The sequence below is a fragment of the Eumetopias jubatus genome, unplaced genomic scaffold (genome assembly GCF_037043125.1).
Source record: "Eumetopias jubatus isolate StellerSeaLion01/CBP00866 unplaced genomic scaffold, mEumJub1_p1.0 scaffold_6, whole genome shotgun sequence".
Classification (NCBI taxonomy): domain Eukaryota; kingdom Metazoa; phylum Chordata; class Mammalia; order Carnivora; family Otariidae; genus Eumetopias; species Eumetopias jubatus.
The window spans coordinates 89,023,526-89,095,614 of record NW_028274812.1 but is presented as its reverse complement, the minus strand read 5'-3'; the positions used below and the strand labels follow the sequence as shown (position 1 = coordinate 89,095,614).

At 34.6% G+C, this 72,089-nt stretch overlaps 1 pseudogene; it reads right to left on the bottom strand.

Moving 5' to 3' along the window:
* Positions 1-24,631: 24,631 nt before the first annotated feature.
* On the bottom strand, positions 24,632-48,852 carry LOC114204602 (golgin subfamily A member 7 pseudogene; annotated as a pseudogene).
* Positions 48,853-72,089: the final 23,237 nt, after the last annotated feature.

Below are 72,089 nucleotides of genomic sequence, written 5' to 3'. Positions count from 1 at the left end.
AGCAGCCTAATACTGCTTTCCGCTCACGTTGTGATCTCAGGGTCGTGAGAGATCAAGCCCCATGTAGGGCTATATGCTCAGCACCCAGTCTGCTTGACATTCTCTCTCCCTCTCCCTTTCCCCCTGCCCCTCCCACTTGTGCTGTCTCTCTCTCTCTCTCTCTCTAAAATAAATAAATTAAAAAAAAGTCCATGAAGTTTCAGAGTCCATGTCTGTCACATAACAGCACTCTAGGAAAAAAAAAATACCAAAACTGACCTAAATGGTTAATTCATCCCTAGAAATCATTGCTTATACCATTAAAAAAAAAAAATAATAAAACCAGTCCTATTACTCTACCTGTAACTGATTGCAAATGAAGAATTAATTTGCTAGGGTCAATGGCCACCATGTAAAAGAACAGAGATTATGGATTTAACTCTATGCAATAAGGTCACCGCAGATTGAATGGAGGCAAAACTGCCCAATTAAATCCTCTTATCTGAAAAGTGTAAATGGTGTGTGAACAAAGAAAATCTGAATCTCTTCTCACTTTGCTTCCCCAACTGACACTAACTCATCAGAAAGCCTAGGGTGCTTGTCGGTTTCAGTATACAGTCCACAGTGTCTGTGATACAAAAGTACTACCTCATATTCTTTTGTATATTTCTATAGAATATATTCACCAAAGGTAATCTCTGCATTTTTTTTTCTTGCAGATTTTAAAAGCCTAACTAAAGACTATGGGTTGCCAGATATAAGGATCCCTTTCCTTTGTCATTTTTATAAATATATACCCGCTATTTAATGTTTTATAGAATAGACATCTCTTTTCTCTATATTGAGTTGGAAATATTTTGATCAGTTAAGGCAGGAGAAAAATATCATGGTAAGGTTGTCCTTTGCAAACCTATTCTGTTTTCATGACACACCTTGAATTATTATTAAGGCAGTATTGTGGCTAAGACTTAAGCTTTGAAGTCAAACAGATTTTAGTTTGAAACCCAGTTCTGCCCTGTACTTTTAGTGAGATCCAGAGCAGTTTATGCAATGCCTCCGAAAATTGGTTTTTAAGAAATAAAAATAAAAATAAATAATACCCGATCACAGAAATAATATACTTAAAGCACTTAGCATGTTCTGAAATATAGTAATTCTCCAAAAAATGATGGTAGTTATTACTATTAAAAGAAAGACTGAAGGTAAGTAGAAGATGGAAAATATCACCATGGAAAACTGAAACTGGGAATCATAAGAAAAGAAGAAAGACAAGTAGCATTTGCATTCAGAGAAAACATTTAATTGATAGGATCTAAAAATGTTAAATGCCTATGCTGACTGTGATTATTTGCTTTTGCAAATAATTATTCCCTGCAATTATCAAGGCATCTCTGCTAATGAATACCACCCCTACTTGGGGCAGCAAATCAGTTACATGCACATACAACACCAAGACTTTGTGGTGCTTTTTAATTATTCATAAAGACTAAAATTAAGTGATTATTTTCTTACAGTAAAAGGCCACAATAAGAATGAGAATATGTCATACATTGTCTTTTTGTAGTAATAGTGTTGGATCCACACCGAATCATCCGTGCCCTCCTGCCCTGTTACCTTAGGGTCTAACTTATTTAGGCAAGGCAAACTTACTGTACTTCCCTAAGTAGTATCTAGCTTCCTTCCAATATGCACTTGAATAGTCACACATTTCCATTAGTTTTCTGGTCCTATTCAATCACTGGAAGATAGTTACTGAAAAAAGTCATTAAACATCACACCCTAGGGGGCCCTGGGTGGCGCAGGTCTCAGCCCAGGTCATGATCTCAAGGTCCTGGGATTTCAGGGACTCCCAGTGCAGAGTCTGCTTGAGATTGTCTCTCTCCCTCTGCCTCTCCTGCTCATACTGTCTCTCTTTCTCTAAAATAACAACAATGAAAAAAAATCACACCCCAGCACTGTATGATGTTAATATTGCAACAAATATTGATTTAATGAATGATTAGCAAGACAAGTTCTAGCTTTGTGAATCAGCCAGCTATGAATGGCCGACTGCTAAAACATAAAGTATGAAGCATAAAACATAACGCCATCACAAGGTGTTTAACCTTACAGTTTAACCTTACAATGGAGATTCGTTTCAGGGAAAAAATATTTTATAGCTGCTATTATTCTGAGTACTCTATGGAGCAGCAACACTCAGTGTGATCTATGCACCAGTATCCAACCACAAGCTGTTGGCATTCTACATAATTTTACTACATAAATTTAGAGCAAGTGATTAGAAACTTTAATAGCAATTTGACAAAGTACGCTATGTCTGTTGAATGTAATAAAATGGACTCATATTTTTATATTTTTGTTTTTATTTTACTTTTATAGTGATATATTTTATATATCTGTGTACAAGAGTTTGGAAATGGTTAAAAAAACTTCACACAGTTTGTGAAGAACAAAATACAGTTCTGCTATTCAAAGTACAATATTCAGACTAGGAGTTTTAGCATCCCCTGGGAACTTGTCAGAAATACAGAATCTTGGGCCCCAACCCCGACCTACTGAGTCCAAATCTGTACTTTAACAAATCTCTAGGTAATTAATATGTACATTGATTTTTTTTAAATTTTATTTATTTATTTGACAGAGAGACACAGCGAGAGCAGGAACACAAGCAGGGGGAGTGGGAGAGGGAGAAGCAGGCTTCCCGCTGAGCAGGGAGCCCGATGTGGGACTCGATCCCAGGACCCTGGGATCATGACCTGAGCCGAAGGCAGATGCTTAATGACTGAGCCACCCAGGTGCCCTGTACATTGAATTTTAACAACTACTTGATAATTAATGTGTAATAAATACTGAGTTGTGCAATTTGATAAATTTTGACACATGTATATAATAGTAAAACCACCACAGTGAAGATACTGAATATACCCATCGACCCCAAAAGTGTCCTTTGTCCCTTTATAATTACTCTATCTTGCTATTCACCTTTCCTGCCTCATCTGTAAGCAACCACTTCTGTGCTTTTTGTCAGTGTAGATTAATTTGCATTTTCTAGAACTTTATGAAGTGAAATCATGCACTGTTCAGTCTCTTTTGTCTGGTTTTATTCAACAATTATTTTGTGATTCATGAACATTGTTACATGTATCAACAGTGTGTTCTTATTGCTATTCTATTCAATTACATGTAGTCTATTACATGGACATATGACAGTTTATCAATTTCCCTGTTGATAGACATTGGTTTGTTTCCAATTTTGGAGTTATTATAAATAAAGTTGCTGTTAACATTTATATACAATGTTGTATATAAATGGAATGGAACTGTGGCTTTATAAGTCTTGATATTAGATGGTGTTATTCTTTCTTTTTTTTTAAGATTTTATTTTATTTATTAGACAGAGAGAGAGAGAGCATGAGCAGGGGGAAGGGTAGAGGGAGAAGCAGGCTCCCTACTGAGCAGAGAGCCCAATGCAGGACTTGATTCCAGGACCCTGGGGTCATGACCTGAGCCAAAGGCAGATGCTTAACCAACTGAGCCACCCAGGTGCCCCAGATGGTGTTATTCTTTCAACTTTGCTCTCCTTCAAAGTTATTTTGTCCATTCCAGATTCTTTGTATATTCATATGAGTTTAATCAGGTTGTCAACTTCTACCAAAAACACCCGTGTGGGTTTTGATTTAGGATGCACTGAATCTTTAGATTATTTTAGGAAAATTGACATTTTAACTATATTGAATCTTCCAAACTTTGAACATGGTTTGTCTCAGTTTATTTAATTCTCCTGTAACTTCTCTCAGTAATATTTTGCCCTATTCAATGTAAAGGTCTTATATATCTTAGTTTTGATTTGTCCCTAGGCTGGGAATGGCCAGCAATCCCTGTACCGACAGATGAAAGATGACTCCAAACTTTGCTGTCAATGAGAGGAGAAGGCAAGGGGGTCAACGCTCAGAGACGAAGACCCTTTGCCCTTCTTTGCTCCCACTTTTATCTGTCCTTCAGGATAATCACAAATCCTTATCACTGTTTTTCAAGCATGTGATATGTGACAAGAGGTCTTACTGGAACTAGGAGGATCTGTTTACAGGAAAGATACGATATGCTAATCTGGGTGTTCTACTAAACATAGCCTAAGGGACAATGCAGACATCTCTTAGATCACAGGGTGGCTGTTTGGGCTAAGAAAGTTTTGGGGGAAGGTAACTCCCCACAGCTTTCCAAGGGCAGAGTGGTCATGCGGGCCTCAGCATTCCAAAGGCCCATGCCCTCTCCAAAACCCTCCCTTCCCTCAGCGGCCTCCGTGATTCATTTTAGCAAGCCAGGTATTATGGCTGAGTTCATGTTCTACGTTAACCACAACATCCCTAAGTATTTTACATTTTGGATATGATCTTAAAATGGAAATACTTTATTAATTCAATTTTATTGCAAGTTGAAAAACATTCAAGTGATTTATTTTCTGGTATATCAATCTTATATCCAGCAACTTTGATAAACAAACTGATGAATTCTAATAACATTTTAGTATATTCTATCATCTTTTCTGTTATAGATGATCATGTTGTCTATGAAAAAAGTAGTCCAGTTTACTATTCATTTCATCTAGTGAATTTTTAATTTCATTTATTGTGTTATCTCTGATTCATTCTTTTTTTATCTCTGTGTTAAAGGTCTCACTGATGTCCTCCACTCTTCTCAAGTCCAGTGGTATCCTAAAATCACTACTTTAAATTATCTATCAGGCATATTACTTATCTCTGTTTCACTTAGGTCTCTTGCTGTGATTTTGTCCTGTTATTTCATTTGGGACATATTTTTCTGTCTCCCCATTTTGTGTGTCTGTTTCTGTTGTAAACCACCCTTTCATTCTTAATATAAAGCCCACTTGGTCATGATGAATTATCCTTTTTACACAATTTTAGATTTGATAGCTTAATTTTTGTTCAGAATATTTACATCTTTTTCATGAAAGACATTGGTCTCTGGTTTTCTTTCCTTATAATGACTTTGTCTAGCTTTGGCATCAGAATAATGGTAGCTTCATACAGTGTATTAAGAAGTAAACCCTCTTTTTTCAATTTGTTTGGAAGAAATTACACTGAATTTATACTATTTCTTCACGAAGTATTTAGTAGAATTCACCAGCAAGGTTATATAATTCTGCATTTCTCTCTCTCTTTCTCTCTCTCTCTCTCTCTCTCACACACACACACACACACACACACACACACACACACACACACACACACGAACATGTTGGTAGAGGAGCTTAAAAGATTCCAAATAATCTTGAAAGAAGAGAGTTCTTTGACTTCAACTTACATTAAAAAAAAAAAAAAAGAAAAGAAAGAAAACCAATGGCAAGGAGAAGAAATGAAATAATAAATGTCAGAGAGGACAATAAACTAAAAAACACAAAATAATAGAGAAAAATCTATAAAATTAAATCTGGTTCTTTAAGAATACCACACACAAAAATCATTCTTTTGCATATGGGTATATTGCTTCAAGGTTTTATGGTTACCTGGGTTCACTTAAGATCCTATATCAATCTTAGAATGTTTTTTTTTTATTTTTGCAATATTACCATGAGTTACTCAAAAGTACATGATAAACTAAATGTATTTAATGAGTCTTCTTGGACATTGAAACCACATCTAACTTCAAAAGAATCATAATGAGGTAAAGAAAAAAGATATCTAAATATGTTAGATTTATAGTGTATCAGATAGATTGAGGAACAAAAATCATTTTAGCTGATAAAGCTAATAAAATATTTTTTCCTCTTTTCTGGAGCATGCCCGGTGAATATGCCAATTTGAAGCTCATTACAATGGTAGAAAAATAAGTGAGGGCTGAATGTATAAAATGTGTCATGTTGACTTAAAGCACTTTAAAATGTAGACCCTTCCTTTTGGTAACTAGATCATATTTTACTCGGTGCATCTGAGCAAATAAATATACAGAAATCAGTATACCCTAGAAATTACCAACCTTCCTAGTATTATACATTTTCCACTGCTCCTCAATTTCTCTGTCATTGAGTAATATAATTACTATACCGGGTGTTCTTTATTTTCTGCAAAGTTATTCTTCATCGCCAGCCTTATGATGCAGTTGAAAATATGTTGATAAATTGAAAAATGCTTCAATGTAAAATGAATACATCCCAACTTGCTTACTTTTTAAGAGCAAATAAAAATGTTTCTTCAATAACATGATTTCAATCTGTGTGAGTTTGCCTATACTGATTATAAAAGGGGGGTAGGTTTTAATTAGAAAAATAAAGAGAATGATTAAGGAAACTAAAACTTAGAAACAAACAAAATTCAATATGAAGTTGAAGTTTAATTCTATTCCTTCATTAATAGTTCTATATATGTTTGTAATTGTAATAGTAATCATTTTAATAATTTTCATGAGGAAGTTAAGTTTCTATAACTTGAGAACTTGACATATTTGCATATGTTCCTATTCTGGAAACTCATAATGTTGAAGATATATTGAAGAGTAATTTTGTTAAACTTAAAATTCAACCAGATGTGCTCTTAAACCATTTGAGACAGATGGATTATCAATAAATATTTAATAGTTCTTCTCTCATTTTTTTTGAAATTTAGTATCTACCAGAAAAAAAAAAAAAAAGGATGTGGTTGGACTGTTATATCTAATGCCCCTTTCCAATTTTCTCTCTACTTTTCTGTAATACTGACTTTTTTATCTTTTTGGAGTTAACATACTCTAACAACCATAATCCGTTGCCTTATTGTAGGGGAGGCAAAATGGATTAAATTGAGACATTGTGCCACCATTAAGATTAATATATTTTACTTTAACACAAAATGGGCTAAGTAGTTGCCCAGAACATGTGCCTAAATAACTTAAAATGATATCTACATTGCAAGATCACTTTCTGTGATGCAGCCATTTCAAAATGTCCAATTTTGAGGTTAATATTTCCACACAGACTAGCAGAAGATCCAATCATTAAAGGGGTAATATAATTCGGGGAGAATTAGTTCTTAAGAGGATGTGGGATTTAACTCTGCCCTAGTTGGAAAGAACATAATCAAAAGAAAGAAAAATATCATCTTAGCAGTACTAGAAGGTGAAAGAGGTTTTTGAATTGGAGACTAAATAAAATCTAAAACAATTACCTTCCATTACAAACACAGCTAGACAGGATTGCCCCTAACTGGCTTAAAGATACAAGAGGTTAAGATTAATCATTAGATTTGTGCTTCTCTAACTGTTTCTCCCACACATTCATCATCAAACCTAGTGCATCATCAATGAAAATAGATAGATAGTCTAAATATATATATATATATATATATATATGTATATGTAATTAGTAGATATGTGGTGTAGATATATAGTATATATATGCACACGTTTTTACATATATATAAAATTTGAGTTATTTCATTAGAAGAACATCACAGACACTGGTGAAGAGGATTTAAAGTCACAAATAGTATATTTACTTTATTTTTCTTAATGACTTGAGACTGATGATAAGTATGGGTCACCTAGAGGTAAAGGAGGTGAATATTCATAAGTGTGTGTATATGTGGGGGGGGTGTGTGTGTGTGTGAGTGTGTGTGTGTGGTGTCTCTAGATTTATTTTGAGGTAAACTGGAAGGCCCATTTTGACCTATTCTGATTGCTTTAATGAAAAAATGCTCACCTTAAGCTGCCAGTCCTAGCAATAGTAAGATACCAGGTTCTGACTCACTCTACCCTGGGAAAATTCTACATTTTGAAATATACCAAAGTTTAACTTAGGCAAGGACATGGACATCCTTCATGCTAGGCCTCTGTAGCACCATAGCAGAGTGGAAACCAGAGAATAAGGTGTACCACAACATGAGAAAAAATGCTATCAAATGATTATTGGTTGAAATTCACAGAAATTCTCAAATACCTAAAAGTAAAAGTCTTCCCATGATTGATTTCTCACTTACAAACTTGTAACAAACTTTGGGACACTAATAAGCAATATAAATATTTTGGAATCATGTCTTTTAAACAAGGGGAACTGACAAGAAGACTCCCTGCTCTGCAACCAGTTCATGGTTTGATTTAGTTACATGGACTTGATTTTGTCATATGGACTCTAACAGGGTCATGGTAAAAGCCAGGCTTTGTGTGTGTGTGTGTGTGTGTGTGTGTGTGTGCGTGTGTGTGTGTATTTTTTCTTTATATATAAATTATAACATAATAATATATTAAATATATAAATATATGTAATATATTAAATATATATATATTTGTTTGTTTGTTTTTCTCATTTGCTGGGACTCTGGAATTTCCACTTTGGAGAAATGTTGCAGGAGTGATTTTTATAGTTCCAAATTGAGGACAGTTTATATGGGGAAATCAGAGGGAGGCACACATTTTTCTCATTGCAAACCTAACTTTACAATGCATTATGTTCATCTTTAACCTTACTTGTTTGTATGACTGCTGCTAGACATATGTACAATATTATTATTCCTTCAAATGTGATCAACTTTCTCCACGTGATATGCTTAAGAATATAAAGTCAATATATGTTATTTTAACCTTACACCGAAATTAGTGTTAAAAACGTCTTACAAAACATTTTATAAAGAAAACAAAACTAACATTTTGAAGAAGTTATGCATGCATATGAGTGTGTATGAATACGTGTGTGTGACTGGGTGTGTAGTAGGAAAACATTGCATCTACTACTTTTTTAATTAAAAAAACTCTTCTAAGAAAAAATAAAGAGAAAATAAAATCAATGATATACCTCCAACACTTGCATTCTGATATTTTTAAAAACAACAGCAAGCCTGAATTCACATGTAACTTCAATCTTTAAAAACTTGTCCCCCAAAAATGCTATAATTTTGTAGTCTATCTTCAAATTTCTTCAACATTTGTAAATGTAACCTCCATTTTCAGGGTATAATTCATTTGAAGACAACAATATGGATAATACTATATATATAGTCTTTCTTATATCTATGTTGCAGGATTTCTTTTCCTTTAGTGCCCACAGTTCTTGGTCACGCGGCTTCAAAGAGTGGAGAGGTAGACGAGACAAAGAGTGGTAGGCAGCAAAGCAAAATTTATTGAGCAATAGTACAAAGCTCTCCAAAGTGGTAAGGGACCCAAGAGGGTTTCCACTGGAATTTCTAAGTCTAGGGGGTTTTATAAGCTTCTTGGTGGGCTGCTTTATCTGATTAACCTTCCATGAACCTGTCACCCAATCAGGTTTTTGTCCACGCGCTCATCTGTCTATCAGATACTTGTTTATGTGAGAAAGGGTGGTGGGCTCCTTTCAGGGTGGTGTAAAATCCTTTTATGGGTGGTTTCCTCTTATGGAATCCCTTGTCCCTGCCTGCCTTTCTTCCGACTATCCTTCCTTATCTACACTTTAAGGAGAGAGTCCAATTCATGACTGTGGGATTGCGAATAAGATGCTTTTAGCATCTGAGCATTTTACTATTATTACCCAGAACTTAGATTGAGAGTTTCATTTATGTGTATTTTGGTAGATTGCCATTAATTTTATTTATTACCTTTCCAGTATTAAATAATATGTTGTAATTATAGAATTGAAATGCTTAAATCCTTATTTCTTCTGTTTTTAATATGCTATGATTCTAAGCTAGAGTTAGACATATCTGAATATTCTCCTCAATTGATTCTTCAAATATTCCACAAGCAATGAATAAGCCATGTTGAATTAAGATTGAAAGAACATCTATTCAGATCAATCAATTTGCTACAAAAATGTGTTCTGTGATAAGAGTAAATCATTCTTAAGATAATAACCATAATTATGAGGCATATTTGAGAAAATAAAGAACGATTCCATTTTTTTCTTCCAAAGTTTGAGTGAAAGCTAAATGTCTTCTGAAATACTAGGCATTCTGCCAGAACTCTGCAGGGAATGTCTTCTGCAGTTAGTATCAGACTCAAATGACCACTTTCTGATATAGCACTTTAAACTTTTATCCTAAAAATAATGATATTAGCTCAGTCAATGAATTTCTACTTTTCTTTTAATCATTCTGACCTCTCTCTAAAAAAAAAAAATGCACAAGTTATTCAAGTATTTAATGAGTGTCTCTGCAGTACAGTTTTACATTAATTGCTTTCGACCATTACTATGACTTGTATGTAGAAACAGGAATATGAAGAAGAAATTAGATTTCTATGTAAGCAGTCCACAGTAAGACTATCTTCTAGATGTGAATTTAAGTCTTAAGGGCATTAATAACAAGATGTTGTTTGAGGATTATTTGTGTTCATATCCTCACTAGTCAGAATTATTTAGCAAGGTTCTGGCACAATTCCTGTACTATGAGCAAGCAGATTGTGGCTTTATTTGTTTGCTTTTGGAGGCTGTTAACAGCTGAGTGGGTGTATGTATTCATGGTTTAGCCCTGAGGAGTAATTCCAATCAAAGAATTTCAGAAGAGATAATCAAGGTCAGTGGTGCATATCTACTATGGAAGGAAGCAGGTGGGGACTTCCTAAATGCTTCAACATGAGGATTAGGCCACTTTTTAAAAAGGTAGTTATGCACAAACAATGAATCATGGAACACTACATCAAAAACTAATGATGTAATGTATGGTGATTAACATAACAATAAAGATAAAAAAAATAAAAAGGTAGTTGCTTTGACTATAGTTTACATTCTTTTCTTCAGATCCAAAAAAGAGACTATTATATCCTGGAAGATTTGGTGGCACTCTACGTGTACCCAGTAATCTAAAAGGAGCTAGGAATCTTGAGATAGATCTATCTCCAAAATTCTTTTTCAGTAACCTATTATTGGTATCTTCAATTTAACATTTAGATGTCTCTCCTTCCCACCACCTAAAATATCTTGTGAAACCCTACTACTGGGCAGGTTTTATTTTATTTTTATTTATTTTTGGGGGGCAGCTTTTAAAGTAGAAATGATCTTGAGAATAGGAGAATAAATGGCAACTCAAGGTGGAATGAATTGGGTGGCTGACAGGAATTATTAGGAGCAGCATGTGACTATATGGTGAGCTGAGTACAAAAAGGGGGCAAAGGAGTAAATTACAAAATGAGTAGATATGGAAACTGAATTAAAACTTCACCTATTTTAAAACTTTGCTCCAATTGAACATAGGAAAGAAAAACACTTTGTTCCACTCTTCACCAATGTATAATGACACCCAATAGTGAGCAAGTATTTTAAAAACAGATTGTAAAATGGATTTTAATACTAACCAATAAGCTTTTAAATCAAATAGCATTTACCTTTTATGTAATTGAAAACATTCAAATTTTTTTTTTTTTTAGAGAGGGGGAGAGAGAGAGCGCGTGCACATGCATATGTGTGTGTACACACACACACACACACACACACACACACACACACACAGCCCAGACCCCCACACTGGGTGGAATCTCACAACCCTGAGGTCCTGACCTGAGCTGAAATCAAGAATCCAATGCTTAACCTTACTGAGCCACCTAGGTACAGTGAAAACATTCAATGTTTATTGATGTTTAATGGCCGACTGAAAGCACTAAAAGTGCTGTAATACTCCTACTTTGATGAATTCAAATAACACATATTTTTGACTAATATTTAATTTCATACTTGCAAAAATTTATTAAGAACATATGAAACAAAGATATATATTAATATTTAATAGAGTAATACGTTTATATGAATTTCAAGTATTTTAAATAATTACATTTTTATACAACGTATTTTTGCAAAATATACTGACTACAAATTAAATGTCAATTTAAATTGCAAATTGTTCTTAGATATTTGTACATATATATTTGATTTTGATAATTATTTCTTGGGTAATATTGAGAAGCAAATAATCTGTCATAAAAAATCATGTTAAATGTTACTTATTTTTAATCAGTGAAACTTTAAAAAAATAAAAGGTAAAAATGACTTAATTAAATATGTTGATGTTCTCCAATTTTCTACTCTCTATTTATTTTTTCTAAAAACGTGTATTGACCTACTTTCCATTTCATTTGTTTTGGAAGCAACCGTGAATATAATAGAAACCTTAGAGATGTTTACAATTGGAGATTTTTATTATAGAAGCCAGTCTCATAATTATGCCCTGTCTGTTCTTTGGACTGACTGATCCACACTCCCAGTTTGTAATGGGATTTATGATTCCAATTTGTTATCATACTGATTGCCTCCCTATTTGTGTTATATAAGGCATGCAAAGAATTAAAGTACTCAGAATAAGAAGTCTTTTATCAGTTCTAACTGTGTGTATGTATGTGTGTGTATAGTCTTTAGAGCCTTTATATATAATATCATATCACCTGCCAACAGAGATCATCAGATTTTTATCATTGAGTATGATGTTAGCTGTGGGCTTTTCATATATGGACTTTATTATGTTGAGATAAATTCATTCTAAACCTAGCAAATTCATTAAAGTTGCAGGATATAAAATCAACATACAAAAATCAATGACAATTTATATACTTTACAAACTTTTTGAAAAAAGAATTAACAAAAAAAAAACCTCATTTACAGTAGCCATCAAAAAGAATAACATACTTAGGATTACACTTAACCAAAGAGGCAAAAGACCTGTACACTGAAAACTACAATACATGAATGACAGAATTTAAGTGGACACAGATAAATGGAAAGACAGCCCATGTTCATAGATTGAAAGATTTAATAATGTTAAAATATCTTAGCTTCCCGAAGAAATAAAGAAGTTAAATGTAATCCCTACTAAAATCCCAATGACACTTTTTACAGAGAATGAAAAAAATAAACAATCCTAAAATTTATATGAAACCACAAGACTCCAGAAAGTTGAGAAAGAAGAGGCATGATGCTTTCTGATTTCAAAACATAGTAAATAGCTACAGTAACCAAAACAACATGATACGGGCAAAAAAAATAAAAAAAATTAAAGAAGACATAAAGACCAGTGGAACAGAATAGTGAGCCCAGAAATAAACCTGTGTATAAACAGTCTATTGATCTTCAACAAATGGGCAAAAACCCACAATGGGGAAATGATGGTCTCTTTAACAGATGCTATTCCACATGCAGAACTTGATCTTACACCATAAACAAAAATCAATTCAAAATGAATTATACACTTAAAGACTCTAAGAAGAAAATATAGGCAAGTTTCTTGACATAGGTCTTGGTGATGGTCTCTTGTACATGACACTAAAAGTACAAATAACCAAATCAAAAATAGAAAGACTATGTTAAACTAAAAATCTTTTATGCAGCAAAGAAAATAATCAACTGAGTGAAACTGTAATGTATAGAATGGGAAAAAATTGCAAACCATATATCTTATAAAGTTTTAATCTAAAATGTATAAAAAGTTCATTAAATATAGCAAAATATAAACCACACTATTTTTTGGTTCTAAAAAGTACTTTATTATTTTTATTACAGTTGATACACAATATTATCTTCATTTCAGGTGTACAACATAGTGATTCAACAACTCTATACATTATGCTGTGCTCACCACATTATAGCTACCATTTGTCACCATACAACGCTCTTACAGTACCATTAACCCTATCCCCTATGCTGTATCTTTTCTCTTCACTTTTATTCATTCCATACCTGGAAGCCTGTATCTCCTACTCTCCTTCACCCAATTTGCCCATCTCCTACTACCTCTTCCATGTGGCAGCTACCTTTTGTTCTCTATATTTACTGATCTGATTCTACTTGTTTCTTTATTCATTTGTTTTATTTTTTAGATTTCACATTGAAGTGAAATAATATGGTATTTGTCCTTCTCTGACGTTTTCACTTATTTCACTTAGCATAATACCCTCTAGATCCTCCATGTTGTCACAAATGGCAAGATCTCATCCTTCTGGATGGTTGAGTAATATTCCTTTATATATGTATATGTATACCACATATTCTTTATTTTATTCATCTATTGATGGACACTTGAGTTGCTTCTATATCTTGCCTATTCTAAATAATGCTACAATAAACATAGAAGTACATATATCTTTTTGAATTGGTGTTTGTTTGTTTTTCCTTTGGGCAAATACCCACTAGTGAAATAATTGGATCATATGATATTTCTATTTTTAATTTTTTGAGGAACCTCCATAATGTTTTATACAGTACCAATTTACATTCTCACCAACAGTGTATAAGGGTTTCTTTTCTCCCACATTCTCACCAACACTTATTATATCTTGTATTTTTGATTTTGGCCATTCTGACAAGCGTAAGATCCTATCTCATTATGGTTTTGATTTGCATTTCCCTGATTAGTGATGTTGATCATCTTTCTATGAGCCTGTTGGCCATCTCTGTGTCTCAAACAATCCTATTTATAAATGAGCAAAGGAAATCGAATAGATACTTTTCCAAAGAAGACATACAAATGGTTAACAGGTAGATATATGAAAAGATGCTCAACATCACTAATCAACAGGGAAATGCAAGTCAAAACCATGAAGAAACATATTACCTTGCACTTATTAGGATGGTTACTATAAAAAAAAGAAACAATGTTGGCAAGGATGTGGAGAAATTGAAATACTAGTATATGCTTTTAGGAGTGAAAACTGGCATAGCTGCTATCAAAAACAATATGGGTACTCCTCAAAAAAAAAAAAAGCTTAAAATAGAACTAACATGCATTCAGCAATCCCACTTTGGGGTACATATCCAAAATACTGAAATTAGACTCTCAAAGAGGTATCTACATTCTCATGTTCATTGCAGTGTTATGTGCAATGGCTAAATATAGAAATACTCACGGATAGATGAATAAAAAATGTAGTATATACATATAATGGAAAAATTTTCTGCTTTAAAAAATGAAGAAATCCTGCCACATGTGAAAACATGAATGAAACTGGAAGACATAACGCTAAGCCAGGGTAAGATAAGAGTCGCAGGACAAATACTTCATGATTTTATTTAAATGAGGTTTTTAAGGTAGTCAGACCCATACAAACAGAAAGTAGAGTAATGGTTGTGGGACGGGGGGAATTATAGGTCACTGTTCAATGGGTATAAAGTTTCAGATTTATAAGATAATTAAGATCTAAAGATATGTTATACAATATTGTGCCTCTATTGTTCAGTATAATGAATGTACTATATTTTTCACTTAAAAAATTGCTAAGGGTGCAGTACTCCAATTAAGTGTTCTTACTACAATTAAAAATGACATCTCTTAATAAATGTTTTACTTCCTTGTAGATTAAATGCATGAGTCCATAGTCCAGTTTTGCTCAATTATTATATTCAATTAGACTATAATTGAAAAAATAATACCCTGCTAACATAGACTTGTTAATAACATGTATTATATATGACTATTATTTAAAATTATAGAATTTCTCTTTTCGAGTGTCTGGTGGTGACGTTTTCACTAGCAGTGCTGATAAATTTGAAATTCCCCTTTATTACTTTTTCTTTTACATTCATCAATTTACAATTTACTCTGATTACTTTTTTCCCCTTTGAATTTGCGTCTTCCTCTTCTTTTTTCCCTCACTGGTTATTTTGATTTTCTTGCAGATAAGTTTCTTTGTTATACAATATAGTATGATATAATATGATATGATATAATAAATATAATATAATATCCACTGTATATATAGGCTCCTACTTTTTTTTAGAGAGAGAGAAAGAAAGAGAGCAGGTGTGCATGAGTGGGGGCGAGGGATGGGGGAAGGGCAGAGGGGGAGAGAGAGAGAATCCTAAGCAGGCTCCATGCTCAGCACGGAGTCCACATGGAGTTCCCTATCACATCTATTTACTATCATCATACCTTTTCAATATTCAAACTCTCCAAAGTTTCCCTGTAGTCACCTGTCTTCCTTCATTTAATATAGCAAGATCAACTTTTCACAAAAAGTATTCCAAAGGAAGTTATGTGTAGAGGTACATTAGTGATATGTTCAAAAAATGTCAGTAGGTACATATAATCATAAATATAAAAATGAACAAGTATTTTTTATTGCAAAAGCATAATATGCTAAAACAGATCATAAAAATTAAAAGAGAAGGAAGCAAACAAGTGGTTTTCCCCCAAATAATTTGACTATGGGAATATTTTATTTCCTCATCTCTGGGCACACTATTTGGGAACAGCAGACTTAAATCAATGTACACTGAATCTGTGTTACTTTAACAAATACACATGCAGTTTCATAATATTTAGATTAAAATTTGCTCCGAATCTCTCTTTATGTCCTCCTATGAATGTACGTGTGCATACGTGTGTGAGTGTGTATGCTACATAAATAAAACAGTACTGCTAACAGAAGACCCTTCTAGCCCAATATGAAAGGCCGAAAAAACATAATTTATTACTGGGTTAGTATTAACAGATTTGCATGCCTATAAATTAGCGTAAAAATGACAACAAAGTTAGGGCAAAACGTCACACATTTTATACAGAGAAGCCAGAGAAAGAACAGTAATTTCCTTATTTTTGACAAACAAAAGGGGCTCCCCCTTGTGACAATAATCTGTAAATCTGTGAGACCCCTGAGTTAATTACAAAAGTACGTTTTTACAAACCTAAGTTTATTTGAGATAACCTCTAGATTATCTAGATATCCCTTGGATATGTCTCTTCATTGTAAAAATTGGAGACAAACCCCTAGAAAGATTTATTTCTATTCCAAAAATTGGAATAAAAACTCAGATTCATACTATCTCCAAAGAAACGCTCTTTTAAAAACAGGGAAGATGAAGATAATTTAGCAGCTTTTTATAAATGGAGAAAATAATTTTCATTTATCCTTAAAGTATTTCCCATTGTTCCACAGGTTGTAAACTCAACAAATAAAGTAAACTATTCCTTGATTTTTTTTTTTTTTTTCTATTCTTACCTGATTCTACTGACTCATTTCTGGAACTTCTATGTTATTGAGCATTGTTTTTTCACTCAGTACAGTGCTCTATAGAATGGGCCCTTGATAAATATTGTTCACTAACTCACTTACTAAAGTAAATCCCATGAAAGCTCTAGAGTAAAAATTGTTCCAAAATCTCAAAGCATAATACAGATGAAAAATAAATCACTATCACATTAATAGTGATATACAATATATCTCATAATATTGGATTATTAAATATATAAAGTGTCATTAGATTGATATTAGAGATTAATTCAACAAAATTAAATTAAAATTCCACATTGCACTATCACTAGTAGGTCTCTTGGAGTGAATGAAATTATCCAATAAAATAAATATTAAGCTGAATCCATAAGACATTATATTGGGCTAAAGAAACACTAAATAATGTTCATGCTTCCTATGCTAAATGATCTGCTTTCTATAATTTAATTAATATTAGAATGTACCAATTGTAAATACATTTACTTTGCTGATGATACAAACTTGAGGAAGCTCTGGACCAAGAAACAAGCAGCTAGTAAAATTAACAAGAACTGTGATTTTATCTGCTGTATTACTGCTGACAGAAGATATTACACATGTAGAATTGTGATTATAAAGCTGTTGGCCCATCCATAAAATTTAAGGCAGTTTCAAATTTTGAGGGGAAAAAAAGGGATTTGAGGCCATTCACTTTTCAGGGGGTAAATGGGGGGGGAATTGAGGGAACATTTGTATACATCAATTACAGAAATCTAATTTCTCTTTTGATTAGAGTCACAGAGGTGACTGACTTGACTGAGAAGTTATCGTGTATTAGAAGTAACACAAATGTTATTTATACAGCAGTATAGCAACACCAAATAAAAGAAAGAAACAAATTTTAAAAAACCCAAATTTAAAGCTGATCCCAAATTGTACAGCTGTTATCAGATTCTTCTATTCTCCATCCATCTTAAGAATTAATATGGGGGGTGGTGGTAAATGGCAGGCTGCTCCAAGACTCTGGCATGATTCTTTTGAGTTAACAAATAATCAAAACCTAGCAAATTTGGGAAAAGCTCTTTACCTCCCTGTCGACTGCCTAAAAATAATTTAGATAGAGGATTGCTCCAGGAAGAGAACTATCACCACAGATAACTACACTGTGATATAAACTATGTATGTTAGACAGGGAGGAATCTAACAAGGCCTGTTAGATCGAACTCCTGTCTTTGTCCCGTTGTTTCTGAGTGACCCAACAAACATTTGTTTGCAAATGTTTTCATTCTTCCTGAGGATTGAATTCCTTCCTTTGAAGTCCCAGACCATTACCCCCTTTCCTTAGTTCAGGATGGCATATGTACCTCATTTTGCTTTGACTGTCTTTGGAATGTCTGTGTGGGTTCCCCGTGCATATGCAATTAAACTTGATTTTCTCCTGTTAATCTGTCTCATGTCAATCTGATTCTTAGTCTGGCTAGAAGGTTGTGAAGGTGACAGGAATTCTTGCTCCCTGACAATATCCAGGTGGGAATTCTTTTTTTTTTTTTAATTTTATTTATTTATGAGAGAGAGAGAGTGTGTGAGCACGAGTTGGGGGAGCGGCAGGCAGAAGGAGAAGCAGACTCCCCACTGAGCAAGGAGCCTGATGTGGGGCTCAATCCCAGGACCCTGAGATCATGACCTGAGCTGAAGGCAGATGCTTAACCGACTGAGCCATACATGTGCCCCTCAAGGTGGGAATTATTTAGGAATGTGATGAATGATATATTGCTCTATGAGATTACAGAAGATAATGGAGCATTGACAGTGATCAAGTCTGATGCTTCATGTTAGTATATTTGGATGAAAGGTCATACAAGTGGCTGAGTGTAAAGGACCTTGAGAAGAAAAGTAGTATATACTCACAAACATGAGGCATTCTTTAAATGTTCATTACCATTTAATTAACACTACATAGCATTTATTCCTCCAAAGTATTCATATTTATGAATTAATCTGGTTACATCCATTGTCTACTATTTTGTTAAAAATTATGATATATAAATATTTGGCATATTTATACTTCCTTTTCTCCTTTGAGTTGTATATTAGTTAACATGCTCATTAAGAATTCTTCTTGGCCCCATTTACTCTCAGAAAGTGAAGAGTTTGATTTCTGATGCTGTTGGGAACAAGACCCAATTTTCATTGCAGTTGACCTTTTCTGCAGGTCTTCAATAAAACAAAACAAAACAAAAAAATGTGGGGAATATCACCAAACTGGTTGGAAAACATTCCCTTTGAAGGATTCCACTTAAAATAAAACTAGTATAAACTTAGCATCACAGAATCTATGAATACTTGCTTTCTTCTGCAGCAAATATAGTTTGAGTACAAATTGTGCATTGGGCCCTATACTAAATGGCATGCATATGAAAGTAAAGTGCAAAACATAATCCATATTTCCAGTGCAAGCACACTTTGGGAACATGAGTGGAAAATAGGCCCATAAAACATCATTACTATTCAGTGTGCTAAGTGATACAGTCGTTCCAACAACATGCAAAGGAAACTATGGCAGGAAACTAAATATCCATGAAGAAGGTGAGGAAGGAGCTCCAGAAGGAAGTAACGTTAGAAATGAGCTGTGAAAGATAAGTACAAGTTTCTCAAACAGAGAAAGAGTACTGGGGGAAAAAAGAGTAGTTACAAGAAGAGAGAATAGAGACTCCCCTCTCCCTTCCACCCTCTCTCTTTTTCTCTCTTTCATACACACACAGTATAGAAATATGAATTGACTTTTTTTTTTTTTTAAGTTTTACTTACTTAGGGAATCTCTACACCCAGTGTGGGGCTCAAACTCACAACCCAGAAATCAGGAGTCATGTGTACTTCCAGGCACTCCCGAACTGTTTTTTTTAAAGGAGGCTCAGGAGTGCTGAACATGTAGGCTTCTTTGAGGGTTCAGATCTTAATTTCTAAGAGATTTCCAAATGTGCGAAGAATTTGAACCAGACTGTTCATGATGACAGCCTCAAAGACAGATTTTTTAAGGCACAAGATTTTCAATGAATTAAATTTTGTATTTCTATACATTGCTTCACATCCACAAAGATCTCACCTGAACTACAGTATTCTGGGTACGCGTGTTTTATTTATCCATTGCTTATTGAGGAACTGGCCATTGCTTAAGGGCAAATGGCGATATTGACCTTTTATTTGTTTTTGCTTCTGAGTCAGAGATTCATTATAGATTATACTGAAGAATTTAAAAATACAGATTTAAAAAGCAATAGGCAATGAAAACTTTTAACACTTTCAGCCTATTAAAATTAGTAAACATCTTCAGTTCTCAAACATATCTAATTACTAAAGGAAACCATGGATCTGATATTGAAAGTAAGTTTTGAATCACATTATATTATGATTGAATAAAAGAGACGTGACATTATAACTGAATTATGTAAGTTGTTTCTCCCTGGGATATTTTGTGGCTTCAAAGAAACGTGGTTATAAAAACATGCTTGTTTCTGACAAGGAAAATGTTCCTGCTTCACTAAATAGAGATCTAAAAGACCTAGATGATCTTTTGAATTTTGGACATACACATAAAAGCCTAATATGCATGATATCGGTCTCCCTCCACTAAATGACACAGGTGTGAATGGCTATAGTAGAAAGCATTTGGAGTACAATTTGAAAAAAGCAATTATTAAAATACCAACATTTTAGGAAAAAATTGCATTAAAATTATAGTTGCCTCAAGTTACCTAAAAAAAAGGAAGAACACAAGTAAAAAATCGATGATGCAATCTGTCAACATATTAAAATATACTCTTCTCTTCTTTATAGAAAATTTCAAATACTGAAAAATGCTGACTTTTTAAAAAATGGGCTTTCAGAATAATCCTTTGTATTGGAAAAAACAAAAACAAAAACAATTACTAGATTCCTTTATGATCAGCTTGCCAGCTAACTGAAATAGAAAGGTATTACACAATTCAAAATTAAAGTGTTAGCTAACTAAATTCACTTTAAATAAATATGCCATCAGCATAACCATGGTATTGTTAGTATGGAAAATTCACATAATTTTCTCTTTTGAAAAATATCAATTATTGATACTGTATATACTTATTTAAACATTTACAGTTAGGGACATCTGGGTGGCTCAGTTGGTTAAGCATCTGTCTTCGGCTCAGGTCATGATCCTAGGGTCCTGGGATCAAGTCCTGCATCTGGCTCCTTGCTCAGCGGGGAGCCTGCTGCTCCCCTTGCTTGTGCTCTCTCTCTGACAAATAAATGAAATCTTAAAAAACAAAAACAAACTATTTACGGTTAATTTTTATTTATTTTTTCCCAAAGACTATTTATTTATTTGAGAGAGAGAGAAAGAGAGAGAGAGAGAGAGAGGGAAAGCATGAGCAGGGGTGGCGGGGTGGCGGGGTAGGGGGGTGGGCTCGATTGCAGGACCCTCGGATCATAACCTTAGCTGAAGGCAGATGCTTAACCAACCATAACCTGAGCTACCCAGGTACCCCTACAGTTAATTTTTATTAAATTTTTTTTGTTTCACTTAGTGACATTGCTTATATTATTTTTTAAATTAAAAAAATTATAATAAACATGAATAAGCAGTATAGGTATTGAATATATTCAACCAAAAATGGAAAATATGAGAATGATTGTTTTTTAAATTAAACTTTCTAGCTTCAACTTAATCAAGTACTCTCTTTGACATGAATGCTAAATTCTCTTCACTCTATAACAGTTAAATCTATACATGAAAAAAAATTAGCTCAGTAAAAATACTTGAATATAGTCTTCTAAAAATTTCACAGTTAAAATAAATAAAACTTTCTTTTTGGTTTACAACTTCCTAATTTCAAACAAAATCTGATATCTGGCCAAAAACCAAAAAATCTAAGTTTAATCTTCACTAACATAAACAGTTATTCAATTCCTTTAAAAAAAAAAACTGATCTCTCTTCATAAACACAATTTTTAAGTCAAAGTATAAACAATTAAAATTAATTTGAAACTGAAATGTATATGCCCAATCTTTTCCCGGAGAACATTTTTTAAGGAACATAATAGGAGGATATTTTATAGGCATTTTCCTAGATTATCTCATTTAAACCTCCTAAACACCCTCTGGGATACATGCTATTAGTCCTCCTGGATTTAAAAAGCAGAAACTAAAATTTTTAGAGATTAGGGGTGCCTGGGTGGCTCAGTTGGTTGGGCGACTGCCTTCGGCTCAGGTCATGATCCCGGAGTCCTGGGATCGAGTCCCACATCGGGCTCCCAGCTCAGTGGGGAGCCTGTTTCTCCCTCTGACTCTCTCCCCTCTCATGCTGTTTCTCTCTCGCTCGATCTCTAATAAATAAATAAAATCTTTAAAATTTTTAGAGATTAGTAAAACGTCAAGGACACATGGAGAATATGTGATCAAAACCAGTTAGCTTTTACTTTTTTTCCCTTCTTTTTTCAAGCACCAACATGGCATGGAAAAAAAAAAAAAAAACTCACCCTAGGGAAGAATTTTTGGACTAAGTACAAGGCTCTATATTAACATTTTAAAAATTGCACATTTTTCTTGAGGATGACTTATATTTTATTGTTTTGTGGAAGAGTCCCATAAATCATTTATATTTGAAATGCTGACTTAACATCATAATCACTTTCCTGCCCCCAAGAAACTTCTTCACAACTAAGTTATCTTTGTTTAGTTATGTTTTGATAGGTTAAATGGCTGCTTTTACTTGACAAATTAAACACTTCAGAATTTATTATTGGGTCTTGGTTTTAATGGTGTGATTTCATTGCAGTTCTCTCAGTGCTCCTATAAAAAATAGTTTTTGAGGTTTGAAATAAGGCTGAAAAGTTAAAAGTGCTGTTCATATGATCAAGTAAGGCATTTAGTAAATAAATATGGTTCTTAAAATGAACAATCACATCCTTTTAATGTTTTTCCTTATAAAAAATTTCAATATATAATTCTAATTGGGAATAAGAATTTGTCTATGTACTAATATATTGTCTCTATTTCAACTGTCTTAAAATAATACTTACATTTTAAAAATGATGAAAATAATCTGTGAACTAAATTTATCAAGAGAGAAATAATGTCAATTTTTATATAAATAGACCAAATGTCTAAAAATGGTATTTATAAAATTAACTTAATGTGGCTTAAACCCATATGATGAATTAAATAGGTAGTCGATTAGGAATTATGAGTTGAAGTCACATTTCATTAAACCTGTACTTGGAAATATATGTACACTAGGACTGAAGTTAAGGACAGTGACTATGAAGCAGCATCTTTTGAAATATGAAACCATGGAATGCAAGTCCCCCCATATACCCTCCTTCTCCTCCACCAATGCTAAGTAGTCAGATAAACTTCGGAAAAACTGCAAGTAAAAATCCCTCCATGATGATTTTTTGTTGTCCTTGCTGTTTAAGAAAAGTTTTACTAATATGTTATTATTTCAGCAAAGTTATTGCAACAGACTTAAAAGGCAGACAGATACACTATTACAAGCTCTAAAGTAACAGAGGAATTTATCCAATTAAAATATTACACAGACCTATGGGATTTACTGAATAACTAACAGATCCATAAAAGAAACTAAATCTGAAAGATTAAATACAGTATTAGCACCTACAGTATCTCTGAAAGTAAAACTTTTAACTGTTTTATTCTTTCCTAATATATTTCTGAACTTTCACAAAAACAGTGCTCTCAAACACCAAAGATTAAAGAAGGGCATAAGAAACCCTGATACTAAGAACATTCAGCCAAAATAACTAGGAACACTGACTCAGACAAAAGTTTTACTTGGAAATCACTTAACTTACTGTACTTGAACCAATCATAAGATTTCTGTGCACTGAATACTCTATGTGAAGAAAGTCTATGATTCATAATGTTTGCCAGTAGGGACAGTTAAAAATTAGCAATCTACAGTATTATTCCTATGAAAATTTTTTCTCATAAGTTATATTTATAAAAAACTATAATTAAAATATTTATTATACTCACTTATTACACATTCAGGGATTCAGCAGGACATTTATGTGTTTGATGGTTTAGGATCCACTTTACTGTGCTTATTATTTTTGTAAGGAGCATGCAACACACACTACATTTTCCCAACATTTAAGGTAATGCAAAAATAACAAAATTCTCCAAAGAAAAATAACTTGAAATTGCATTAAATACTGCTTTAATTAGGAATAATTACTATCATAAAACAAATAACATTATACATTATTTTTCCAATGAGTTCCAGTTTGAGAAACTGAACAGGAGAAACAGACATTTAAGATTTTAGTCATGGCAAAACTGGTAGTTCTTTGAAATCTGGGAGATGCATTAGCAAAACCACAGACACAACTTATCTTTCATCAAAATCCCAGAGAAAAGTATTTTATGAACTTGGGGGAAATAAGACTGAACACTGGTTAAGGTATGACTTGAAGCTGAGAGCTACCTGGGAAGCTGGCCCAAGGAATGGAGAGAACCACTGGTCCTGGTGGCAGATAAGAAAGAAACTTTGTGTTGGACTAACCAATGGCCTATTTTATTAATGGCTTTGAATAAAAGAAGTGAAATGCTTCATTGTGTTTTCTCAGAAACTACTCAAAAGATTACAGAGTCCTACACAATTTGGAAACACAAAGTGGATGCTGAGTGACTAGAGGTCACTCCAGGTGTGGAAGTTTAGAAAGTCGGTCCTGGAGTAAATGGCACCATAGATTTGGCAGCAGTTACAAAGGGATGATGCTCTGGAGAGTTGGTAGGGGACACTCTGCGATGGGCCAGTGGATAGATGAGGGTCCCACCTGGAGGTGGGATCTTTAATTCTATGGTTTATCTTCCACTGCTCATGCCTCTGTCTTCATAAATGGTGATTTCTATCTAAACAGTCCTCTCTCAGTGGGATCTGTCAGGAAGAGGCCTTGGGGAGCATATATCTTCTCATTCTGCTCTTGAATGCATTTGGACACTTTCTTCAGAACCTTCTCATAATGAGTTTCCATGTGTAAGAAGATGGCATATGCTGTTAAACAAGCCAAACAGCCTTTGAGATAGGATTGGCCCCCAAGTTTCTCTGCTTCTGCATAAAGGTTATTTAGAGTTCGAACTGTTTCTTCAAACTGCTGCCTATCAATCCGGTTCCCCAGCTCTGCCGAGAACTTGCTCTGGAACTGGCACGATGTGCCACTGCTTTAGTCTTGGCTGAATGAACACCTTCCTGGACACTGGCGCCTGACGCGGCCTCGGGGCGAGAGCAGGCCGGGCACACCACCTCCTCTGCCTTCCAGCTGCAGTTGCTCAGCCTTCCATGAAGACCTTGATACCATAAGCCTATTAGTGATTCTAGAAATCCTCATGTTTTTTTTTTTTAATTCTGTTTAATTTTATTCAAATCAAAAGTATTTGACTATGGAAGTCTTTTAAATCACATTCTGTGATTTATGTCAATATTCTGTGAAAAACATTTTTTGAAATGTTATAGAGTATATAGAGATTATCAATAGTAATGAGCCATGTATGTGAATTTTTTTAATAATTCTTTTAAAGATTTTATTTATTTATTTGACAGAGAGACAGAGTAGAAGCAGGGGGAACGGGAGGCAGAGGGAGAAGCAGGCTTCCTGAAGAGCAGGGAGCCGGATGTTGGGCTCGATCCCAGGACCCTGGGATCATGACAGAAGCCGAAGGCAGTGTCTTAACGGACTGAGCCACTCAGGCGCCCAGAGCCATGCATGTAATTAATAAGCTTTCACTATGTGCCAGGATGATAGGTTGAATACTTTAAATAGATTCTCTTATACAATGAACACAACAGTCCTAGGAAGTAATTTATTGCTATTTCCATTTTCCAGGGGAAAAAACTAAGCCTATGAAAATTCAGATGACAGGCCCAAAGGCACACAGTTGTCAAAGAAAGTAAGCATACATTGTTTCCAAATGCTAAACTTGAAAGAGAAATTTATGTAGATTTCTTTATAATAGCAATATTTTGTTTCACTAATACTTTACATTGATTAGAAATCATTAGGGTCTGCTAAACCTGACACAGTATTCAAAAGCCACCAATAATGAGGTATTCTAGTTTAGTGCTCCTTCTAAAAACAAGAAATATGACTCTAAAAATTGATTTGGAAGTATTACAGCAAACATTGCCAGCTAGAACATACAAGCTCGGAACTTACTACAAATATTTTAAGATGATAAACTCTTTTTTTTTAATCTTTATTTTTTTTAAAGATTTTATTTATTTATTTGAGAGAGAAAGAGAGAATGAGAGAGAAAGCACATGAGATGGGGGGAGGGTCAGAGGGAGAAGCAGACCCCCTGCCGAGCAGGGAGCCCGATGCGGGACTCGATCCAGGGACTCCAGGATCATGACCTGAGTCGAAGGCAGTCGCCCAACCAACTGAGCCACCCAGGCGCCCTTAAGATGATAAACTCTTAAGGGTAGCTTAAATTACTGCAGAAATAAATATGACAAATACCATTTACTCATGCTTAACCTGTATTTTTCTTTTTTTTTTAAAAGATTTTATTTATTTATTAGAGAGCGAGCGAGAGAGAAACAGCATGAGAGGGGAGAAGGTCAGAGGGAGAAGCAGGCTCCCCGCTGAGCCGGGAGCCCGATGTGGGACTCGATCCCAGGACCCCGGGATCATGACCCGAGCCAAAGGCAGTCGCTTAACCAGCTGAGCCACCCAGGCGCCCTTCATGCTTAACCTGTAAATCACATGGGCAAAAGATGACCTGATGTATAACAGTTACTGTTTTAAGTGGTTAAGCAAATATGTTGATACTTCCTTCATGATGTCTATTTTTTTTCTATTTCTTCTTTCCCACCATGTTCCTTGCAATCATCTTAGTTAACAACCTGTGTTTTTTTTTTCTTTTCTTCTTTTTTTTTAAGATTTTGTTTATTTATTTGAGATAGAAGGAGCAAGAGAGAGAGCATGAACAGGGGGCAGAGGGAGAGGGAGAGGGAGAAGTAGACTTCCCGCTGGGCAGGGAGCCCAATGCAGGACTCAATCCCACAACCCTGAGATCATGACCTGAGCCAAAGGCAGAAGCTTAACCAACTGAGCCACCCAGATGCCCCACAACCTGTTTTAAATGACAATTATATATATATATCTCATCTGCTGTCTTTTTTGTCTCCATTTCTCTCCACACTTGTTGCAGATTAAAGTTTTAAAAAGAATTATGTCCTGAGCAGGTACCTTCTGTTGTAGCTATGTTCAAAATGGTCACATTATTTAGACCTATGGAACCCAAGGTTCATGCTAACTGACTCTTCGTGGATGGGAGGTGGGGAGAGGGAAGATGATTTTAACTAATAGTTTATGACACATGGAAACATGAAGGGGGCACCTGGGTGTCACAGTCAGTTAGACTACCGACTCTTGGTTTTGGCTCAGGTGGTGATCTCAGGGTCATGAGATCATAAGCCCACAGTGAGCTCTGGGCTTAGCGTGGAGTTGGCTTAAGTGTCTCTCCTCCCTCTCCCTCTGCCCCTACCCACTCTGCTCTCCCTCTCTCTCTCTCTTTCTCTCAAATAAATAAAACAAATCTTAAAAAAAAAAAAGAAAAGGAAAACATGGAGAATCTAAGAATAGATTCAAGGACACCTCACTCAGCCATGTGATCTTCCTTTTATGCCATATTTATTCTAACTTTAGGATTTAGCTATCCTACCTTGTCATCAATTACATTATAATACTTCTGGAAAAGCAAGGAAAATTGCCATAATAAATATACACAATGCATAAAATAAACAACTATAATGAATACCCATAATTATTAATATTGATATATACAAGTAATTAGTCTGAGTGAAAAAAATCTGTTACATATGAATGTATGATGATGCTACTTTCATTTGGTCACAGAGGAGCATATGTAGTGTCTCAAAAGAGATTTTAAGGAGTCATTTAAAAAAAGTTTTATACTTCATGTGAGGTATGGAGTGCTTTGAAATGGCTTCAAAGTAAATATTGGAATAATGTATATAAGAAATAGAATCATATCTCTAACTTGCCCTTCACTCTCATTCCATTTATAAAGAAAACTTATGTTAATTATGCAGATAAGAGGAGAGGTCCCCAAATAAATCTTTCTGATGTGAAATATTTAACATTTTTTACATGCATCTTTGGAGTTAGTTCTTCATTAAAATAATTTATTTTAGGGCTCCTGGGTGACTCAGTCATTAAGCGTCTGCCTTCGGCTCAGGCCATGATCCCAGGGTCCTGGGATCAAGCCCCGCATTGGGCTCCCTGCTCCGCGGGAAGCCTGCTTCTCCCTCTCCCACTCCCCGTGCTTGTGTTCCTGCTCTCGCTATCTCTCTCTCTGTCAAATAAATACACAAAATCTTCAAAAAATAATAATTTATTTTAATGTATTATATTAAGTATCTTTCTATAATATCACAGTCATCAAAATAATTGTCAATTTGCATTATAATGTTTTGAAAATTTTTTGCATAATAAAATTTATTCCTGGAGAGTATTTGAAGAATTAACTTAAAATAGAAAGATTTGTATGTTTTCATGCAGGAAAATGGTAACTAAAGATGCTCTGGGCATCTTAATATAAAAAGAAAAGGTAAAGGTTTTCTTATACCTTCATGGGAGTATTCTGCAACTTGTACCGAAAATTACATATAATGCAATTTAAATTATTAATAAGTTGATATATTAACATAATGTTATATTAAAGTGACTTGTAGATGGAAATGAAAACTATAATTCAAACTGTGATATTTATTTCAATCAGCATCTAACTAATAAAAATGTACGTAATGGGATAATAAGAAATGTCTGTTATTAATTAATATAATTATTTATATATCCTGTATGGATATCTAAATATGGATTAAAAATGACAACTTTCTTTCTTATGAAAATATGATCACAAAGCATAATGGAGATCGCTCCTTTCCCCTTTAAGCCTCAGTTAAATTACAAAATACGAACAAACAAAGCAAATCATTACCACCACTACCACAACAACAGAAAACAAACTTAAAGCAAGGCATGAATCTACAAAGACAACACAAAAGAAGAAAGAGACAAGTATGGAGAGAGAACAACATAATTATATAGATTAAAGAAAAAGTGAATTCATTTTCTTATCTCATGGAAAAGGCTGAAATTCATTGCTGCAAGAAGAAAACAAACAAACAAAATAAAAAAAACCCAAACCCCCACATTTACCTCTGAAACTCCGGAAGGTTTACAAAATTAGAACAATCAGGAACATTAAAAGTTGGAATGGAATGGTGGAGGTTGAAATTATAATTACTTGTTGAAAGTCCTGTGTAGGTAGCCTTTAGAAACCCAGATCTTTTTCCTTCAAATACAAATTGCTATTAGAACACTTGTCCCCCATAAGAGAAGAATAGCGATTTATTTTTTTGAAGTTATTGCAGTAGAGGGACTCTGCCTTTGGAGACACAAAGCACATAGGGAAGTAGGAATGCTTTCCTGAGACCAATAAATGAAAGAAGCTCTATTATAATAAACTGTATGATTTCCACATGCTATCCTATTCTTAGTTCAGAACACAAGGTTAACGCTTAGCCCAACTTCTATTTACATCATAGGCTTGTACCTTATGGAGTTTACAGTGTGGTTGTAAGCCAAGTTAGAATTAACAAGTTTTGGCAAGGATATGGACCAAAAATGACTCTCATACATTAATGATCGAGTCTAAATTGTTGAAACTACTTTGAATAACTGGCGGTATGTATATCACATGACCCAGCAAAACTAGTCCTAGTATACCAACAAAAACATGTGCATCTGTGCACAAAAAGGCATTTACAAGAATATTTAGATAACAGCACTGTTTGTATTAGCCCCTAAATGGAATCTACCTATACTCCAGTCATTGACTAAACAGATAAAATAATGATAGTATATTTATACATTACTATAGCAAGGAGAAGAAGCATACTAGAATTATATGCATGAGTACGAATGGAACTAATAAAGTGTTCAACAAAAGAAGCCAAACACAGAAAATGTAAATATTGTATGATCCTATTTATATAAAGATGAGGAGGATTTCAAGGGTCCTGGTAAAGTTCTATTTCTCAATCTGAGTATTGGCTACATTAAATTTGCTCTGTCTGTGAAAATATTGTGAACTGTACCATTTGATTTGCATATTTGCCTATTTTTTGTTATTCTTCAGTACACTTTTGCTCTTTCTCTGTATATACATATATACACACATATGTACACATATATGATATTTATACACTCAATACTCATATATGTATGTATATATAAATATGCAGATTATCAGATATTTGAAGGTAGATCCTTAAATGAAATGGATGGAGAAAACAATACATCAAAACTAAGAATGAAAAGAAAACACAGAGGAAAAAGAACTAATAAAGGAGTCGAAGAATTTTCTTTGCCTAGAAATATAATTAATAACCTGTGAGAGAGGGACATCTGGGCAGCTCAGTTGGTTAAGAGTCTGCTTTTGGCTCAGGTCATGATCCCAGTGTCCTGGGATCCAGTCCTGCATCAGGCTCCTTGCTCAGCGGGAAGCCTGCTTCTCCCTCTGCCTGCCTTTCTCCCTGCTTGTGCTCTCTCTCTCTCTCTCTGAAAAATAAAATCTCAAAAAAATATATCCTGTGAGAGATGATAACATAAACTGAACAAAATCAATACAAGCACTGGAAGATAAAGTTAAGGAAATTCTCCAGAAAACAAAAAAAAAAAAAATCAAAAGATAAAGAGATGGAACATAGCAAAGGAATGTGTGTGTGTATATTCATATATATTTTAGTAAGTGATTAGACTAAGAAGCTCAACATTCAAATAATACAAGTCCCAGCCAAAAAGACAATAAACATTGAGAGAAAAAAAAGATAAAATTACTAATATTAGAAATTTCCCAGGGGCGCCTGGGTGGCTCAGTCAGTTAAGCGGCTGCCTTCGGCTCAGGTCATGTCCCAGGATCCTGGGATCGAGCCCCACGTTGGGCTCCCTGCTCAGTGGAGTGTCTGCTTCTCCCTCTCCCTCTGCCTGCCTCTCTGCCTACTTGTACTCTCTCTCTATCTCTCTGTCAAATAAATAAATAAAATCCTAAAAAAAAAAAAAAAGAATTTTCCCAGAACTGAATGACAAAATATTTAAGTCTTTAATGCCTGGTAGAACAAACAGGAGTAAGCCCCAGGGCACTGGTTTACAGACCTAAAAGCTTCCAGAGAGTATCAAACAAATGGATAATAGCAAATGAGTAAAATACAGTTGAAGGGTAGAATAAAGTCCTTTTCAGATATGCAAGGTCTCTGGTAGCTGGAGATTTATGTACTCCTCAAAAATGACAAGTATATAATAAAAGAGGAACAAGAGAGATTGGGATCAAGCCATAAAAAAAGACATGAAGGTAATTCAGAAGATAATGACAGAGGAAAAGAGGAAAATAGCTGGAAGCTGGAATCTTCAAATAGATTGAAGGAGGAAGACTTGGGTTCTAATCTTACAGCTGCAAGGAAATGAATTCGGCCAGCACCCGTGGGAAGCTAAGAAGCGGACCCTTCCCTGGTCAAGCTTCAGAGGAGAACCCAGAACTGGTCAGTTCCTTCACTGTCACTGTGTGATACTCTAATCAGAGAACCCAGCTAAGCCATATCCAGATTCCTAATAGAACCTATGAGATAATAAATGTGTTTGATTTTAAGCTGCCAAGGCTGTGGTAATTTGTTATGCAATGTAGAAACTAGTATAATAAATATTTCATAGTACTTATTTCCAGGTAGAAAGTTGTTGGCCTGTTTCAATTTGCTCTTTATTTCTTCTCACAATATAATTCTCCTTCTTCTCCAGATTTAACCACACACTTGCAAGTCCTCCCCAAGCTCAATTCACATGAAGCATGTTGTCATACTTTGCCCCAAGGTGGGAGAAAGGACTACCATTACTACTGCAATAGGCTTTCTTATAATATGCATAATCATATCAAATTGAACAATTTTATGATTTTTTTAACTTCAGGACATTTTATTTTATTTTATTTTTAAGATTTTATTTATTTGACACAGAGGGAAAGGGAACACAAGCAGGGGGAGTGGGAGAGGGAGAAGCAGGCTTCCCGCTGAGCAGGGACCCTGATGTGGGGCTCGATCCCAGGACCCTAGGATCATGACATGAGCCGAAGGCAAATGCTTAACTACTGAGCCACCCAGGTGCCCCACTTCAGGACATTTTAAAGCCTATGATACACTAATATGTGTAGGGCTGTCTAAAACGGAGGTATATAGTATTCAGTATTTTGTGAAATTATCTGATCAAGTAAGCCCCTCACCAAAAAAAAAAAAAAAAAAAAACCAATCAGTAAATAATAAAAAAAGTAAGTCCCTCAAAACACCTGTGAACAGCTTTTGGGAAATTGTGCTGCTTAGAATAGTTTAGGAAATATGGGCCCAGGCTTTATGTTGGTCATTATATTAAAGCAAGTGATGAATGATGTGAAATATGAAATGATATTTATTTTTCTCCCATAGAGATATTATAAGTCATCCATGAATGAGAAAAATCAGACTTTTACTGAAATTTAACTATGAACCAGGCACTATGCTAGGCTAATAATGCATTCATTAGATCATTTCTTTTCCTCAATACAATATTGTAAGGAGATATTCACACTTTACCAGCTTTAGATATTGAGGATCAATGGGAATGAGAAGCTTGCACAAGGTCCACATCTACCAAGTTCAAGGCTTGGACTCAAACCCAACTGGTCTTGGATCCTAAATTTTTATCTTCTCACCACATAATTCCATTTCTAAGGACATGTACAAGTGCATGTCATTTTGTTTGTAAATCAGAGCTGTTAATCAAGAAATTATATATTGAGTGCTTAGTCCCATTTGACAAATGAATATTGTTTCATTTATATAATTAAATGATTGTTAGAAATTTACTAAAATCCATCACATATTTCCAGTTAATGATCAGTATCCCTTGATGCCTTCTGAGAAACAAGATCTCCCCTATTGAAAATCAATTATTTTTTTTTTGCCTTTTGCATTGCTTCACTAGGTCTTTATATGTCTATATATTAAAGTGTGATTCTGTATTTAAAAACTGACAAGTAAATATTAAGAGAACATTTTTTAAAAGCCAACCTGCCCTTCCTCAAACATAAACAGGTAGATAGAACAGACCCTCAAATGCTTGCTGGGTAATATCCTTATCAGCAGAGAAAATTCACCTTTCTCCTAGGGTAAATTTAGGAACTTTGCCTAAAGATACCCATCCCAAACTCAAAGATTTGGCAAAATCTGGGGTACAAGCTTTAAACTTCATATGAATTTTGAATTTTTATCCATGATAGTTTCAATGCAAAATGATTAAAACTATTGCAAAAACAAAACCCTGTTGCAATTAGTCTGTTGATTTTGAAAATTAGGATGACTTGAACAGATCTGAAAACATATCTCAACGTAAAGATCCCCTTAATCTCTCTTCTCTGTCTTTGGATTACCATATATGAGACATGAGACTCCCACAATTATATGGAAACAAAAAGCTAACATTTCCTCCCACCGCTCTATGAGTCAAGATGAAGCTGTTTTAATCTTACTACCATTAAAAAAATTCAGGATACTGTAAATAAAATGTTTGAAAAACAAACGCGTTGTCTTTGGGAAAGATAGCTAACTAATTTCCTACCATGGAGTAAAAGAGCCTCTGATTGATTGATTAGTCTCTTTTCTTATCCCAGAAGAAAATGAGTACAAGGACTTTTTTTTTTCAGTGAGGGTGGATGAGTAATTATCTTTATTTTAGCACTACTTTTCATTCCATGGAAACGAATTAAGAGCTTTGGATGACTCATAGATCTCATGATAAACCCTCAGCCAACTATCAAACTTAATTTCAATTGCAAAGATCTATTAATGACTATTCATTTTATTCAAAGCTGTCTTATATTTGATGATTTGTGTTGCACTCTTGAAGAAATATCTTGTAAAGAAGATGAATTTGTAATTTATTCTTAATAAATAAACAATAATTTATATACCATATCTGAATTTTAAGCATTATGTCTTAAAATCTTTTACTCTTCCTAAAAAAATTGAAGAACCTTTGGTCAAGACAGTATATTCATCCATGAATCTCCTTCAAATCCATATGAAACTAGAAAAATATGAAAAAGATAAAAAAAACTTATCTGGTTTCAAAAATAAAATCAAACATCCTTAGACCTTGTTCAAAGTAAAAATTTCAATGGACAAAGTTAAACAGGCATTGAAGACTATTTAAGGCAACAGGGAAGAGAAATCAGAATGTAGTCTGACCTCAATTCGAATGAAACAAAGGCCTGGGGAGTTTCTAAAAGCTGACTGGATTGTGGGGTGGGTGCATTCTGAGCCATGTGTATTTCCTAATTGGCCTTACAAAAAGAGAAAGTAAACTCTTCTTTCTCTGGGATCGAGGTAATTTTACAATTTAGAGCTAGGAGTTCATGGATGTAAACTCCTACCTTCCATTAGAGACTGGGAGATAAGGGACACTATCTTCCTAGATGATTACATTTCAAAGGGCTGGCTTGGCACTCCTTAGAAAGCAAGCTTGGCTAGAGGCTTTTAAAAAATACTTACATTTCGGGGTACCTGGGTGGCTCAGTCATTAAGCGTCTGCTTTTGGCTCAGGTCATGATCTTAGGGTCCTGGGATCCAGCCCTGCGACGGGCTCCCTGCTCAGCGGGAAGCCTGCTCTCCCTCTCCCACTCCCCCTGCTTGTGTTCCCTCTCTCGCTGTCTCTCTCTCTCTGTCTCAAATAAATAAATAAAATCTTCAAAAAAATTTACATTTCAAAGGGGCAAATAAAGAATTTACAATGACATGATTTCTAAAGTAAATGCCATAAGAAAAGGACTGAGTGGCCTCTATAGTTAGCTCATCTGGATTCTGTAAGAGCCTGGGTAAGAGGGAGATCAGGGACCTAGAGGCAGGAAGAAACCTGGTTTACTCTGAGAGAATCATTAAGACCTACTTGGTTAGTCTATAAAGGGAAAGTGATTGTTCTCAAATCCATGGGCCAAATGGGCCTAGAGTACAGTGACTATCATGTTTGGTTCCTGAAGGGAATGGAGCTACAAGTGATCTATGAATGGTATGAGTCTGAGCCAGTGTCACTGCTTTGTACCAGGGCTGTATGTAGTTCATCTCCCCTTCATATGATCTGAAAAAAAACTAAAGTGTAGTCAGTCTTTGGTTATCACTATTTATGGGTCTAGGAAGGACTAAAGACACAGGGGTAGAATTAAAACCAGGAAATAAAGAGAGACATTTGCAGTTCTCCAACTAGATCTGCAATCTTTCCAAGACCACCTTTGGGTAGGAATCTTGATTGACCACTATAAAAACATACTTGGAATAGTGGGTAATGGACTAGTAAGATACAATAGCAACAAACCAAAAAACAAATAAAAAGTCCGCTGGACATTAGAGGAAAATGACAAGAAAAAAGAAATCCAATTCATAGTGTATTAGATAATATAATAAGAGTAATAAAAGACCAATGAAGTTAAACAGAGCTCCCAAAACACACCTGCAAATAAACCAGGGAATTGGGAATGAAGTTTTTCTAAAGGCGGGGCGCCTGGGTGGGGTGGCTCAGTTGGATGAGCAACTGACTCTTGGTTTTAGCTCAGGTCTTGATCTCATGGGTCACGGGATCAAGTCCCACCTCAGGCTCCACACTCAGTGGGGAGACTGCTTGGGGATTCTCTCCCTCTACCCCTCCCCCCACTTGTGCTCACACTCTCTCCCTCTCAAATAAATAAATATTTTAAAAAAATTAAAAGAAAAAAAAGAAGTTGCTTTAGAGGAATCTCAGTTTAGAAATTTAAATAAGGTAGTTGAGGGACCTCCGAGAGAACGTAACATTTGAGCGAGGATATGAAGAAGGTTGAGAAGCCAGTCTTACAGGTATCTGGGAGTGGGGTGGGGAGAAGCAAGAAGCCGAAGAAATAATGAGTTCAAGGACTGAAGGAACCACAAGGAGGCCATTGTGGAGATTATAAAACGATGAGATCAGGGAAGTAATAAGAGACCAGTTTGTAAAGGGCTTGTGAGGATTTTGACATATGAAAAGTTTTGAACAGAGGAGTTTTATGATCTGACTTAAACATTTTAAAGGGGTCATTCTGTCTGCTATATTTAGACTACATGGAAGGCAAGCAAGTACAAGATGGGATTGGGGTGGAAGATCAACTTCATTAATTCAGGTGAACAGTGATAGTGACTTGAACCAAAGTATTGCTTGTAATGTGTGACAATGGTTTCATATAATATAAAGGAATGAATAACTATAATATTTCATTAATTGTTATATGTTTTCAAATTCCACTATAGGAACCAAACTGAATCAGCATCCCCACTATTTTCTATAATGAAGAGAAGTAAATCTCTTGGAGATGTAGATATTTTATTATTAAAGTATACAATAATTCCTTTTCATTGTATAACTAAATTTTCTTCTTCATTTGTTAAAAGATTTTTTAAAGATGAATGGTGACTTATAGAAAGGTAAAATGAACATGTTTTAAAAGATAGTAAATCTTTATTAATGAGGAAACAAGATGTTTCAACAAGCTCAAAGGAGAAGAAACAAAAACTAATATGTAGTAAAGAAATGCTGAAATAATTCATTTTTTCCCTTTTCTAAACTTTTTATTTAAATTCTACTTAGTTAACATATAGTGTAATATTGTCTTACATTAGAATTTAGTGATTCCTCACTTACATATAACACCCAGTACTCATCATAACAAGTGCCCTCCTTAACCCACTTTTCCGTAGAAGACATCCAGATGGCTAACAGACACATGAAAAGATGCTTAACATCACTCATCATCAGGGAAATGCAAATGAAATAATTTATACAATGAACACCAAACTGACTTCTTTTTACAGAGGCTGGAGTCTATTAGAATTTCACCAAACCAGTTTTATTTGCACATCTACAGAAAATAGTTATGCAGTTATTATTTACAATTTAGAGAATTATAAATTAGTAGATTAGCTTAAAGGCAATGAAAGGTTGGTGTCAGACAACCTGGAACTGGAATGCTCTAAAAATTGCGTATACAGTTTTTCACTGAAGACATCTAGTAATTTTCTTTCATTCTAAATCTCATTACAATTCTAGAAAATGATACTATATTATAAAATTTAAAATATAATTTAAAATTATATTTAAGAAATTAAAAAAATTAAAGCAATTCATAAAATCATGATTAGATATAGTAATTCATAGAACCAGGTTTAAGATAAAAAATATAACACCCGAACAATCAAATACTGGATCAGTAATAGAAGGACACATCTCTACAAACGATACCTTTCCCAACTATGCTAATACTCTGTTCATCCCCTGTAAATAATCAGAACTCTTTACGGAGATTTATAGGTGTGGTAAAAAGGAGTCACCTTTGACTTCAGATTATGATACTGTTTTTATTGGCTTCAAAGAATTATTCTTGGCTTTCTTTGCCAAATACGTGTTTAATATGTCAGAAGGCAGTAAGATGGATTTTGCAGAATAAACACACTAAGTGGAAGTCAAGGTATTCTTTTAATGTATGCATCAGTAGTTAAAGTCTTACACTGTGGTTCTCTGCTATTTGAATTATTTCTTAATTATATCTTCAGTGGTTTTGTAAAAAGAAAATTACTCCCTCTGTCCCTTAAAAAATACCTTTCTTTTTCTTTAAGTATGATTATGTTTTTTTTTCTGGTTTCCTGCAAAATAAAGGTAAAACTTATTCTCAATCTATGAGGGCTCTTTATTATAAAATCCTAGATTATCTACTCTCATTTCCTACTTCCAAGAGGAAGTTCTATATCACTTCTATTCACTTCTATATCACCCAAATATCTTCTTTCCTTATGTTTTCCTCCCAAACTATGGTACTTTTATGTGATAGACAATTTTTATGACCTATCAAAAAATATTAACTTAAATGGCTTCTGAAAAAATTTTTCTTTGGAGAATGTACCACCTTTTTTTCTATTTTGACTTTTCTTTTGAAGACAAAGTCTTTATCTTTTTCAAAGTAGTGGTAAAGATATTCAGGCATCGGATAAGGGTTTCAACAGAAGTTAAGAAATAAAACTTAAAGGTTTAGTACAGTCACTGACATTATGTGATTCCTGAATCGGGGGTGTGGGGAAATATGTAGCAACAAAATAAAACTTGGATTTATAGAATCACAAAGCAATGTGAGTTCAGACTACTTACCAGTCAAGTGATCTCTCTGTCTACCTGGATTTAGTAATCATCATTCATAAAATGATATAACTGGACATTGTGTGAACAGTAAAGAGTCATAATTGCTAATTGCTTTAATTCATACTGCTTGGATAATTCTGGTCAAGAGACTCTTGCTGCCAACAAAATATCCTGGACCATCATTGTTTAGTTTTAGATATTTTAAAGTTTTCTTTATAAAGGGTCAAGGATTATTTGTTTATGACTTCCACTCATTGGATGATATTTCTGTGGCATCATACAAAATGAGTCTCTTACCTTGGTGAAATGTATCCCTTTAAGGAGAAAGGAGGGGGTGGAATCGGAGGGGGAGACAAATCGGGAGAGAGTATGGACTCTGAGAAACAAACTGAGGGTTCTGGGGGGGGTGAGGGGATGGGTGAGCCTGGTGATGGGTATTAAAGAGGGCACGTTCTGCATGGAGCACTGGGTGTTATACGCAAACAATGAATCATGGAACACTACATCAAAAACTAAAGATGTAATGTATGGTGATTAACATAACATAATAATAAAAAAAAAATGGAGAACTAAACTAAAATCCAGAGGAATTATGAGCAGCTCCAAAAACCTAGGATAGATGGTGATGATATGAAATGGAGTGTACAATAAATGTACCCAGCTGCACATAGGTTATCTGAATAGTCTCTATATTACAAATATGTGTGTGTGTGTGTGTGTGTGTGTGTGTATAGATGTATTACATGGGTGATGTTAAATGTCAGATTCTCTGTTTATAGTGCATATAATAAATCTGAAGTTACCTACAAGTAGTACGAAACCCAACTAGCTGAATAATCCAAATAGTTATTTCAGTTTTTCCTTTCAATTCTGTTTGATTATAAAATCATATTTTTTCATAAACTTCTAATCTAAATCTAAATTCCTCAAATCTGTTTATTTTTTACAAACAAGTAATATCTTACTTATTGGAAATAAAGATAATTCACTGGAAAAAAATCAAATATATCTTGTACCTTGTACATTCATAATATAAACATGAAAATTCCCTTGCTTTCTATGATTTGAAATATTTCACAATGCCATGAATAACTATTTGTAAGTAACTGTTCCCCCAAAACACAACAACAACAAAATTGTACTCACATTCATATAATTTATACTTGGGAGAATTTCATCTCAAGTCATAAGATTTTATGGTCCAAATAAATAATGAAGGATATGAAGATGAATGTTAAGGAAATCAATGATTTTTATGTGAGGAAATTAAACTCAGAAGTTTGGTGTCTTGAGGAAAGGTGGGAAGAAAGTCACATATTAATTACAGTGGAAGGCACCTGGAAAATGCTTCTTTTCTGAAACATGTGCCAGTGCAATATTCAAAGATGAGGCTCTGTTCACTGCTGTGTGCTGGGCAGCCTGCACATGGCTCTGTTAGCACCTGGGAACTGAAGGGACCATTGAGATGGATGAGGAGAGAATCCAGTGGTTGAATACAAATGGCTCATGTGCTGGAAGCAAAAATCACAATCTAAGCTGCTGAAAGGAAATGAAGTAATTCATTTTTAAAATCCTCATTACATTTGCTTATTTCTCAAATTCTCTGACTTTGTTAAACAGGTGTATAAAATGTGGACATAAAGGAGGAGAAAACAGAAAGATTCCATACTCAAAGCTCTGTTATAAACAGAAATGAATGAAATGATGTGTGTGTGTGTTTCAGTATTTAATATGTCCTCCTAAAGAATTCAAACTGCCCTACCCATTCATACTAAACACATATTTGAGGGAAGAAGATGCTTCCTTCTAATTGTTTTGAGAGCACTGGGGGACTCTAATCTTTACTGTCCTGCATACACATTTATACATTTTAGAACGCTAAGAGTTTCTAAGAGTAGCTTTACCAAGTAAAAATTAAAGTAGGAGATAGTAACTAAACGAATGCTCAATCTACCTTGATATTCCACATTTTAATTGTACAAGATTTGGATGAAAGAACAAAATAGCAATAGTTGGAGGCTGTTTTGTGTCTGCACTTAGTTCCAAATTTTATGTAAACATGCTTTTAGAAGTACCTCGCAAGTATCTCCATCCCCCTCAATGTGCATACACAGAAACATTGCTGCATTGCAGCTAGAGTATGGTATTCTATATTCTGGGTAGTAGGTATGAAATGATTTGTAGAGGGAGGATAGCTCTAGGTTTTTATTTGTTGCATCTGTTACATTATTTTTGTCATAATGCATTTTCCCCCACAATTCTTCTTAATAATAGCAAGTTCATATATTTAGGGGGAGAGAGAACTACTTTCCAATTATATTACTCACTCATTGTTCATTCATTAGCTAGCATTATCCTGTGAAGAAAATTGTTCTTTCAAGAATTGGAGACAAAAGTTCATCCTTTTCACATGTATCATATGACCTCACTGATATGAGGAATTCTTAATCTCAGGAACAAACTGAGGGTTGCTGGAGTGGTGGGGGGTGGGAGGGATGGGGTGGCTGGGTGATAGACATTGGGGAGGGTATGTGCTATGGTGAGCGCTGTGAATTGTGCAAGACTGTTGAATCACAGATCTGTACTTCTGAAAAAAATAACGCAACATATTTTAAGAAAAAAGAAAAAGAAGAAGATAGCAGGAGAGGAAGAATGAAGGGGAGTAAGTCAGAGGGGGAGACGAACCATGAGAGATGATGGACTCTGAAAAACAAACTGAGGTTTCTAGAGGGGAGGAGGGTAGGGGGATGGGTTAGCCTGGTGATGGGTATTAAAGAGGGCACATTCTGCATGGAGCACTGGGTGTTATGAACAAACAATGAATCATGGAACACTACACCAAAACAAATGATGTAATATATGGTGATTAACATAACAATAAAAAATTTTAAAAAAGTTCATCCTTTTCAAATGTAAATATTAAATTCCTTCCTTTTATTTATTTATTTTTAAAATTTTATTTATTTGACAGAGAGAGAGACAGCGAGAGAGGGAACACAAGCAGGGGAGTGGGAGAGGGAGAAGCAGGCTTCCCATGGAGCAGGGAGCCCGATGCAGGGCTCATGCAGGGCTCGATCCCAAATGACCTGAGTTGAAGGCAGACGCTTAATGCTTGAGCCACCCAGCACCCCAAATTCCTTCCTTTTAATTATCCTTTTTTTTCAGGGTAAAGGGTTGGCATAGCAATCAATGCAAATAGTGGCAGATGAGCTTGCTTCCTCTTTCTTCCCTCCTCCCTCCCTCTAATTTTTCCTTCCTTCTCCCTCCCTTTCTTTTTTCTTTCATTGTTTCTTTCCCTCTCACTTTCTATTTGTGTATTACTATGCACTCATGGATTTTTTAAATTCAGTATTTTACATTAAATGTATGTCATTTCTCTTTTTGTTAGTCATATTGTCATAAAGAACTTTTAGAACTCAACAACAAAAATAGAAGAAATCCAATCAAATCATGGACAAAGGGCTTGAGTAAATAATTTCCCCAAATAATATATGCAAATGACCAAAAAGCATGTGAAGACATATTAACAGCATTAGTAATTAAGGAAATAAAAACAAACAAAAAACTCAATGAAGTACCATATCCCACCAACTAGGATGGCTATAATAAAAATTATATTTATTAAAAAAAGTGTTAGTAAAAAAAAATGGAGAAATCTAAACCCACACACATTGCTTGTGAGAATGTAAAATGGTTCAGATGTGGAAAATAGTATGGCAGTTTTTCAAAAAGTTAAATATGAAATCATATTACCCTGCAGTTACCTTCCTAGCTCTATACCCAGAAGAAATGACAGATATTTAAACAAGTACTTGCACTTACATGTTCATAGCAGCACTATTCACATTAGCCAATAAGTGGAAAAAACCCAAATGTATATCATCAGATAAATGAATAAACACATTTTGGATATATTTGGGAAAAATTCCACATGCAATGCAATATTATTAAAACACAAAAGGATGAAGTCCTGACGTATACTATAACATAGATGAATCTCCAAACATACTGAGGGAAAGACGCCAGCCACTATTTTTCCCTTTAGTTCTCTCAATTTTTGCTGCATATATTCGGAAGCTCTACAGTTAGGGGCCATATCCATTTACGACTGTGAGGCTTTCTAGATGAACTGATTATTTTGTTAATATGTAAGTTTTTATATCTGGCAATTTTCTTTGCTCCTACATCTACTTTGTCTAATTTATAACCACTGTAGCTTTCTTTGATTAGTGCTGGAATTTTGTTTTTCATTTTTTCAATTAAACCTATTTATGTAATTCCATTTGAAGTGAATTGCTAGGAGACAAAATTGTAAGGCAGTGTTTTGTTTTTGTTTTGTTTGCTTGTTTTCATATATGTGACAATCCTTGTCTTTTAATTAATGTTTATGCCTATACATTTATTTATTTACATGTTTGGATTTAGATCTACAATTTTATTATTTGTCTTTTGTTTTTTTCCTCTTTGTGTGTGTGTGTGTGTGTGTGTGTGTGTGTTTCTATATTTACTCTTTCCTGCTTCCTTTTGGGCTATTGGCCATCTTTTAGTATTCCATTTTAATTTTTCCATTTTATTACATCATTTTTTTTAAGATTTTACTTATTTATTTGACAGAGAGAGACACAGCGAGAGAGGGAACACAAGCAGGGGGAGTGGGAGGGGGAGAAGCGTGCTTCCCACGAAGCAGGGAGCCCGATACGGGGCTCAATCCCAAGACCCTGGGATCACGACCTGAGCCGAAGGCAGACGCTCAACGACTGAGTCACCTAGGCGCCCTTTATTACATGTTTTTATGTATTTTTTATTCCACTTAAAGTGGAATTTAGAAACCTTACTACTATATAGATCCTTTTAATCTCTCTTTTTTATATTGTAGTTGCCTTATACATTATAGCTACCTACATTAAAAACCACATCAGTTATCAAATTTGACTGGAGCAAACAAATACAATTTTAAGAAGTCTAGAATAGAATATCTCTCATATATACCCATCTGGATAGTTACCATTTCTGTTGATCTTCCTTTAGTCTCATGTTTCATGACGCTTCCTTCTGGTATCATTTAACTACTTTCTTTCTTTCTTTCTTTCTCTTTCTTTCTTTCTTTCTTTCTTTCTTTCTTTCTTTCTTTCTTTCTCTTTCTTTCTTTCTTTCTTTCTTTCTTTCTTTCTTTCTTTCTTTCTTTCTTTCTTTCTTTCTTTCTTTCTTTCTTTCCTTTTTTCTTTTTTTTAGATTTTTATTTATTTATTTGACAGAGAGCGAGAGAGAGAACACAAGGAGGGGTAGTGGGAGAGAGAGAAGCAGGCTTCCCGGGAGCAGGGAGCCCGATGTGAAACTGGATCCCAGGACTAAGGGATCATGACCTGAGCCGAAGGCAGATGCTTAACTGACTGAGCCACCCAGGTGCCCTAACCACTTTCTGAACAACTTCCTGTAGCGATTCTTTCAGACCTCTTCAGAGGTACAAATTATTTTAGTTTACTTTTATCTGAAAATGTCTTTATTTCATCTTCTTTTCCAAATTTTGTTTCCACTGGATATATAATTCTGCATAAATGATTTTTTCTGTACATTAACGATTATTCTTTCTTTATTATTTTTAAGATTTTATTTATTTATTTGACAGAGAGAGAGACAGCGAGAGCAGGAACACAAGCAGGGGGAGTGGGAGAGGGAGAGGCAGGCTTCCCGTGGAGCAGGGAGCCTGATGTGGGACTCCATCCCAGGACCCTGGGATCATGACCTGATCCGAAGGCAGATGCTTAACAACTGAGCCACCCAGGCGCCCCATTAACGATTTTTCTACCTTCTTGTGACCTGCATGAATTCTGATGAAATATCTAGTCGTTTTGATTATTATTCTCCTATAAATAATGCTTTGATTTCCTCTATTTAATTTTTAAAGTTTATTTATTTATTTGAGAGAGAGAGCGAGCGAGTGTGCGCACACTAGGTGGGGCCAGGAGAAGGGGCAGAAGGAGAGGGAGAAGCAGACTCCCCACTGAGCAAGAAACCAGAGGCAGGGCTTGATCCCAGGACCCCAGGATTACGCCCTGAGTCAAAGGCAGCCACTTAACTGACTGAGCCACCCAGGCACCCTTCCTTTGTTTGTTTCAAGGTTATTTTTCTTCTATTCAAACTGTTTGACTGTAATGTGACTGGACATTTTTGTTCTTGTGGTTGTTTTTAGTTTATCTTGTTTCAATTTTTTTTGTGTTCCTTGAATCTGTTGTATGTTTTCCCAAAACTTAGGAAAATTTCAGGCATTATTTCTTTAAATATTATTAGAGGCTTTCTCCTCTCCTTGGAATATACTGACATGCATATTAATTATTTTGTTATATTTCCAGAGATCCCTGGAAATATAACATATAGCATAATTTATCTGCTTATTTTTTTTCTAATCTTTTTAAAAACTTCTTTTGCCCAGATTAGATCATTTCTATTGTTCTATCTTCATGTTCTTTTCTTTTTCATCTCCAGAGGACTATTGAACCTGTCCTTTGCAATTTTTTGTTGTGGTGGTGGTTGTTATTGTATTTCTTTATTTCTGTATATATTATTTTTCCTGGCTAAGTCTTTAAGTTTGTTTCAAGAGTGTTCACAATGGCTTATTGGAACATTCCTTTAAGAGCAGCTTTAAAATCTTCACCAGTTAATTCCAACAGTTTTTTTATTTTGGCACTTTTCTCTCTTGATGTCTTGTTCCATGCCAGTTGAAAGTTTCCTAGGTTTTATATGCTAAATAATTTTGGATAGTGTACTGTACATTTTGGATATTGTTCTATGAAATCTTTGATCCTGTTTAAATCATATGGAGAATGATAATACTTTTTCTTTAATCATGCAATTGACCTGATTAGCTTCAGGCTGCAAATTTCAACCTGACTACTATAAACCATAGGTCCAACGTTAGTTTAGTTTTGAAAGACTTTGCAATGCCATTTAGATCTGTCCCTGGCATGTAGTTCCCAATGACTCTGAGACCTGAGCAGTAGCCTCTTTCAGTTTAGTTCTCAAAATCCTTAGCTTGCTAGTTAGTGTCAGATTTGTGCATACATATATCCCCTTTGTTTCTGCAGATAGCCAGAAAGCTGAAGCTTTAATAATCCCACTCTGTCACACACTTCTACAGCATCCCCTGCATTAAAGATCACACCAGGATACAGAGAGGGGGAAAAAAAATCAAGGGATTTGCCCCAAACTCATGGAATCAGAGCACCATTTATTAGAATTTCTCTTCTTCAGTGTTTTTGGCTCCTGTAGATTTTCATTACATTGACATTTCTGGCAACATTGCCAAGAGATTTTTTTGGTGGTTGGGGCATGAGAATGAGAGAGAAGGGGGAAAAAAAAGGGTGGAAATAGTTCTGACTGTCTCTACTATTTAGCCAGAACTAGTAGGGTTCTCCTGGATTATTCTCTATCCACACTCATGCTCCCTTTGGGATTGTTTTTGCATTCTAGCTAGAGATTTTTTTTTTTTTCCCAGTAGGGGAAAAATGGTAAAGTTACTGCTGGTTCTGTGGCATTTAGAATTCTGGTCTTTTCTCCAAAATGCCTGCTATTTTTTTTCAAAGTCCTCAAACTGATGATCCATGCATTTTGTCCAGATTTTATAGTCTCCTTTAGTAGGAAAGACAAAGTAGAGTGTGCTTGTTTTATCTTACCCTGGCCAAGAGCAAATAATTTAGATCTTTATTCTTTTTTCTATTAATAGTGACTGTGATATTCTGATTCATGATAGTGAAAGTTTTTTTATATATGCATTTTACTGACCATATTATTCATCTAATTAGTAACCAGTACACACAAATATTTTACATTATTCTTAGCTATTTCATGGCTATCTGAATAAACTGTTAGATTACTTCTGATGTGTTTTCCTTGTTTTTTATTGAATTTTGGATATATAGATGTCCATTTCTTTCTCTTTAAGTCACTTGGTGAGTCATAAAGCATGTCATTTTCCTGTTATTTCTATCATTCAGTTTTTGTGAATTTCCTAATTAATAATTGATTATCACAATATCAAGATAAAGAGTATCTTACTGGAATTTTTTTTTTAGTAAAACTGTTCATGTTTTTTGTTCTTTCTCAAAGAAGTTTTGGTAATTCCTTTTTTATTTCTTAGGAAATAGTTTCATGTAAGTTTTCAAGTTTAATGATATACATTCATAATAATATCTCATTAGCTTTTAAATCTGGGTTAATAATTAGAAGAGTCACTTACGATTCCATTACACAAATGCAGTGTCCAGTTCTGTTCTACATATTTCACAAATAATAGCACAGTAATTTTCATGATTAAAGAGTAGATAAAGGGGCGCCTGGGTGACTCATTCATTAAGTGTCTGCCTTTGGCGCAGGTCATGATCCCAGGGTCCTGGGATCCAGTCCTGCATCGGGCTCCCTTCTCAGCAGGAAGCCCACTTCTCCCTCTCCCACTCCCCCTGCTTGTGTTCCCTCTCTCCTTGTGTCTCTCTGTCAAATAAATAAATAAAATCTTTAAAAAAAATAAAGAGTAGATAAAAATTATTGTGGGTTTTGTAACAAAAAAAGAGTAATACCCCATAAAATAATACTATTGATATGATTCTCCCAATTTTAGAGTGGAAGTAACTGAGGTATAAACCCAAGTCACACGGCTGATAAATAATATAGCCAGGTAATGTGGATCCCCAGTCTTTGGCTTTGATATCTTTAATTTACCACCTTTTTATTACTGGATTATGTGCTTAATTTCTTCACTTTGTCTGAGATTATTGTTTTTGTCTTAGTTTTGTTCATGTGACTTGTCTCATGATTATTCCTCTTTGCATCCCTGTTCTGTTTTGTGAAATATTCAACTTGACCTTACTTCTCAGTATTAGGAACCTATTAAACATCGTGAATTGTTATTTTTTTAATTTAGAAATCAAGCCTTAATTCTAGAAAAATTTTTTTCTTCAGCAACTCCTTGAGGATTGTCATTATTTTAAATAAATGTTCTCATCTCTATATTTGGTAGTCTTTCAATGTTGTTCATCATCATAGTCTTGTTTTTTCACATTACTAATTTGTTTTGAGGAAGTTATAACTTATTTATTTAGTTGTTTATTTTCCATAGCTCCAGATCAGTCTATTAAATAAGAAAACAGGGGGAGGAATAAGTTTGGTGAGTGCAGCATTACAAGGGCTAGGAAATGGGTCACCTCTGAGCTGAGAGGCCCAGGAAAAGTCCCTTGTTAACAGCCTTTTCTGGATGTAAGAGGCTATCTGCTTCTTTTATTGTAGATGGAATAACTCAGTCTCAGCACCCAAGTACCTTTGAATACTACTCACAGCAGGATTGATGATTGCTTGCACAGCTCATTCATGTGTATAGTACAGATGGATCTCCTTAATTTGTCATGAAATATACAGATCTTCATGGTTTAGAAGAGAGGCAAACCTTTGTTGATGTCCCTCCAGTTCTCTTATTGTACAGTAGAAAATGAGGGCCATCCTCTGGAATTTACCAGAATAAAAGAGCCTTAGGCATATTACCGAAGTGACACAAGCAGGCTTATATGTTTTGCTGTGTTATTTCAAAGGAGGTGACACCATGGGAAGGAACTGAGGATGTGTGTTCAGGCCACACCTTCCCAGAATCCACTTTATTAACATTGCTTTTGGAAAGGTACTTTTCTGACCATTTTACTGCACACTTAATATAATAAAATGTTAAAAGTGGAGCACCTGGGTGGCTCAGTCAGTTGAGTGTTTTGGGTCAGGTCATCATCTCTGGGTTATGAGATGCAGCTCCGAGTCAGGCTCTGTGCTCAGCAGGGAGTCTGCTTAAGAGATTCTTTCTCTCCCTCTCCATCTGCCCCTCCCCCAGCTCATGCTCTTTCTCTCTCTCAAGTAAATAAATAAATACAATCTTAAAATGTTAATAGTAACATCTTAGGCTTTCCACTACACATTTTACATTTTGAAATGCAAAGTCCATTGCATTTTATTTATTTTTTATTTCATTGCATTTTATTTTTTAAAAAAATGTTTATACTGGGAAGAATTCACCCACTGACTAATAAACTATTCATTAGTTGGCTCTTCAGCATAAGATGCAAAGCTAAGTAAAACATTTCAAAGGAAAATTATATTTCAGGACATTATGTGGTAAATTTAAATGTTGCTGAATGAGAATAACAGCAATTAATATTCAAGATAATGAGTCTGCCATGCAGGATTCAATCATAAAAATAGAAACACTAAAAATGATAAAGAGTATGGAATTCATACAAAAGATTTAAATTTAAACAATTGTTAAGTACTGGTTACAGTTTATATGCACCTCTTGCTTCGCTTCTGGTGCTGGGCCTGAAGAACGGGGCAGTCTGTCAGGAAGGACTGATAGATATGAAGTGGAGGAGAGTCAGGGCAGACTGGAGCCCATGAAGACCAGCTGGAATCTGCACTGGTTCATCAGCCTCCGCTTTGATGAGGAAGGTGACATGCAAAAGAAACTAGTGCCCAGGAGTTGGAGAGAATGAGGAAGATCTGGCGGGAACTGAAGAAGCCGTGGGCCTGGCAGCTGTCCCAGGTGGATGAGGTGAGCCCGCAAATCGGCTACAATACATGTGCATTACCACAGCGCCTAGTTCTGCACTGCCCTTCTGAGCTGAGAAAGAACTTGGCTGCTGGCTCACTTTCATCTTCCAAAGCCAACACAAAATGTCTCTTGTGGCCCATGATGATCTAGAAATACAGAATTGGAAAACAATACCAGCATAACTCAGTTGACCCAGTACAAATCTACAACAATGACTAAGAGAATATACATTGGTCTATGGAATTTTTAGAAAGTTATTGTAAAATCCTATATTTTCCCTGAAAAGAATAATGAAACATACTATCCTGAGGAATAACTATATTTTGTACTAATTTGAGGAATTATATTTTTTAAAAAAATATATTATTACATCAATAAACTATATTTCAGGAAATAAAAATGCTAGTGAATAAATTTCTGAACAATATTAGGATTTGAGCACTCTGTTGTCACTTTGATTTTTCTAAATGTCTGGGGGTTTTGCTTTTTGTTTGTTTTTTTCCTCATAATTTCTTCATGTCCATATATGGAAATTTCAGAACAGCCATATATAAAACATAATGTTGTTAATGTATTGTTAGTGGAACTAATGAACAGTCTGGAGGGGGTCAAAAATGCATATCTGTCCAAAGAAAACTGGCTTTGTTCTATAGCAGACAACAATGATTCCAAGTTTAAGAAATTGATATATCTAATGTGGTGTGACAATATTTTGTGAAACCCAAGTGCAAGAAACAGAATCCTAAGCTTATCTTACATTTTTTCATGCCAATTTAATGTCCATTAAGGATTATGAAAGATAAAGTTAAATTGATTCAGCACTAAAATTCTATGATACTTTTCAAATTAATGTAATGATAATGTAATTTTCAGATTTTGGGTTTCATTAACACTGAAACAAAGTGAGTGGAAGTTATATATTTTCTTCCTTGAAATATTAAAGTGCTAGAAAATTCCATGAAACACTATAATCTTTTTTTTAAAGATTTTTTATTTATTTATTTGAGAGAGAGAGAGAGAGAATGAGAGATAGAGAGCACAAGAGGGAAGAGGGTCAGAGGGAGAAGCAGACTCCCCACTGAGCGGGGAGCCCGACGCGGGACTCGATCCCGGGACTCCAGGATCATGACCTGAGCCGAAGGCAGTCGCCCAACCAACTGAGCCACCCAGGCGCCCAAAACACTATAATCTTTGAATAATAAAGAAATCAAGCCAAACTAGAATATTATTATATTAATGATATAAAGCTTTGACCTACATAATGAACTATTTTAAAAAAGTTATCAGTTACCAAGGAACAGGTCTACGATTCAACAGTCCCACACAATTCACAACGCTCACCATAGCATATACCCTTCCCAATGTCTATCACCCAGCCACCCCATCCCTCCCACCCCCCCACCACTCCAGCAACCCTCAGTTTGTTTCCTGAGATTAAGAATCCCTCATATCAGTGAGGGATATGATACATGTCTTTCTCTGATTGACTTATTTTGCTCAGCATAATACCCTCCAGTTCCTTCCACATCATTGCAAATGGCAAGACCTCATTTCTTTTGATGGCTGCATAATATTCCATTGTATATATATACCACATCTTCTTTATCCATTCATCTGTCAATAGACATCTTGGCTCTTTCCACAGTTTGGCTATTGTGGACATTGCTGCTATAGACATCGGGGTGTTAAAGAAATGAAAGAAGACAGCAGGAAGGGAAGAATGAAGGGGGGGAAATCGGAGGGGAGGACAAACCAGGAGAGACTATGGACTCTGAGAAACAAACTGAGGGTTCTAGAGGGGAGGGGATGGGGAGATGGGTTAGCCTGGTGATGGGTATTAAAAGAGGGCACGTTCTGCATGGAGCACTGGGTGTTATATGCAAACAATGAATCATGGAACACTACATCAAAAACTAATGATGTAATATATGGTGATTAACATAACATAATAATAAAAAATTTTTGAAAAAGTTATCAGTTACCAAATATAAACAAAAAGTTTGTCTGCTTGTTCTTAAGCAGTGAGGAGCATTTAGTCAATCATTGTCTCCAAATTTCTGTGTATGTTGTCCAGTCTTTCCTTTTTCTGACTATGTAAACTAGACCAGGAGTCAGCAAACTAGAAAACCAGAGGCAAATCCTCCTCACGCATTTTTTGGTAAGCACCTCAAGCTGTTTTGTTTAGAAAACAAGTGGTGATATCTTTATGTTAAGGAAGTTGAATCACTTAACCCCCAAGTCATCATTGGTCTAAACATGTACAGGTGATTCTATTCCATTGGGCGATGTGATGTAAGATTTCTTCTGGTAGCTTCTAGGAAGATTTTCATACCTATTAAAAAAGAGTGGCCGGAAGAAGGCTTTGCTTTTGTGATACCACTTACTGATTGGATACTGGTGTGGGTCCTGATGCTGCAACGAGTACTCTGTAGATGTGAAATAGAATGGGGAATAGCACCTCAGTTCTTAATGAAATTTATGAGCTACTGAATGGAATTTTGGATAGTCTATTTTAGAAATTTAGTTGAGAAAAATATAACTACCCTTAAGATTTAAAATATGGTCAGGATTTTTAGATGAAAGCCTTTCTAATTCCTGTCTTCAGGGCATAATCGTGTTGACGGAAAGCACATAATAAAGATAAATATGAAAATCAACTCTTATTTTACTGCCTTGAGAACTTTCCCAAGTGGTTTAAATATATCAGTTCATTTAATCTTCAAAACAACATTCTGAGATAGACATTAATACATTGGCCAGAAAAGGGAGGGGCAGGGATAGAGAAGAAATTGCTATACAAAGATACGTAATTTGACAGAGATAATATATGTAGGTAATAATTGAAACAGCATTTAAATCCAGCCAGTTGGCTTAGGAATCTGGGATTTCACCACTAAATTAAATGATTTCTTTAGGAAAAAAACAACAAAAACAAAAATAAGAACAAAAACCTCCATTAAAAACAATACTTCCTCCTAACTTTTTATTCTAATAAAACCCAACAAATTTACTATGGACACTATGGAGAAATTACAATGTCTAATTTTTAATGACTCTATACTACTTAATAATCTATCACTGAAATTTAAATGTCCCTCAATATTTCATAAAACCCTATATATTTTTTTCTTGTCAGATGCCAATATACTTCACTAAATTTATTTATTTATTTCTCTCAGCCAAAAAAGGCAGTAAGAAGAAAACTATGATGGAGTAAGTGAAAAGTTTGGAATAGATTATGGAGAGTCTTCTCAATTTTTCATAAATAATTAAATATAAGTTTTATGAAAAGAGCTGTCTAATTGCATAACTAAAATTTTAACTTTCCTTTAAGGAAAAGCTGAGATATATGTGATATATATCTACATTCTTGGTGCACTGAGTTTTTATATTTCACTCACTGGAGAGGGAAGTAAAAGGAATGCCTATATGGCAGAAATTATATTTGGTCATTATCTATGTTTCTGTTTCTTTCTACTATTGTAAATATTTAATAGTGCTAGAAAAATGTACAAAATAATATTGATTCCATTAACGTAGTCACCTATATTTACATGAGGTGATAAGATACGAATGTGATAGGATTCCATCTGGTACATTATTTTCCTAAGAAACAAGTAGAATAAGATTATTTGAAACTGAAGTCCAAATTATTTATTTCATTAAATATTTTCATAACCAGGTACTCTCTATGACCCTTGCTGTGATCTGATACTCCAGGCTTTCATCCCATTGCCTGGTGACTCAGTCTGCCCTCCAGGTACACTGTAAATGGAATTATATGCTTCACTTTGATATTTCAAATTTGCTGCTGAATCTTTTCTATAAAATTAACCTACTTTTTATGCTCACCAAACTCTAAGTCAAGAACGAATTCCTCTTGAGCTCAATTTAAGCCTGGGGATATGCATACTACATTCAATGTTCAGGGCACTAAATTGACTTGAGGGAGGGTGAGGTGGATTCAGGACAATACTGGCAGAATCTGACAGGACAAAATAAATTTTCCTTAAGGTCTTATTTAACTCTGCAGTATATATTTTCAGACATACTGCAGGCTATTTCAGTGCAGACTATGGACTTTGCATGGAATTATTTTTTAAACAAACAGGAAGGAAGAGAATACTGCATTATGTGGAATGAATTACATCAACTAAATTTTTCATCCAGTTGTCATGACAACCCTCATATTTTCCATAATGTGTAGTCTATTAAGTGTTGAACTAGATGTGCTTAAAATAAGATACTAACATTCAGGGAGACATTTTCCATTAGAACTCTTTGAAAGGACCACAGGATTATTATGCTTCAACAAACAACCTGTCATCCTTATGCTATTCCTTGGATCACAAAATGGGTGAGAAAAGCATGAAAAACACCCTATAATATCAGGGTTCATTGTTATTTTCTTTAAATGTCAGGTACCTCCACCAGCAGCGGATTCTTGGGTCCTATCTATGGAATTGGTGACAGCTGTTGTCCAGCTAATGTTGACTATCTCCAGTGACTGTGAATTAACCACTTCTGTTGGGAACTTTCTTGAAAGTAAATAAATTTGAAATATTAGAACACTCTCCTAAAAAAACCATCTCCCTTTATCTTTAACCCACTTTTCTTCCTTTTGTAGTTATAAGCTTGAATCTTCTTCCAAATCACTATCCTTAAAATAATTAAAGCCAACTTATGTTTGAATTGAATTCTCTAGTTATCAGATTAAATAATACAATTCTCAGCAGCTATTTCACACAGTTAGTTATAAATATTGTTTCCATTCTGATATATTTTTTGTAAGAGAGCTACTTCAGGTTGGTCAAGATCAAAATTTAGAGAGCATGTATCTCTCTCATCATTCCATATCCTTGATTGCTTGAGAAATACTGGCTTTATAATCATTGACAGACAATAGTCACATGACTTCTAAAACAGGTTTGGGTGTATATATATATATATAGTCTCATTGGATAATATCACCACTTCTAAGTCCAGTAAGTCACACTAATACTACCAATTTTTACTTGCACAGATCAGTCTGGTTTATTAAATCCTCTTTTTCTTCCCCAGTTTATTAAATCCTCTTTTCCTTCCTAAAGTTGAAATAAGAAACAAACATGCCTAAAGAATAATCAACACATAGCATATTTTATAGGTATATAATTCCGTTTTGTTATAAAGCATTTACTACATAAGCCTGTCTAGAGTGACTTTTATTTTTCCCTAAATTTATCCAATTTTCAAAATCAATTTAGCCAATATTTTTAACCCTCAATCATGTGCCAACTGCTTTGCTAAAAGTCAGAGGAATGAAAATGAGTAAACTAGCACTGATAATCTAGGAAGGAAAGCAAATGTATACACAGAAATTTCAACTTAATACCTTATGCTTTTATTATGTAGTACTATAAACTGAATGTTTGTGTTCTTCCCAGATTCATATGTTGAAACCTAATCCTCAGCATGATGTTATTTGGAAGTGGGGTTTTGGGGGGGTAATTAAGTCATGATGGTAGAGCCCTCATGAATGGAATTAGTGCTCTTATAAATGAGACCTCAGAGAGGTATCTCACCTTTTCTGCCCTGAAAGACAGCTAGAAAGCAGCTGTCTATGAACCAGGAAGCAGGCTCTCACCAGAACTAGCACCTGATCTTGGATTTCCGATTGTCAAGAACTGTGAGTAATAATTTCTGGGATTTATAAGCCACCCAGTCTATGGTATTCTATTACAGAAACCTGAGCAGACTAATACATGTAGAGAACCCCATGCAAACAGACAATTTCAAAAGCTTTCCCTGAACTGATGAAGACAGAGATAACACATAAGGATATAAGGAAAAAATTTGTCCATGATCTGTGGGAAGAGCATTTTAGGTAAGAAGTGTGATGAGAAGATACATATGTATAAAGTAGCAAGAGGTGTGTGAGGAACTACCAGCTATCATGCATTTTAAAGCATATATCTAGATAGGACAGTGCAGAGATAGGTATGTGCCAAGTCACACTGATGCTTGAATAACATGTTCCAAGACCTGAATTTATCTGGCATAGTGATCCATTGATGAGTTTTAAGCACATTGGTGATGGTGATCTATATTGTCTTCTGGTGGAATCTGTATTGTTTTCTTAATTAGCTGGAAACCATACTTGAAGGTAAGGTCTTAACTCCTAACATGTTATTATAATATCTAGCATGGTTCAGAAGACATTTAATAAAAAATAAATAAATAAATAAATAAAATAAAATGTTGCCCTGACCCTTAAATATTCTATTGTAAGAAGCCATCTGATGTATCTTTCAGAGATTATCATCAGTCAACTCTTTTGTTCTCAGATTCTAATCATGTTACATTAGATAAATCCTAAAGACATGCATGTAATTCCTCAGTGCAAAAACATCAGCCACTTTAAAATCTTCTATGTGCAAAGAATCCTGGATTTCACAATTGGAAAAGTTGGATTTTTCAGTACATCTGTAAGACAGCTTGACATCTGCCTTATAATATGTAAAGTGTTGAAAAGACTAATTGAAGGTAAAATCTTTTTAAACCATACTTCTATCAGAATAATCATTTGCAAAAGTTCAACCTCAATGCAAATAATCTCTAGTGGTTTCACTGTGTTGATTCATTTTATGTGTCTGGAAACTAATTCATATCTACATGGAATTGCAGAATCATTATTCTTTTGTGACAATCCACACTCCAGAAGACAAAGCTATGTCCTGGCACAAGGTGAATGAGATTGCTGCCTAGTCAAAACAAGCCAGAATACATGGCAGAAAACAGACATCACTCATGAGTGATAAATTACAGCACATACTTGCTACTAAACCCTGAAACAAAGTCTTTTATGGTGCTCTTTAACAGCTCTGTTAAACATATGGAAAATAGAAATGAATTTCAGTACATTAATTTACGGCCAATTTAGTCCCCAGAAAATATAAGCAATCATGGGAAAAATACCAAGTCCAAGAACCTGCCCTAATTCTGTTACCTGGAGGTGACATTGGGGAAACTGCGTACCACTTTGATCTTGTTGGACAAAGGTTCTAAATGATGCAGTAGATACATCAAAATCAGGCAAAATGTTAACTGTGCTATCTATAGATTTTTATTTTCTAAATACTGTGTTTAAAAAAATACTGTTTTGGCAAATCTAAACCAGTTAATTTTGTTGATTTGTGTACATAGTTAATGAAGTCAAAGTTTTGATTCCAATCTCTGCCAGAAGCCACAGAAAGGATTCTCCTAATAAATTGTACTTGACTATAACCCTGAGCAGCTATATCTCATATGTCCGATCTTGACCATAATAGAAATCAGGTGAAGTTCAAACTACCCCACTTACAGAAAATATGTGGTAAAATTTCCTATCTAGGCTAGGCCATCAATACAATTTTGAAAGTATATTTTTCAAGTGTTTTCTAGAATAAGTATTTTATTGATTTTTATCTTATTTTTGATTTTTCAGATTATCTTATTAAATAATAATAAATGTATACTTACCTCACACATTTATTATATTTATTGCATTATGTGTAATTTACATTACTTAAAATGTGTTTCTTACTTTAAAACATTAACATTTTATGATCTTCTCAGATAAACATGTGCTAGCATTTTGAATTACACAGCCTATATAAACACATCAAATGATTTGTAACATATTCAGACATCTTTTACTATCATACATAGTCAGTTTCTTCATTTTCAACATATAGAGACATTGTGCATATCTTGAGTCAGAAAAGAACCATCCAAATAATGTAAATATTAAGATTATGCCTAAATTGTGTCCTCTTTCTTCAACTTTTTAATATAAAATATACATTCCAAAAAGCATTTGGGTAAATATTCCTATTTCATGAACATTAAAGAGAATTTTATACTTATATTCTCCCATAAAAGGAAAGTGTAGAAGTGTGTTTTGGCCATGAAATTCTCCATTTTAAAGAAGACCAGAGTACTTATATTTTAACTATTTCTTATTCTTAAAAGTATAAGTTCCTCATCAGCATTATACATAGTCATATTTGTAAATGCTGCATTAAAAAAACAAAAGGAGGTTATTAGACTATGCTTAGTAAGGCAAAATTAAATAGAATGGAAACCTTCATCTCTTGCTATTTTAAAAATTTTATATAAGCTTTAATTCCCACACACTAATTCAATGAATCATTGTTTAATTTTGTGCAATAGTTTCTCTGGATAATCATAACTTCTGTCAAAAACACATATTTTTGCTGTTTTTGCTTTAAAAAGAAAAAGAAGAGGGGCACCTAGTTGGCTCAGTCGATTAGGCATCTGCCTTTGGCTCAGGTCATGATCCCAGAGTCCTGCCCCTGCTTCTGTGCTCTCTCTCTTGCTCACTCTTTCTCTCAAATAAAATAAAATAAAATAAAATAAAATAAAATAAATACAAAACATTCTTCTCAATATGAAAAGAGCTAAGTTAAAAAAAGAAAAAGAAGAAAAAGAGAAATTCTTGAGCACTTTCTATTAATTTTCAGATTTTATTCTCAAGCCTACCTAATATATTTGGGGATCTAAGTTTTATTTATTTTTATTTATATACAAATCCTCTCTTATTCAATAATCAGAAGGAAATTGGGTAAAATGACCAAGAAACTAGTAAATATCAAAGTTATTGCAATCATAATAGCATAATAGAATTAACTCATTAGTTCCTTGATAATAACAATAAAGGTATATTACACTCTCACTTAGAGTCTATTACTTGGCTAGAGACCTAAGACATGGTTCTTCAGGTGTTGCCTCAGCATGTCAGATATCTCCAATCTTTTAGAACAAATGTAACAAAAGAGCTTCATGTTAAAATAACCAGATTAGACCTCACGTGGAGTCCCTCATGCTAAGCCCCATATCAGCAAACCAAAACTCACCTGGGTTTCTATACTTGGCTCTCCCAGAAAAGAAAGGCGTAGGTCAACCACTCAGCACTGCCCTGCTCAGCACAGGTAAGCGATCTAATTCCAAGACTTCCCTTTGCTCTATATAAGGAAAGTCACCCAGCTTTTAACCAATCAGCAAATGCCAAGTATAACATTTTCATTCTTGTTTACTGTGGTTTATAAAAATCTCTTACCTTGTACAGCTTTTCAGAGCTTCTTTCTATTTGCTAAACTGGATGCTACCTGATTCATGAATCATTGAATAAGAGCTTACTAGGTCAGTAAATCATCTGTGGAACATTTTCTTTTAACAATTACTATGGCACTAGCAATTAGATGCTTTGACAATGTTGAATTTTATCCAGATCTGTGATCCTAGTAAACATCCACGGTTGAAGAAATCACTCATCTGTTGTGTTCCAGGAAACTGCCTACTACAGATAAACATCCTTTCCCACATGATTTAGATGAGACTCGTGGATGCCCCCCTGTTTAACTATTAAAAGACTAAACATGAACCCTCCAGATTCCCCTTCTTCATCTCAAAAATGAGTAGCTGAACTGCTTGTCCCCAGTGATCAGTTGGAACAAAATGCTTGTTAACCAAATTTTATTTAAGATCCTTTCCATCCCCCAGCCTCCTGGACTTTGGCCCATCCTTGGCCTAAGTTAGGATAAAGCCTTTCCTTAAATGCCACTCGGGAGAATACGCTGGCCTCCAGGTGAAACATTCTTTGACCTGCAATCTAATCATGCCACTCCCATTCATCCCATTGCCCCACACTCAGTTATTTTTTAGCCTTGTTTACTCCTTCCTATAAAAGAAAAATAATCCTTTTTGCCAACTTTGAGGCATTTGCAGATCTTATGTTCTAAATGTTTTCCCTATCGCAATAATCTCCCTTTCCCTATTGCCATGGTCCCTTCTACCCCTTTGCAATAACTTTTTAAAATTAAGTCTCTCCTTACTGAATCTGGATTTTTTTTTATTCTATTCTATTTTTGCTTCTATTTAGAATTGGCATATTTCAATTCCACTCATTTTTCCTTAAACAAAGCAATTCATATAGCCATACTTGACCTCAAGGTCATGAAAATGCTATCCCCAAAGGCCCAGGAAAATTAGGAATTATTATTACTTCCTTTATGGAATTTGCAGCAAGATACATGAACACATTTTCTATTAAAAAGAGATGAAAAACCCTTTTCTCATGATTCTCACAAAACCATAGTAATTTCTTAAAAACTTATTTAGTTTTTGGTCACAAGACTTCTGTTCTATGTATATCATCGTAATATTTTAAGCTTTACTGTGGTCTACTTTAGATTCTTTCAAGTTTCACCGTATTCTGTTATGCTACCCAATACAACATTACGTTACACTAAATTAAAAAAAAATACATACCTTATTGAATGTAATTTTAAAATTTTCTATTATAAGGTCACTGACTATATATTCATCCAACAATGATTTTCCAAAAAGTAACTAAATAAAAGACAAAGATGATATCACTCTGTCATTATTTGTTTGAAGAGAATAAAAAAAAATGCTCATATTCTATAAATGTAATAATCTAGATCAGGGGTTGGCACAGCATATCCTATGGGCCAAATCTGGCCTACTATTTGATTTTTACAGCCTAAGAACTAAGCATGTTCTTTTATTTTTTTACTTATTTAAATTTTTAAAGTGTAAAACAACCATCACCAAAGGCGTTGGGGGAAGGGAAAGGGTGTTCTTCAAAGCACAGTCAAAAATATTTACTACCTGTATCTTTGCGACAGGAATTTTGCTGACCCCTGACTTAGATAGGTATATGTCAAAGTTAGGAACAAGATTAAACTAGTGACAAATTTTAATTTATTTTTTGTTTTATAAAAAAGTTCAATTTAAAAAAGGCTAAAGATATATGGCAAATATTGCATTTAAATTGTCTGTCATTCCTAAAAGGTTTGGATTAACTCATTCTCAGGTTTTAAATCTATATAAATGTTATATAATATCCACTACTTTGTGTGAGTTATTTCAAGTTACTAGTAGAAATACAAAACTCTCCTTAAAAGTATTAAATTTATAGTAAAATTTTGTAAAGTAAAATGTTTGTATTTCAACCAAAGTATTAATTAAAGATATATAAATTTTATGTATTTTGAAACTGTACTCTATTTCTGAGCAGTTGTATCACCAACACACCTCACTGAATAGAGAATGTAAACAAACTTACTATGATTCAAGTGTAGTAAGTTTTGCCAGGGCTCAATTATGCCACTAGATGGAGCATTTAGCACTGCAGAGAGCCTTTGAAGAAAACTCATGGTGGTGGTTGTTGTGTTTTAAATACAGTTTAAAGGAAAAAGTCATAAAAATTGTGATGGAAAGAACATTTTCCTAAGCTTTTCCTGAGTTATCTCAAACTCATCTAAACACTGTGTGATTATTTTATAGTCAAAAAATATTTTTTAGGCTACTCCAATTGATATACAAGCTGAATGATCAGACTTTATAAAAAGAAAAATTTCAATGATGTTCCAAATTGACTTTTCTGTTGTATTCTTAATTTTCTCTGACTTGATATATATTCTAATATAAATGTGTTTCCATGAGGTTTGGAAAGCAAAGAAATACTGCTGCTATTAACATTAGATAATGACAATTTTAAGAAATAATAATGGAGTCTGTGTGAGTTGGGACTCATGAGAAGAAAGAAGAAGAAAAAGAGAGTCAGTTCTACATCAATGAAAAGGAAGCAGCAATGGGTACCACACTGTTACTTCATGGCTCAGAAAATTAAAAAATGGTATAGCAAAGGGTTCTTTACTTGCCTAGGCCTGAGCGAGTCAATCATAGTGGCTGAGGCAGAAGGTCAGGGTTTATAGGTTCAAGCCACAGAATGGAAAAATAGCATACTGTGCACCATTCATCAGTCTCCATTTTTAGCCCATTGTCTTCATCCATAGATAGATATCCATATTTGGATAGATATCCATATTTTATCTCATATTTTAAATAATATCTTTATTTTTGTATATAGAGATAGATAGATAATAGATGATAAAGAGAAACCAAATTTCTGAAACCTGGCTTTTGTCCACATTGATTATTTTAATTAATATCTTTATTTTTGTATATAGAGATAGATAGATAGATGATAGATAGATGATATACAGATGATAGATAGATGATAGATAAACAGAAACCAAATTTCTGAAACCTGGCTTTTGTCCACGTTGATTCATACATCCAAACTTACGCTTCACCAACTTACTAAAATCCATTCCAATGTGCAGCTGTTTAAATGAGATTGGAAGCAATTTTGCCACATGATGCTGATGTCAGTTAAACGCTGAGTATTAGCAGAATGGGAAAACTTCAGATGAGTGCATCTCCTATGTTGATGAGCATTCCCCAAATTCTAATGACTCTGACTGACAGACAGGCCCAGCTCATTGGCCTAGAAAGTGAAAATTAGCCCTATTGACTATTACAGATACGCATGTATATGAGGGAAGCATTTAAAGTAGAACAAAAATTAGATTTTTTTTTCTTTGTGGAAAAAAAAAACGAGAAAATTCTGAATGAAGACTTTCAGGCAAGCCAGGATACAAAACTGCCAAGTGTGAAAATGATTACAAATGACAACTTCTGTGGAAAAGCACTAACCAGAAAGGATTTCCAGTTTCAAGACTATATTCTGTGGTAACATGACTCCACCCAAATCAAATAGTGTTCCACACCAGAGGATAATTGCTTCAATATTTATTTGTAAATTAAAAAGAAAAGAATGCAAAAGGAATATTCCTTACACAAATATTTTCTTTCAAGTATTCATTGAAAAATATTATTTCGACATAAACTGTTTATGTGGTGTATGGTAGGCAGTTATAGAAAGACAAATAGTTATTTTGGTAATAATTATATTTGGGTAAATGTAATCAATCTTCTACTGAGCTTTGAGAACTATTCTGTGGTTTGTTCGTTTCTCAATTATTAAAACTACATTCAAGTTTTACAAATGCTCTCAGGTGTTTTGCAAAAAGTCTCATAATGGACTTAACTACCTTTTAAATTTGTTGATTCAGGCCAACTATTATGAGAAATAGTGATAAATGCTTAAACTTAAAAATTTACAAGCAATAAAAATCACTTAGGTAAAGGCCTATGATGAATAAGGTATAGACAAATAGATACACTCTTTGAAGATGAAAATTATACTCTAAAAAAATCTTAGCACTGAGTATTTACTTACACTGTCAACTGGTAGTTTACAAAGTTGATCCAATGAAGATGAGAAAATTTGTTAACTGATCAGATTGTGACATCTGAATTTGTCAGAGATAAAACTCATCACTTTAGGGCACCTGGGTGGCTCAGTTGGTTAAACGACTGCCTTCGGCGCAAGTCATGATCCTGGAGTCCCAGGATCGAGTCCCGCATCGGGCTCCCTGCTCAGCAGGGAATCTGCTTCTCCGTCTGACCCTCTCCCTTCTCATGCTCTCTCTCTCTATCTCATTCTCTCTGTCAAATAAATAAATAAATAATCTTAAAAAAAAAAACTCATCACTTTACTAGGATGGGATAATTTAATTCACTTACTAACAAATTATTCAATTAAAAAGTTTTGGGTTATAAAGGTCAGATTGGACATATTTGAAGAAGCAAGCATTTGGAAGTCAAAAGACCTCCTTTGAAATGATGACTTCCTGCCTGGCTACTTGAGCTACATAATCTAACTCAACTTCCTGAGCTCTAAATTTTTCATATATGAAATGAAGATATGATGCCATCACAAGTTTATGAGGATTATGTGATATAATGGATTACTCTTAGACTTTCATTATTAGTAGTCATAGTAGTTAAGGTCAGTATTTTTCTTTTGAAGATATTTTTAGTCTTCCACATGTGTCATTCTGTAATACTCTTGGCTAAATAAATACTACTATTCCAGAATCTGTAACAGATATAAAGATAGGAACAGAAATGGAAATATGAATATAGATTGTCTACTATGCACCATTTGGCATAATAGACCCTGAACAGTACCTCATCATGTTTTAAGTGTTAACAGCAATTATGAAAAAAAAATTACCAGAACACAATTATAAAAGCTATCAAAAGTTGTGCTGATAAAAGTTCAGCTGAGATTTTGAAGTTTAGCTTCTGTTGCCAAATATATATGCGCAAATATGTTCATAATAGGCAAAGCTAAGCAAACAGCCTGGCTTCTTTTTCTTTCCAAATACAGGACTCATATTTATCATGGGTTTCATATAATTTATAGAAACAGGTTGGGTACCAGCATGTTATTTTTAAGAAATCTAGAACTAGACCCAAAATATACATGTTTCCAATCATGGGTCTATAAATCCATCATCCACCTGATATATGAATTCTGAAGTTCTTTTTGTAGATCAATAGGAATTGATTGACACGATTTTAAAAAATTTACTCATGTTATTAGTTTTATCAAAATATTGCTTAAACTATAACTAGAAAGACAAAGTAAAATAGAAACTGGTATAATAATCTAAACTAACTATGAAGCATTAATAGAGCACCAAATAATTTTTTTTGTTTTGTTTCAGATAATGGATATTGTTACTCATATATCTGATATAACTAAACAACTAATGGACACTTCAGTTTATTTTTTTTCAAATTTAGAACATTTCCTACCTGAAAGCATCATTGAAAGTTGTCATTTGGAAACTGGCGGAATACATTCTACCAGATTAAGACTCCTAAAAAAGAATATTATTGACTTGTTTGATATAATTGCCTCTTCATAGCCATTACAATCATTCATGTAAATACATATTTAGGGAGGCATCAAAAGCAGATTATTCACCTAGTGGAGCATGACAGCTCCAGAGGATTTACTGTGTTCATTGCTGCAATTGTCACCAAAAACTGTTAATTCACAAGCACAGCTAGCTACCTGCTTTTACATATAAATAACTGTCATTCATTATTCCCCTCATTGTATCAAAGGGAAGTCAATCTATATGGAACTAAACCTTAGTCTTATTTTGTAAAAGGTTAATATAAGAGGGACAAAGTTCTTCAGTAATGACATTTTCAAATGAATATATTAATTTAAATACCTTTCTTTTAAGAAATATGAGCAGATATTTAACAGTACCAGGCAGGATGCACTTAATATCTCATTTTTGAAAGAAAGAACATATAATTTGTAATAAGTGCTCTTACATATCTTCTAGTTCATACTTCTATAATTCAGGCTCGAAAATATAGATGCAGCGCTTAGTGAGGCAATCTTCAAATGAATAGCGTTAATGAATATCTGCCATATGCATGGCATACTTTGAGAGTTAAAATGAATGCTGTTGGGTAGACACTAAGTTTCTTCTTTTTCTTTATAGAAAAGTTTCTGGATGCTGATTAAAGTACATTGTGGGATGATTTTGAGGGGTGGCTTGGGTAATTTATATATCTAAAAGAAGTCAGAATTTTTTTTTTTTTTTTGGTCTGTTTCTTTGCTTCCTTCCTTGCTTGCTTGCTTTTTGTTTTGTTTTGTTTTGTTTTGTTTTATGTTTTTTGTGTATTCAGGTAATTAAGGGAAAACTTATTCCAGGATAGCTTTTCATCAGATGATAGAGATAAATAGATGGTAGATAGACAGTCATTAGTTGGATAGAAAGGACATCAACTAGATAGCTTAATAGATGATTTGTAGTACTCTGCTCCTTCCTGTAGTTAGTGGATAAATGTACTTTCAACTATAGAGAATGTCTATGGAAGAAGAGAAGTCATTCTCTGCTTTTCACAGTGAATATTTTTTAACTGCTGAAATCAAAATCTGAATTGAATACGCAATTTCATATAATCATTTTCAGCTTTTTTATGAAGAGATCATCTGTGGATTGCAAAAAGCTATGTATCGTGCTTTCTTGTAACAATGAGTACTCACTCCACGCAGATAGGACAGACAGACTGGGGCAATATGCTCACTTTAGAGAACATACACTTATTTTGCTTTTCCTCTCTATTATAAGTTCCATCTGTTCCTGGCCTAACAGAAGCCCCTAAATTCTGGCAAAAGTACTGAGTATTCTATTTTGAGTATCACAACATAAAGCCAAGGCCAGTCACAACTCTTCTTTGAGCTTATTATTCCAACATGCAGTGATGATATAATTTTCTTCCAGCCTCCAAACATTTTGAGAGAATTAATGATACAAAATGCACAAAACATTCTAAAATCCTTAGAAAAACTACTCAGTACAAACTATTAATTTTAGTTTTGAGGACATTAAAAATGCTTCTTGGCATAAGCGTAAGGCACAGTTTAATATTAATGACGTAGCCTGACCACTTAGAGAAGTCTTGGTTACATTATAACAAAATATCATAAATGAAAGGGCTTTATAGACGGTAAAGTTTTATTCAAATAAAAGTGGCATTAGAATTATAATGTATATATATTTTTTCCATTATGATAGTAGTTCTGTTTTTTCTTTTAGCTAAAAATAGTTGAGGGAGGCTTACAGACTTTATATCCATTTATTCAACTTAGCTAATGTCAGTTGTATTTTATCAAGAGTCTAAAGTGATTAAGTTCTTGTACATTTTTAAACAATATTCATGGGAGAAAAGTATAAGCTTGATTTATACTCAACTATAAGCATTTAAAATAAATATATAGATACCTACTTACTAGAATAAATACACTAAGACATTTAATTTTACCTTTAATACATATATATTCATTTTTTCAAATTTCAAATTTTTTCAAAAATTTTCAGGAGTTATATAACTCTTTTGTTCTTTTTTCAGTTTTGCCCTGGGGCATTCATACTGCCTGTCTGCAAAAGAGGGGTCTTCCATTTATGCTTTTTTGTAGTATAACTTGTTTTTATGTCCAAGAGGATGTTATTGTTCTTAAAACCTATGGAACATTGGAACAGGCTTGCGCAGGATTGCAGGATCTGATTGCACACAACTCTTCCCAAGTTTGTGCTGTCAGTGATATCTCATTGGAAGCTTGCAATCAACAACAGTGGGGCACTTACCCCACAGAGACTGGCAAATGCTACAGAGCACTGGGGAACTGGTAGTTAAAAATTTACTTTTGCACCACGGCCTCCACCTGAAAACCAAAGGAACCTGTTCCCACATGTAAGGGTATATACAGAAAGCATGTAAAATCAGGTGATGAACCTTCATTGATAAATGAATGCTAGAAAATACATGTTTACCTTTTGTATACTACATGGTTAGAACAATGGAGCAATGTATGAAGGTATTTCAAGACTTTAATAGGAAATATAAAAGTATAGCTACAAATTTTCTCTACAAGAAGATAATGTATGTTTTTATCAATAATTTTTGAAAGAAGACAAGTGGAAATGCTGTGCATACAAATTTGTTGACACTTTCCTCTCCCATGCGTTCTCATGCAAGGCACCCTAAAAGTTTAGTAGGAGGGAAGTAGAATGAGATCTTGTTTCTGTGAGGAGATACAGCTTTTGAATTCCAGTGTGTCTATCTATTTACCATGCATGGCATATAATTGTGTAAACTCAATGGGTCAAACTGAAAAAAAAGTCATATTTTCCCTCAAAATTACTTCACATTTTGTATACCTCCCCTTGATAAATAACTCCACAATACCCACCTCTAACTTCATTATCTGGTCCAGAAATTTGTTTCCTAATGCCACACTCTCCTCTGTGTATTATCTTCAATTATAATTATTTTTTTAAGATTTTATTTATTTATTCATAAGAGACAAAGAGAGAGAAAGGCAGAGGGAGAAGCAGACTCCCCGCTGAGCAGGGAGCCCGATGTGGGACTCGATCCCAGAAGTCTGGGATCATGACCTGAGGTGAAAGGCAGAAGCTTAACCATCTGAGCCACCCAGGTGCCCTCAAATTCTAATTATTAACTGGATGAAAGCCACCCAGTTGATATTACTGAGCTGGGAATTTTGAGGGAGTACAATGAGATCTAATTTTGCTAATTTTCTGCTTCAAATATTTCCAAAGCTTTATTGTCTATGGCCAAAAACTAAAGTCTTTATTAGATTGAGTAAGACTTTCCTTGACCTGCTCTTGCATGTTTCCTAGGTATATTTTCTTCATGCCCTACCCCTTGCCTTCAACATTTTAACCACACTAAACTACCAATTGCATATACTCTAGCTTTTTACTTTTTCTCTCCTACAATACCATTTCTCATGTCTACTCTCCCTAATAAGGATAACTCTGGGCTCAGCAAATCTGAATGTGGTGATCTCTTAGATATTCAATCACTAACAGCTATTTTATACGTCCATCTGAGAATGCTATGAATTTTCATCTGTCTTAGTCATCTATGAAATCTTTGAGGGCAAAAATCACAGTTTCTCAGTTTTAGAGACCAGCACCCAGCACACAGTAGCATTACATAAATGTTTGCTGATGAACGGGTTTATTTGCCATCCTATTTATAAAAGTACTTTTTGAATCTAGTAATAATGATAATAATAAAATAATAACAACTTATTCTTTCCCTTAAATACAGGTAAAACATAAGTCATATGGTAAGATCTATACTAAGACCAATGGATGATAATTCTTTCAAACAACTCAGATTGGAGAAGAAGGGGATAATTAGTGAGAGAACTGGAAGCTGATTTGGGCAAGTTTATAAGACCTTTTATGTTAGCAAATAGTCAATGTTCCAAGAACATCAAACATTCTTTTATAGACTCCAAGGCTATATTTAATACTTTCACATTAGCCATTTTTTCCAGATTGTCTGCTCTTTTTCTTTATTAATTCATATAATTGATATTTTGATTTCGTGAAGGAAAAAATTTTTTTTGGAAAATGTAAATGAAAATTCTTTTTTTTTTTTTTTTTAAGATTTTATTTATTTATTTGACAGAGAGAGACACAGCGAGAGAGGGAACACAAGCAGGGGGAGTGGGAGAGGGAGAAGCAGGCTCCCCGCCAAGCAGGGAGCCCGATGTGGGGCTCGATCCCAGGACCCTGGGATCACCACCTGAGCCGAAGGCAGCTGCTTAACCAACTGAGCCACCCAGGCGCCCCTGTAAATGAAAATTCTTATTTAAATATACCACAGGCTAAACCCCATTCCTTCAACATCATCATTTAAAATACTTAAATATTTTATGAGTTGATGATTATTAAATATCTTAAATCCATGGAAAACTTCATATTTTTAAATTCCCCTCCAGTTTAGGGGTACCTGGGTGGCTCAGTCTTTGAGCGTCTGCCTTCCGCTTGGGTTGTGACCCCAGGGTCCTGAGATCTAGCCCCGCATCGGGCTCCCGGCTCAGCTGGAAGCCTGCTTCTCTCTCTCCCACTCCCTCTGCTTGTGGTCCCTCTCTTGCTCTCTCTCTGTCAAATAAATAAATAAATAAATAAATAAATAAATAAATAAATAAATTTCCCTCCAGTTTAAAGAATCAAGTTGGAAATTTCCTTAGAACAATCAGAAGTTACATTCAAAAGCCAACTCCTTATGAAAGTGAATAATAAATCGTTGTAGCTATCACAGATATCTTTCCTGCCCATCTTCCCATTGCACAGACACTAATGAAACTAAAGTGAAAATCTGACCGAAGTTGCAGCAATACAAGTTTTTTCCTGCATAATAGTCACATTACTTTGTTTTGGGTGCTGCAGAGCCATGAAGAGCTGTAAATTTAGTAGTAATTTTCTGTAAGCATACACCAAAGCAGTTCATCGGCTGGGGGTGGGGCAGGGGAGAGTGGGGGGTTAAAACAAGCTGAAAGAGCCAAACACAAAAGTCCGTGAAATTTCAGCAAAAATGTTTTGACTCCTTATCTGTTATATCATTTGTAAATATCTTCTCCCATTCCTTAGGTTGCCTTTTAGTTTTGTTGACTGTTTCCCTTGCTGTGCAGAGGCTGTTTTATCTTGATGAAGTCCCAATTGTTCATTTTTGCTTTTGTTTCCCTTGCTTTTAGAGACATGTCTTGCAAGAAGTTGCGTGGCCAAGGTCAAAGAGGTTACTGCCTATGTTCTCCTCTAAGATTTTTATGGCTTCCTGTCTCACATTTAGGTCTTTCATCCCTTTTGAGTTTATCTTTCTGTATAGTGTAAGAGAATGGTCCAGTTTAATTCTTCTGCATGTGGCTGTCTAATTTCCCCAGCACCATTTATTGAAGAGACTGTCTTTTTTTCATTGGATATTCTTTCCTGCTTTGTCGAAGATTAGTTGACCATAGAGTTGAGGGTCCATTTCTGGGTTCTCTATTCTGTTCTATTGATCTATGTGTCTGTTTTGGTGTCAGTACCATACTGTCTTGGTGATCACAGCTTTGTAATATAGCTTGAAGTCAGGCATTGTAATGCCCCCAGCTTTGGTTTTCTTTTTTCCAACATTCCCCTGGCTATTCGGGGTCTTTTCTGGTTCCATGCAAATTTTAGGATTGTTTGTTCCAGTTCTGTGAAAAATGTTGATGGTATTTTGATAAGGATTACATTGAATATGTAGTGTAGATTGCTCTGGGTAGCATAGACATTTTAACAATATTTGTTCTTCCAATTCATGAGCATGGAACGTTTTTCCATCTCTTTGTGTCTTCCTCAATTTCTTTCATAAGTGTTTTGTAGTTTCTAGAGTACAGATCCTTTACCTCTTTGGTTAGGTTTACTCCTCGGTATCTTACGGTTTTGGGTGCAATTGTAAATGGGATCGATTCCTTACTTTCTCTTTCTTCAGTCACATTGTTAGTACATAAGAACACAACTGATTTCTGTGCATTGATTTTGTATCCTGCCACATTGCTGAATTGCTATATGAGTTCTAGCAATTTTTTGGTGGAGTCTTTTGGGGTTTCCATATAAAGTATCATGTCATCTGCAAAGAGTAATGGTTTGACTTCTTTGCCAATCTGAATACCTTTTATTTCTTGTTGTTGTCTGATTGGTGAGGCTAGGACTTCTAGTACTATGTTGAACAGCAGTGGTGAGAGTGGGCATCCCAAGAGCTATAAAGAACTTCGCAAACTCAACACCAGAAAAATAAATAATACAGTCAAGAAATGGGCAGAAGACATGAACAGACACTTCTCCAAAGAAGACATACAAATGGCCAACAGACACAATGCTCTACATCACTTGTCATCAGGAAATACAAATCAAAACCACAATGAGGTACCACCTCACACCAGTCAGAATGGCTAAAATTAACAAGACATGGAACAACAAATCTTGGCAAGGATGTGGAGAAAGGGGAACCCTCTTACACTGTTGGTGGGAATGCAAGCTGGTACTGCCACTCTGGAAAACAGTATGGAGGTTCCTCAGCAAGTTAAAAACAGACCTACCCTGCAACCCAGCAATTCCACTACTAGGTATTTACCCCCAAAGATATAGATGTAGTGAACAGAAGGGGCACTTGCACCCCAGTGTTCATAGCAGCAACATCCACAATAGCCAAACTGTGGAAGGAGCTGAGATGTCCTTCAACAGATGAATGAATAAAGAAGATGTGGTTTATATATACAAAGGAATATTGCTCAACTATCAGAAAGGATGAATTCCTACCATTTACATTGATGTGGATGGACTGGAGGGTATTATGCTAAGTGAAATAAGTAAATCAGAGAAAGACAATTGTCATATGGTTTCACTCACATGTGGAATATAAGAAATAGTGCAGAGGATCATAGGCGAAGGGAGGGAAAACTAAATGGGAAGAAATCAGAGAGGGAGTCAAACCATGAGAGACTCTTGATTCTGGGAAATAACCTGAGGGTTGTGGAAAGGGAGGTGGGTGGGGGGATGGGGTGACTGGGTGATGGGCATTAAGAAGGGCACATGGTGTGATGAGCACTGGGTGTTATACACAACTGATGAATCATTGAACACTACACCAAAAACTAATGATGTACTATATGTTGGCTAATTTAATTTAAATAAAAAAATATTTTGACTCCCAATCCTCCAATTCTTAAATCAGCCTCTCTTAACTATTTTTCTTTGCCATTTGATTTTGTGGGATATCCCATTGTGGTTTGAAGTAGTTAACTACTGATTTCTATTTCGCACAGCCAAATGTCCACTGATAAACAGCCAACTCAACTTTTTTGTTCCAACTAACCTCTATAATTCTGATCTTTCTGTAATTTCCACCTATTTTTTTTTACTTTTTTCAGTTTTTATTTATTTTAATACACATTTGAGCATTTTCCAGGGGTTAGACCCTGTTCTAAGCCCTTTACAAATACGAATTAACATAATTCTTATAATAATCTTATGAAACAAATATTGGCTTGATATTACAAGTGAAGAAATAAGGCACTGGCTAAGTAGATTGCTAAAGATCACATAGTGAATATATGGCAGTAAAGACTGAACCCCAGGCATCTGGCTCTTGGGGTATAACCAATACCCTCAACTCCCTCCATTTCTACTTGGAAGGACTTTAGAGGATATACATATTTTGTTATTTATACTAGCTTCTGACTTCTGAAAATCTGCACGACATTACATAGCACATGTCTAACCTTAGCTCACAGTCTAATAGAAGAGAGAACTTGGTAAACAGTGTGATAATGTTTACTGTAGCTGGATATAATTATCCTTTAAAATGTAATTTTAAATTAATTTCAATTAACATATTAAGAGGAATGAACTAATTCTCTCCTTTTCATGAGATAAGCTGGTCTCTCTGGCAAGAGGCAGCTTTCTTTGTATCAAAACAGTATGTTTTTCTACAATCAGGCTTGTTTACCAAAACATAACAGCCTGCCTTCATAAGCTCCTTTAAAGAGGTGAGGCAACCTCTGCCAGGACACTGAGCAGCATATTTCTGAGCTACTGGCTACTTGCCTATTGTGAGGGGCAGCCAAAACAATATAGAGAACCCAAGCAATACTCCCTCAAAGCCTGTAAGCAAAGGGTAAGCAGCGTCTAAGCTCCTCATTTATCTGAGTCATTTATCTAAGCTCCTGATTAGATGAGATGGAATTTGGGTAGACAGACTGCTTACTGAGTAAAACAAAACTAACTTCTTATACCAAAGAAGTGAGGCAAAAAATAAAAATGTTAATATTTGGCTTGTGTTTGAAAACGGAAAACAAATACCTAGCCACAGGCTGACTCAAAGAAGCAAAAATATTCACACAGACCATCAAGTTTCTTTTAGTACCTGCTAAGAGAATAAAATTTTAACATGAAAAGGTATTGTTGACTCTAATCTGTGGCATGGGTCAGGTGCTTTTATACAGGTAGAGCAGAACACCTTTAGACTTGCTGCTGGTAATATAGTCATCAACCTGTAATCATTCCTGCCATTATTGTATTGGTTTCTGTCGCTGTTCTAACAAATTACTACAAACCTGACACAACACAAATTTATTTTCATGTTGTTCTGGACACCAGAAGTCTAAAATCAGGCTTATTAGGTTAAAGTCAAGGTGTCTATAGGACTGGATCTTTCTGGAGGCTCTGGTAGGGAGAATTCAATCTCT